The following is a 72,089-nucleotide window of genomic DNA, read 5'->3' as shown; positions in this document are numbered from 1 at the left end:
CAGAATGGACCAGGTACAAGAAGATAACAAAGTTAGAGCTGTTGCAAAAGGAATGAGATTTTAGGAAAATGTTTGTGAGAGGAGACGATCCAGAATGTTTTATAAAAGTAGAAGCTTTCTTTGGAAATGTACCAGCATTGAAGAAAAAAAACAAATCAAACCAAACCACACCACATTTTTTGACAGCAATGGAAAGTGTGTAGGATGCTGGGACTCTGAATGACCTTGAGGGACTAATTCACAGGTGAATTTATAACCTCTTAATCCATATTGTGCAGAATTTCTGTGACTGTCAAATGAGTCTTGCTAGGCTTGCCTCCGTGAACTATCTGGTAGTTATACAAAGCAAAACAGCTCTAAGGGGTCAGGGGAGCAACGGGGGACAGGGAAGGATCCATACCCATCTCTGACAGCTTTTTGGCTTAATTTGTTATTGATAATACTATCATATGTTTGGATATAGGAACCTAAATGTTAGATGAGAACAGTTTGGTCAGGTTACTCTGAGATGCCACATGGCAACTCTGCTTAGGGCAGAGTACAGGCAACTTTAAATTAGCATAATATTGACTCAAGTGAGATCTTCCAAGAAGTCTGGTAATTTAAGAGTACTATATACCTGAAAACTCAGAGAATCTTGGTAAAAAGTCCTTGACAGTACAATGGGGAAGATAGAATAGACTTATATTTCCTAAAACAATTTTGATCCATAGTCTCAGTATGAAATGCAAATGTAGTATAATCTATACTGATATACTGAATGCATGGCAGGGTGTGGAGAGGGGAGGGGAAGTTGGAAGGAAGATGACCAGCTGAAATGATTTACATGTTTGTATGTTGTTAAAGCTATTGACTCAAGTACAAGTTAATTTTGGTCCTTAGTGCAAATTAATTTTAGTGAAAAAAGAATGACACTTGAAAGCAGAATGTAACCAGGAACCCTGACAAGGAGAGGAATAATACTGTAGTCTAGATATATGTTCAACGTTGCAAGAAATAAAAGCATTTCAACAGCTGGAATATGCCCTTTTGCAATATCGTAACACAGAAGAAAGAAAAAGAAAATCCTGTTCATGCCTAGTGCTCGCTTAAAGTCCAAAGGTATGATGGAGCACCTCATAAAGTTCTAATGCATTATTTATATAAATTAAATCAATTACTATGCAAGAAGAGATTCCTATCAAACTTGCCTAGTAGTTGTAAACAGGGGCTGTTCAGTTTACGAAATGCTGGCACTCATTTTTGTTCTTACAACCACATTATCAAAGCCATCAATCCTCATTCCTTTTAACCACCTTGTAGCACTAATTGAACATTTAGAGTGCACCTCTTGTCTTTCCAGCACTAATCAAAGGCTAATAAATTATTAGTTCAAACTTTTTTTTTTTAAACCATATAGCTTGACACACTGTAAACAGAGAAGACAAATGTAGAGAGCATCAAAGATATTTGATTTCATTATTATTTGGTAGAAAACACTTAGATAAGCTTTTAGCTAACAATAAATTCAGAAAACACAGGAGGTTTGATTTTATTACATTATTTTTTTCATTAGTTTCTGGATGTGATTTTGATCACATCATGAAGAATTTTGTGATTTATAGTTTAATTTACCCTAATTTTATTTTATCGTCTTATTACCTTGAGTACTTGAATATGTTTGGACTCCATTGAGTGAAAAGGGCATTTGAACTTTGGGATTTGCTTTTCTCTGGCAATAAACAATAAAACAAGGACAATTCTCATATAATTTTGTCGTTCAACCTTATCTGAATTTGAATAGAACAACAAGTAATGTTACGCAGAAGTCACAGTGCTTTCTTTTACTGTTTCTGAAGCAGTAGTATGCTTTACGCATTAAGAAGCATTACTGTATCTATTGTTTTTACATTTCCTCTTGAACATAAAAGCAATTTCACAAGTGAATAGTGAATCTGACTAACTTTAGATTCTGTTTACAGAATATAAGCTTTCCTACTGCTGCCTGTCTTACTAGGGGCAAAAGGACTTTCAGAGTCTCAGATCCCAGTCTGCTTTTTCACAAATAAGCAATTATGTTCTAGAAAAAGAAGTGCTAGCTCCAAAGAGCTTCCAGACTAATAGACAAGAGACAGAAAAGCAAGCAGGATTACAAGCCTGCTCTAGAATCAGTCACTGAAAACACTGCTTTTCCCTCCTAGTTTGTCCACATTTTTGGAAAGGAAATGAAGGGAGCAGGCTTGCGGCTGATGGAATACAGTACATCTTTTTGAGGAAAAATAAATACATTGTGCTTTCATTTAACTAATTCATTCTTGGTACAGTCCACTGCTGCAATATAACTGTGTCTGAAAATTTTTGAGTTTTCCAAAGATAATCATGCAGTAACCCGATTTAAATACAATAAATCACATACACGATCACACACAAACCCTGATAAGTTGTCATCTTCTTGGAAGGATGTATCTCCCAAGAAAGGGAACAGAGGCAGTATAAATAGGAGATAGCTTCTTACAATCTCAAAAAAAGATTCAAACCCAAAAGGGCAAATATAAACAATTCTGATAAACACCCCTGACACAGATAAAGAGCCTTCATTCAGCCCTGGTGAGCTGTAGCTGGAGAATGAAGACAATACACAGGTGTGTGAGTCAAAGATGGTTACAGGTTTGCACATTGTCCAAAATAAAATGGAAGTGGGTGAGGTTTCAGGTATTTTTGTGTTTTTTTTTTTTAAATTATATAGAATTCTTTGCAAATAACAATAAAGACTTGTCCATGAGTGTTACTAGTATCTTATTTAGCTGAGCAATTTATACTACAGTTATCCCTAGTTTAGGAGGATGTCCAAGATTAATTTAGTCACTGCAAGACTCAAAGAAAGATACAGATAATTGCATTACTTACTGATTTTACTGCTTACTATTAATGTCATTGCATAGTGGGAAAAATACCTGTAATAATAATGTCATGAGTTATATATTTCTGCACAAGGAGCAAAGATTAGAGTGTCTGATGCATCTGATCTCAAGGAGAGAAAGTGAAATTACTTTGCGAATCCTCTGCACTTAGAATTTTGGCATAAAAATCTAGAGAAATGTTGGAAAAATCCTGTGCATGTGTGACTCAGTCTATGACCAAGTGGGAAGGGATAGGAAATTGGTGCTAACAATCATATACTTAAGAGTGAAAGAAGAAAAATGATTAAAAGATAGAGAGTCATGCACAAAGGACGTAATACCATTGTAGTGAGTAAAACTGAGGAGAATTACTACAATTAGAGATGCATCAAGAATCTGAATGTCATTTCACCATGACGTTGCTGGGACTGCAGTGAAAGAAAAAGTTTGAAGGCATTTGATTTTTGCATTGAAAACTTTAAATTAATACTGCCAGTGATTTTTAGAGGAGTTCAGTGTTAGCAAAGATCAGTCTTTCAACTGGTGCTATTCATAGACTAATAACAGAGCATCTGTGAGATGTGACATACTCACTTATTACATGTAATTCTGTGAAAAAGCTCAACGTCTAATTTGTATTGAAATCAATGGAAGCTGTGAACATTCTGCTTCTTCCAGAATGGGTTTTTATGTAAAAAAGGTGCTATTAATCAATGTGACACTCACCTTCACTATTGTAAATGTTTGTGGAAGAAATCTATAGACAGCAATGCAATGAACCTTGTATCTCTGTTATGACTTGAGGGGATAATATATGGTAATTAAAATGGGTTATTATCCTAAGAGAAGAAATGTATCATTATTGGCATGCAGGCATATCAGGTTATATGCTGCTGTTATAAACACTATTACCACAGAATAATTCACTTCTGTGAGGCTTCAGGGATCACCTCAGTGCCACCTGGTTCTTGAAGGAAGGATGTTAGCAAAGGAAGGGAAACTTTCCTCTGGATTTTGTCAGTGCTCTGAACTTCTGACAGTTCTGGGTGAAAAAGTTATTGATTAAGAGGGATGGAGACTGAAAAAAAAAGAGGTTGAGAACCATTTGGCAAAATGCTGGCATTCTTGATTTGTTTTTCTAATGAGATTTTGTTGAGATCAGTGACTACTTTCCACAGTTGGGCTTCTCAGAAGTACCAGTCTAAAGAAGATGCCACGTTAGATGGGCTTCAGTAGAATTAAGCTCATATTAATTTGTCCCATGTTAGATTGGAATGTTTAAGGGTTTTTTGTGTCACACTAAATTTTGTTCCAGTGCACATTTTTATGCTTGCATCTTTAACATTTTAATAATATGTTTATTTTGATTATAAAATCCAGGATATAAATCCCAGTTTCAACCTTGTGACAGTAGGCAGTAAACTCTATGATAATTTTTTTGTACGTTTCATTGTAATTTGGATAATAGCCTTGCCACAATAACTAACTCTTAGTCTAGATTTTCTGAAGCTCATTTAGAGCAGCTAAAACCCACCAAGAAATACTGAAAGGAACAGAATCAGAAATTATTATAAATATTGTGAGCATAGTTAGTAAATAAAATACATCTGTCAAATTATTTGGTCCACTGTGTAATTAATTAATCAGGGCAACATATTTGTACAGTGGCAATTATATAGTTTCCCTCCTGATTTCATAGCAAACTATCTTTCAGAGAAGCATGTTGAAGAATGGTTACAACCTGATTCCTCATTATCTAACTCACATTCTGTTAAAATCTAAGCAACCTAATATCTTCATGACAATCTTCTGTCCTTATAAGTATAGCACATCTTACAGAAGACTCAAGAGCTCTTCCTGAAGTTATTTATGCAGCCATCCATCTGTGGGATACCATAACTTTTCATGTCCATTTCACTTGTGTGTCTGTTTCTTAATGTGAACTGAATAGTTTGATTTTTTTAGGTAACTCAGACCTCTTCTGTCCCAAAAGGTGACAGTCTTGATTAAACTAGGCTAATTAAAAGAGAAGAAATCTAAGTATCTTCTTAAAAGGTATATGCTCTGTTATCACGAGCTATTCCACTGCAATCTGCCAGGCATATTATAAGCAAAGGACATCCAAGTGACTGGTAGCTAACACTGAAGCCCTTCATCTGAAAGTGTCATTAAAGGCCATATATCCTAGAGTTTATATTTTAGAAGGCTATTTTAAATGTTAACCAGTAATGGTACCCTTGACTCAACCAAATACATTAATATGCTATTATGGTAATTTATAAACAACCAAATATATATATATATATATACACACACAAAATACAATCGGTGATAATAAGCACATTTTCTTTATTTGAAATAGAGAGGTTCAAACCTTTAACTTAGTAATACCACTCATTTTCTCACCTCCCCAAACCTTTAGCTGGGTTTTGGGATAGTCAGAAATGGGATTACATGTAAAATGGACTGTATAAAAGCTCTCTGAGCTGTGTGGCTTTTGCAATGTTAGGGAATTAACTAGATTTCCTCTTGGCTCCTGTATCAGTAACAAACAGCAGTCAGCATAGTTCTAATTACAGACTGCTGTAAGGCAGAAAGCAAATGCAGATTCAGATTGATTTACATATTGAATGAAGCTCATATTGCATTTAGATGTTTTTTTCTCCCAGATCTCTCCAAGCTTGTTTTATTTCTTCTTTATCCCATAGTACTATACAATTTCTGTGCTGACACGATTTTATTATCATCTCTTGCTCCACTTCAGTTAATGGGTGTAACAGCAGTCCATGAAATATGGACAGTTTCTCAGTGATTTTGCCTTAAGGCTCAGACTGCCTCCCATCTCCTCCTCAGGATATATGTGTGCTGCTCCACTCCTATCTCTATGGGAGGAAAGCTCAGGCAAAGCACAGCTGAGATGAGAGCTGCAGCATAATCCAACAAGTACTGATCTCAGCACCTAGAGAACCATCTCCTTCAAGGTGCTACATCATGTCTTATCATGAAGAGTGTGGAAAAGTGCACTATTCATGTTTCTGTACTTGTCAAGGTCAACCAAAAACAGAAACTGTGAAAAATCATGGGAGTAGTTGTTGCTCTGCTCTGTGCAGTCCAAATTCAGAAACAAAGGTTATGCTCAGCACAATTCGTGCAAGACTGCTTCTAGGTCTTTGTTCCAAAAAGGCTGAAAAGCAAAAATAGCCATCCCCATTGCTTAATTATCTACTAAACTGCAGAGCACTTCTGAAGCACACAAACTGCTAGTTGTTGCTTTTGTGGGAAACATAGTTTGAATAAAGAAACAGGGCACAATGGGACTTATAATACTGTGTTGCTAATTGCAAAGTAGGCGGAGCGTCATGGCTCTTATGCTATACACAAGAACACACACAGAGGTTTCCTCAAGTTCTGACATAAAAAGTCACAGAAGGGTGTTAGATCACTCAGACTGGTAGTAAAGGCACCTTACCCAACAGTTATATCTTACAGCTGTCCTAGTGAACGGTTCCCAAAATAAACATTGAAAGATGTGTAGATAGTTTGGAGTCAATAAGCGGCTCCATGGTTTCTTCACAGATGGAGTATATAAAACTTCCTTCCTACTTCAGGGGATTAGCTTTCCCCTTCAAGAAGCTCAGCTTCAACTGCTCAGCAAGTTGTCAAGCTAGTGGGCATGTAGGCTCGCTTGCTGCTGTACAGCTAGCAGTGTTAGGTAGCAGTAGCAACATTTCTGTCCTCTGGTCACTCTCAGCTAATTCACAGTTCCTTGGGTACTGCAACCTTTTCTTCTTAAAGAGCAAAATGGCTTTTGGTTCACAAGCTAAATCATCCTTGGTTTTACTATTTTTTACCATTACATGTTAGGTATTAATACTTTATTGCAGTGTTTCTTGAGGCATTCTTTATGACTCTGAGCATCATTTGTGCTTTCACATAGTTTCATATGCAATGACAACACATTAAAGAACAAATTCAGACACAACCTGTCACTTTCATATAATTTCAGGGTCACTGCAATTGCATTCTTGATTAAGTTGTTATTCTTGCCTGCTCCTTATGAAAATACATCAGTATTATTAAAATTTAATGTACCGGAAATACTATGGAGTGCTTTGGACTTTCATTATCATGCTTTGTAGATTCAAAAACTTTTTAAAAAAGCCTCAATATAAGACTCAGTTCGGAGAAATGTGATACATCAAAACTTGATTCACAAAGTGATTTCTCATAGCTCCCGACTTCCTATAATCTTTTTCCAAATTTCAGTCAGAAGTCTAGGCAGTGGTGTTAAAGGAACATTTTTTCATTTTCATTTGCAATGACAGAATTTCAAAAGCTTATATAAACCCTGCCATCACAGCTTCCTTCCAAAACAATTGATATGTGGATGTAATGGCTTAAATAGCTACCACCACTTGGACAGTAGCACCTATGAAGACTATGAAGACTATGGTCTGAGTGTCATTCAGTGTCTATGCAGATACTTTTTAATGGAAAATTAGTGTAAACCGAATTCTGAAAATATTTATTTTCACAGAACACATACTTTGGCCAGAACACTGAATCTGAGCTCACATTCATAGAACCATACAATCATAGAATGGTAGGGTTGGAAGGGACCTTTAGAGATCATCTAGTCCAACTCTCCTGCCAAAACAGGTTCACCTAGATCAGGTCGCATAGGAACATGTCCAGGTGGGTCTTGAAGACCTCCAAGGAAGGAGACTCCACAACCCTCCCTGGGCAGCCTGTGCCAGGGCTCCCTCACCCTCACAGTGAAAAGGTTTTTCTTATATTTAAATGGAACTTTTTGTGTTCCAGCTTCATCAGATTACCCCTTGTCTTGTCACTAGATACAACGGAAAAAATGATGCCCTAACCTCCTGACACCCACCATTTAGATATTTGTAAATATTAATGAAATCCCCCCTCAGTCTCCACTTTTCTAGATTAAGCAGCCCCAGTTCCCACAGTCTTTCCTCATAAGGAACATGTTCCAGTCCCCTGAGCATCTTGGTGGCCCTGTACTGGACTCTGTGCAGAAGTTCGCTCTCCCTCTTGAGCTGAGGAGCACAGAACTGGACATGGGACTCCAGATGAGGCCTCACCAGGGCAGAGTAGAGGGGTAGAAGAACCTCCCTCGACCTGCTGGCCACACTCTTCTTGATGCATCCCAGAATGCTATTGGATTCTTGACCATGAGGGCACATTGCTGGCTCATAGTTTATTATCAATCAGGACTCCCAGGTCACTTTCTGCAGAGCTGCTCTTCAGCAGTTCAATCCCCAGTCTGTACTGGTGCATGGGGTTGTTCCTCCCCAGGTGCAAGACTCTGCACTTGTCCTTGTGGAACCTCATGAGGTTCCTCTCTGCCCAACTCTCAAGCTGGTCAAGATCCCACTGAATGGCAGCACAGCCTTCTGGGGAATCAGCCAGTCCTCCCAGTTTGGTGTCATCAGCCAACTTGCTGAGGGTACACACTGTCCCCTCATCCAGGTCACTGATAAAGACGTTGAACAAGATTGGCCCCAGAACCCATCCTTGTGGAACTCCACTGGCCACAGGCCTCCAACTCGATTTTGTGCCATTGATCACCACCCTCTGTCCTCTGTCATTCAGCCAGCTCTCGATCCACCTCATCATCCACTCATCCGATCCACACTGCCTGAGCTCTCTGATGAGGATGTTGTGGGAGACAGTGTCAAAAGCCTTGCTGAAGTCAAGGTAGATGACATCTGCTGCTCTCCCCTCATCTAGCCAGCCAGTTATGTACTCAAAGAAGGCTGTTAGGTTGGTTAAACAGGATTTCCCCTTGGTGAATCCATGTTGACCTCCCCTGATAACCATCTTTTCCTTCATATGTTTAGTGATGACATTCAGGATGAGTAGTTACATCACTTTTCCAGTGATGGAGGTGAGGCTGACCGGCCTGTAATTTCCTGGGTCGTCCTTCCTGCCCTTTTTGAAGACTGACGTGACATTGGCCCTTCTCCAGTCCTCGGGCACCTTGTCTGTCCTCCATGATTGTTCAAAAATGATGGAGAGAGGCTTAGCAATCACATCAGCCAGCTCCCTCAGCACTCTAGGATGCATCCCATCAGGAACCATTAACTTATGAGCCTTAAGCTTGGCCAACAAGTCTTTAACCTCTTCCTCCTCCACCCAGGCCAAATCCTCTGCTCTTCAGGCCATTCTACTATCCTTGCTGGATTGGGCTTCCCAAGGGCTGGCCTTGGCTGTAAAGACTGAAGCAAAGAAGGCATTCAATACTTCAGCCTTCTCTACATCCTTGGTCACCAGGGCACTCTGTGTTTAGTAGTGGGCCCACACTCCCCCCCATCTTCCTTCTGCTGCTGATGTACTTGAAAAATGCTTTATTACTGTCCTTAACATCCCTGGCTAAATTTAATTCTAGAAGGACTCTAGCCTTCCTAGTTGCACCCGTGCATGCCCTGGCAATGTTCCTATACTCTTCCCAAGAAGTCAGACATTACTCAGTCAAATCATGTCAATCAATATTTTTTCATTGTCTCAGAAGTCTTCTTTGTAGATGTAAGCTAACTCCCGAAATGAGAAAGATCAGAAGCTCTCATTTGGAACTAACTCTAAGACCTAGCAAAGGGTCTATTCTATTAGTTCAAATATTGTAATTTTATTATTTGTAATTCCACTCAAAAATGTTTTAGGGTTCATCCAAGAACCTCAGATAAGCCATTTTTAAGCAATAAAGGTTTTAGATCCTCTGATTAGCAGTGTGTATTATAAATCTACTATTATTTAGTTACAGCCTAAGTTACTTTTTGTTCATCAGTTTTCCTGGAAATGAAGAATTTTCAAGAAAAAGGTAGTTGATACGATGGAACCAAACCATTTTAATTCATACTTACACAGAATAGCAATGTGGAAAACTATAGGGGGGTATTAAGTGGCATGTGCATAATTAGGTGCAAATTGCTTGCACATTTGTACAAAGTAAACCAGTCAAATATCAAATCATGAAATAAAAGAGCTTTTAAGGAAAACTATCAATATTTAAATGCCATGACTGCCAAATAATCATTAGTCATTTTCTGTCAGCTAAAATGGAGGAGTGAATTTTTGACAGTGCCTCTTGGATTAATTTTGATTTAGCCAGGATGTGAAAGTAATATTTCATGAAGACTGGAAGCAGCTTTTTCAGAGTTATACCCGTGGGTACAATAAAATGGGGTCTAGGGAGAATAAGAACTGTTTTCAGAAGTTCTGTGGTTTGGGATGAAGCCAGAAGGAGCTAAGAGTCTTGTGAAATACTGTTCCTAGGCACATAACTCAGCACTGCAAATGACACAATGAGTGCTAGACACATGTTAGGTTCAGCAGTGCTCAGCTTTTCCATGCCTAAATCCCAGGTCCCGATCTACCAGGTTAATAAAATTGGCTTCGAATGCCTCAAAATAGCTTTGAAAATTGAAGGAATCATTAGAATATCACCCACACAGGAACGAATATATCTCTGGGATAGTTTATTGAACAGATGCCAACTTTTGCTAGTGAACCAAAAATGGATTCTAATCCACCATGAAATTGAAAACACACAAGTAAAATTCTATGTCATAATAACACAGAAAATGCAGTCAGTCGTTGCAGCTATCTAAATGTATGTTTTTCCATAGTGAAATAAAAAGTCTCAAAGACATTAAAAATACAGTAAGTGTCCAGTGTAGGCCATATAAGACAAAAAAGAAAGAAAATGACCCTGCAGAAAACCCCTCATGTAACAGAATGATGATAGAAACATTTGCACACCGAGTCAACTCTCTGATGTTCAGGGGGTCTGCTTCTTTGCAAGTCATTCTATACCACACCCCTATCAGATGCAAATATATTTATACAGCCTCCACTATGCTTGGGCTGCTAAGGACTATCAAGATGAATAGCAAGAGGTTCAAAAGTAATTAATGAACCCTGAGAACACCAAGCTCAAAGGTTTAAATCAGAGCTTTTGAAAGATAATTGGTTTTTAACTTCGGTTTCTCAGAATTTTTAGCTGCTCCTCTCACTATAAATAACAATAACTATGACTTAAAGAAAAAAAAGAAAGAAAGGTGAGAAGGAGAATGTAGTGTTTAAAAATTATTTAGTCCTTCCTGCACACTTTGAGCTCCTTTTTATGGACAAACAGTTTAAAATTTTTCAAGTTAAGACATCTAAAAATGCCAGTCATGTTTTTAACTCTTGGCTTAAGCCACTTACAACATAGGAAACCTGTGACAGAAGCAAGAGATGAACTTGGATTTCAAAGATCTACTCCAGTATCAGAGCAGTATTTTCAGGATTTTATGATGAAAAACACTGCCTGGTTAAAGATTCTACCTTTCTCAGTGATTGGTACCATTTTGCTCAGTGAGACTTTAGATATGCTGTAGATAATAATATGTAAATAACGGATAAAGTGAAATTTCATGCCATACTTTGCAGAGAAAACAGAAGGCCTTGCTTTCCTGGGCAATGCTAGATGCACCTGCATAAGAGACTCAAGAGTTACAAAGGAGTGTAATCACTCCATGGATCTATGACACTGGACATGAGCCTACAATGAGCAGACCTGACAGGTAGATAAGCCCTTGAAGCCTTCTAGTAAATCTCCTCCCATGCTAAATTATACTCTACTTCTGTATTTGAAGGGTTTTTTTAGTTTCTGAAACATATAATAGTATGCTGATTTTATTCCTGACATCATACTTTCTCTTGAAGAACTGCTTTTAAAAAGTGGTGCATTACGACTGGCAACAGTGAGTGAATGTTTTCTATTCTGATTTACATCATTTATTTAAAGCTTTCAACACTTTTCTAATTGACAGAATGCTATTCCATGTGGTGTAATAAGGGAACAATGACAATACAAAGGGCATGGCAACCAGCTGGCAGTCACCACAGTAGCAATAGAAATATAATGGTAATTCTAGGGAAAGTAAAATGGAGGCTCTTCCAAAGTTGAAGGTATTATCCTCTCATAGTGCTCCATTTTAATGGATTTGTCAGACCAACAATAAGTTAATTTAACTATGTGGCAATCCACCAGCTCATCCACAAAACCATATTGTCAATGAATAAATATGAAAATTACATACTGTGTTGTTAGTTGGATTTATCAAGCAGGAGAAATTAAGGACATGCTTTTGCTAATCACAATTCATACCCATAAATATTTGCTACAGTTTTTCAGCAAATCTAAATATATCCTCCTGAATGAATATATTCTATTAGCTGGAATTTTATTCCCCACTTCTATCCCCAGAGAACGTTACCCTCATTCACTTCTCTGACTTGGACAAAATAATCTTAATCTTTTCCTCTAGTAGAAATGTCTTTACTTCTCCTTGGCATTTCCTGCCGCAATGGCAGACCCTGCTTTATCACAGCACTCTCCACAGCTGGCACTATCCCTTGAGCTCTCAGAAGCACCAAATGAAGGTGTGGTTAGAAGTCAAGTTAAGCAGACTTTCTGTTCTTAATTTTCTTCAACCAGGTGTCAAAAAAAGATTATGCAGAGAAGAAAACAAAACAAAAACCCCCAGCAATTAATTCCCATGGAGGCCTATTTTCACTGCCAGTACCTAGCATAATGGCTTCTTGGATGATATCATCTCCAGTCCATGAAGCAACACTGTGCTGGCTTATGAGCTCAAGAATACAGCCCATGTACCAAGGCCTGTGAGAAAAATCCTAGCTCAAGGGTGCAACAGGTGAGTTTGTTCATGAACATGGCTTTTCTGAGAGCAAGATATAGACAGATGGGAAACCCTTGATGGAAAAGTCTTGACACATTTGGTCACAAGGGAGATGAGAGACTGAGACAGTGCTACAAATGTTTCAACTATATGACAGCAGAAGTCAGAGGTTAGCGAAGTAAGATATACTTGTGTAGTGGCATAGCCCTGGCTGGGTGCCAGGTGTCCACCAAGTCATAAAATCACTCCCTCTCCTATACTGAACAGGAGCGAGAGAGAAATATAATGAGCAGTTTGTGTCGAGATATGGACAGGGAGATTGCTCAGCAGTTAGTGTCACAGGCAAAACAGACTCAACTTGGGGAGAAAAAGGTTTGATTTATTAATAAACTATAAGAACAGGGAGATGAGAAATAAACCCCAATCTTAAAACACCTCCCCTCACCCCTCCCTCATCCCAGGACTCCCTTTCCTCCCAGCGGTACAGGGGATGAGGGTTTGGGTCAGTTCATTACAGATGGACTTTACCGCTACTGCTTCTCAGGGGAAGGCCTCATCACACTTCCCACTGCTACAGTATGGGGTCTCTCCCCATGGGAGACAGTCCCTCATGAACTTCTCCAGCATGGGTCCTTCCCATGGGCTACAGTTCCTCATGAACTGCTCCAGCATGGGATCTCCCACGGGGGCAACTCCTCACACCCTGCCCCAGCATGGGTCATCCACTGGGAGAACAGTCCTTCAGGTACTGACTGCTCCAGCCTGGGTCTCTCACAGGATCACAAGTCATGACATCAAACCTGCTCTGGTGTGGACTTCTCTCCCCATGGGCTCCCAGGTCCTGCCTTGAACTTGCTCCAAGATGAGCTTCACACAGAGTCATAGCCTCCTTCGGGCATCCATCCGCTCCGGTGTGGGCTCCATCATGGGCTGTGAGTCGATCTCTGCTTCCTGGTGGTCCTTCATGGACTGCAGGTCATGAAGGACCTCACCACAGGTCACAAGGGAGACTTTCTTTCAGGATCTAAGCACCCTCCTTCCCTTCCTTCTCCACTGATCTTAGTGTGTGTAGAGATGTTCTCACATTCTCACAGTTTAGCAACTGCCCAGTAACTTCTTCCCCTTCTCAAATATGTTTTTTACAGAAGCGTTATCTCAGTCACTAGTTGACCAGGCCTTGGTCAGCTGCGGGTCCATCTTAGAACTGACTGGCCTTAGCTCTGTCGACTACAGAGGAAGCCCCCTGCTACCAAAAACCTAGCCCAGGCAAAACCACCACAGCTTGCTGGACTGTATACTGGGGAACACAAAAATGTTCTCATATATAGTGAGGTAGCAGACTAGAAAAATTGTTACATTATCCTCCTTTCCCCAGCCATTACCTCCTCTTCATCCTCTTCTTTCACAATACCTACTCAGCACCTTTATAATTAATGGTTTTTAATCAGTCTGCTAGAATTGAAGTAGATTAAAGATTTAAACTACTCACTGTAATAGCATTGAAGGAAACCAGTGGAGAAATAAATGTTTCCAAAAGCTAAATCTGAGTGTTTATCAGTTATCTGTGTGATCAAAAGCCTGTGAAAAAATTAGCCCTGTAAAAATGGAGAACATTAAATTATTTTATGAAAGTTCACATCAAAATTGCTGCAAAATACTGATTCATTTCCAATGTATAGGGAACTCCTCGTCTTGAGCATTTAGAGCATTGTTTGTTTCTATGTGTGAGGCATCTTTGATTTCTGCTTTATTTCCTTTCTATATTCCTGCAATCACAAGAAGTGATTCAGACTCCACAGCTTGCTCTGAGTACTTATTGCATGCCATATTTCCCTGTTCTCTCAGTACAAAAGTCAAAATAGACTCACACTTATCTCTGAGAATCCTGACATTAGACAGCACCAGTCTGTGCAGAGGAAGCAGAGGTACCATGCTGGTAGTAGTATAGGTAGAGTAGCTTCTTACTCTCCTGAAGGTAGGGCAGAATTTCAACTAACACAAACTAAGTGTCCCACTGAAAAGTAATGCAGCTTTATATGTCTGAACTTTGTGTGTGTCTCAGTACAGCTGCCTGTAGGGTCTTGTGCGTCCCAGGTACCAACAAATGGGGAAACTGGTGTGGCATATGACCCAGAGTTACACGTATTCATGGAAAGCTGTCTAGTTTCTGTCAAACTTTTGACACTACAGGATTGTTTCCAGTGCTGTATCTAAGACATTAAACAAATAACATTAGACATCTTAACAGAAACAGGGAGAACCTGAAATGAAAACAAGTTTGATAAGTGACTAAGACTTCAAAACAATAAAGTGTTTTACATCCGTAACTTTTTCCTACTTTTAAAAATTTTTACAGAAACTAAACACTCAGGTTTAGAAAAACCTTATTAGCTCCCATGTAAACTACAGTCCTGTTGATTTGGGCTACAAAAATAACACCTTCAGAGGAATCATGTAATGGCTATGAAATAATATTTCTGCAGTCATGCAGCACTTGTCGTAACAGTAGAGAAAACACCTTCACCTTACGTTGACATCAGTAAAGAACAAAAGAGCTGTAGTCCTCTTCTAGAGACCAGCTTATGTTTCAACATAAATGTTGTCTGCTAGAACTCAGATCTTTTCAGGGGAAGAGGGAAGAATTGGTTTGCTTGCTAATCTCTCTATAACAATAAGTTTAATTTCCTCAATAGTACTAAAAGTTTGTAATCAGGTTTCAAAGTATTAGTTGAAAGCAGTCTACTCTATAGTTGTTTAACAGATGCAGGAACTGAGATAGCAAAAAAAAGTTTTTACTGTAGTCACTATGCAGATCTCCAGCAGAACTGGAAACAGACTCCAATTCTCTTAAGTCCTAGTCCAAAGCCCTGTATTATAGGTCACACTGCTAAATTTATAGCCAATTATTTTATATAAACGTCATAGTTAGCAATGTAATTGGAGTCACCAAGAGTGCCATTTTCCCTGCCAGTAACTTCTGAACCCGGCACCTAATTCCCCTCACATTTGGCAGAAGTGTTGAGATAATTAAGTTCCTATTATCACTATCCTAATGATGAGAGATACCTTGTAATTGTTCTGAGTGAAGGAAAAGTTCAAGCCTGGTTTTACACCTTGAGACCAGAAACTCTTTCAACATGCTCTTACACGTAGAGACAAGTTTTCTGAGCTTCTACTTCCATTGAAAAAAATGGGGACGTTAAACATTAGCAAATGAGGCAGGAAATGCTGTCTCTTGTTTGCACCACTCAGCAGCTTTCTGCATGACAGAGACAAGAAATTAGAAGCCAGTATACAGCCACTGGATTCCAAGTATCTACTGCAGCAATCAGCTGTGTGAGTTTAACTGTAAAATGACTCCTTCAGAGAGAAAAAAATTGTCATCTAGACCCCAGTTGTTCAGATTAAGCTTCTTTCAGCAGCTGAGTGAGGATCTACGTATATGAGAAACACTATAAAACCTTTACTTTTTAATTTCTTCTCCAGTCTCTTCTAGAAAACAGTTTTCTTTTGACACCTTCACAAGCTATAGTGGAGGTGATCAACAAAGAGAAAAAGGCAGATATGCACTTGAGAAAATATATAAATTGTCTCAACCTTTTAGAGGTAAAAGGAAAGGTTGACAAAGAATGCTTTCAGTAATCGAATAATTGTTAGAGTTTTCATTAAACAAAGATCCAAACAGTCATTATAGTGTCAATGAAGTGTTTTGGTTTGACAGATATTTCTGAAAATTTTCTTTCCAGTCTGACCTGAAAGTCTGAAAAGGAATTCAGTTATTCAGGGACCTGAAATGAATTATGGTAGGCTTTATGGTTCCTTGGGTGCTTCTTGGTGCATTTGGGGGTGGGTTGTTGGAAATTCAAGCAAAGCAGATACTGCCACAATAATCCTGACTAGGTGGGCTCAACCTATCTCCTTATCTCAGAATTTATACGCAGTATTAGGACTCCTTAAGGAGAATGTTGATGAACTGTGTTTCTGTGGCAAGATTTTGTTAGTGGGGAGCAAGAGAGGCTGCAGGAGCAACCTTTGTGAGAAGGGACCAAGAGCTGCCCCATGCCAGGCATAACTGGTTCCAGTCAACTCCAAAACAGACCCATAGCTTCCCAAAACTCAGTGCATCAGTCAGGCTGGTGGCTTCTTTAAGAAAACATTTAAGACAGTAAAAAATGCTGCACAGCAGCTGTGAGAGAGGAGCAATAAAAAATTGAGAGAAACAACCTTATAGACACAAGGGTCATTCCTGCATCCCCTATGCTGGAGCCTGGGAAGATTTTGAGGAGGAAAGAGCAGCAGAGACAGTGATACGAGCTGACTGCAGTACTCATTTCCCAAAACCTTGTGAGGCTTGCAGGTGGGAAAAAAGGGAAGTAAGGAAAGGTGGTTTTAGTTTTGTCTTTACATCTCAGTATCCTACACTATTCTTAATTTGCAATAAATTAAATTAATCTTCCTCAAGTTGAGTCTGTTTTGCCTGTGATGGTAATTGCTGAATGATCTCCCTGCCTTTATCTTAAATCATAAGCTTTTCTACCTTTCTGTAAATGTCCTGCTGAGGTGGAGGAGTGATAAAGCAGCTGGGTGGATGTCTGGCAGCCAGGTTCTGTCAACCCATCATACCTGGTATGGTAGAATATCAGAGCACCAAGCACAGGAGACAAACAGTAACAAAAAGTCTTCCCTTGCCATTGGTTACATCTCTAACACACACATTTCAATTTCTTGGAATAAAACTACAATTTGGAAATAAAGACTAAAAGAAATAAGGAGGTCCAGTTGCTTCATACCTGTGTCATTTTATTATCCAAAACTATGAGCTTTTGGCTGAGGCCAGCTTCATGCTAGCCCATCACTTTCTTCCTGCAGTCTTATGTGAAATCTAAGCATCTCAGCCAGATTCTGGGCAGTAAACTGTCTCTTCAAAAGAGCACAAATATTTCCTAGCTCCTGCGTCTCTGCAGCCCCACATGAATGTCTCAGCTGGAATGTCTTGAATATCATTTACATTTAGGCAACATAAGTAGTCCCAACACAGCCCAAGGAAGGCTCTGGGAGATGCCCCACTCCCCCTCTTCTGTATGATCGAGGTCTAATCCAACACATATGAATTGGAAAGGGGAATCCATCAAGCAAAAAAATTACATTATTATACGTTTCATCAAGGTTCACCTCTTCGTACTGTTCAGCTATTAATTCAGTACTTCCTATCCATCAGGATATTACGACTGAATTAATTTCATAATTGTTCACCAGTTTAGTGAAATAATATCCACTTATTTTTCCTTCAAGCATAAATAATCACTGTTCCCATATTTTCCTTCTGTTCATCACTGCATTCTTGGCAAGTTTGTGGTTATTTTTCTTTTTTCTCTTTGTTGGCAAGTTCTCAAGGGCAGTCGAAAACAATGCTGAGAAAAATCATGACTGATCCACTCATGACTGCTATGGCAAGAACTGCTGCATTATAATTGCACCAGGAGACAAAGGCTGACAGCCTTTTTATGTTTCAGCAGCTGTTTAGAACTACTGACCTTGAAGGCAATGGCAGCTGCTGACCCTAGAAGGCTGAATCTGGTTAGTGCTGAGCAAGAGAGTGAAAGGCTGAGCTGCTTTAAGAGCCAGCCAGGTCAGCAGCAGCAGAAGGGCTCAGCACCCTGAGGGTTTAGCCTCTGGCTGCAGATTTTTTAAAATTGCCTGGGCTGAAATTCTGATTCTAGCAAGGTTACTCATTCTTACAGCTTGTATCAGGTAGCAAAGCATGATACCCCATGACTATACAGCTAATAACTCAATTTAGTATCTTCTCTTGAAATGCACAAAGTACCTCAGTTCCATTGGACTTCCCTGGGAGCTGACATTTGGCATGTTGTAGGGTTGAGCTCTAACAGCAAATGTAAATGAAAGTCTCCTCAGCTATTTCTCACAAAACTATGCAGTGAAGATTAGCTAGCAGTATGATAGATTGAGTTTGACTTGACAGGTTAAAGTGAGAAAGCCAGGTAAAAGTTATGATGTAATGCTGAGTATTTATCGACTTGCAGTGTGTCGTAGCTGCAATTACAAGGCATTGGGCAAAATTCTGTGGTAGGTAGGGACTAAACTAAAAGGATGATTAATTTTACTGGTAATTTGGCTGAAGTAAGGCCAGTAAAGCCAAATTAATTCTGTTGCAAAGCTGTGAAGATATTCAATTTTTAAGACTAAAAGGTTTAAGCTACACTCTTGCCTTTAACAGCTGAGCTGATCAGTCCCTTAAACTAAATCTACTGGAAAAAACTTCAGTGTTACAATTATTAAAGCCTTCATAATTTGTTCTGAGTCTTTGCTATAGGCTGCCCTTGGAGCTTTCTCTACCTGATTTTAATTAAGAATATATCTAAGCTTGGGAAAGTAATACCTGAAACTGAAAAGAAATTTACAATGACAACAGTACTGGAAATATTAATTTGCATTCAGATCATGGAAGTGATGTGGATTACTGCTAGCTCTGTACCCTTGATACTGTAGCCATTTTGTTCATCTCTGTACAATCCTGGTAGCTGAGCCCAAGTGGTGGTGTTATTATTAGCAGTAGTATTAGTATTTCTAGACAAATGCATTTCTGGGTTTTAAATCGGGTATATGTTTGAAGGCTTTACTCTTTTGTTCTTTGTCTTCCCTTTCTTCCCTTGTTATTAGTGCCAACCACTTCAAGGGGGCAAAAGATTACTGGAAGGTTAGATGCTGGATCCAGGCCTCTCTGAGCTGGAATCACCACCCTGACAGTCCAGAGCAAAAAGGATTTTCATTGGCTGCTAGCCAGTGTAGAACAATTTGGAAACCTGTTTTCGGTTTTTAAAGCTGCAAAAGTCCTCCCTACACAACAACCACCCCAAAACTGTTTTGCTCTCACTGGACTATGATCTGGATGTTCTGCCCAAGATTTCAAAGACATTTTGTAGGAAGTGGGGAAAAAGGGAGGAGGACTTTGTTCCTCTTCTTGCTTTCAAGATAGCTTGTTCCTAAAAATAACAGAGAAGAGGATGTGGTGAGCCTTGTATGATGTCAAGTTCTGAACACCATACTTCTCCCTCATTAATTTTGCCTGACTTATATGTAATCTAATCATAAAGCAAGCCAGCAGCCATTAAAAACATCTAGTTCTCCTAAAATTAAATATGTTATAAATGATGATTGCTTTTCTAAATGTTCCTGCAGTTATTGGTATAGCAAAGGAATGTGAAAGTTACTGCAAAACAGTATTAGTAGATTGCATTTACTGAGTAAAAAAAATGCAATTATTTTCCTGATTTTTTGTGCTATAACATGAATGTTCAACACAACATAAACTCTGACATTTTTTAGCACGAACAAGAGCGGCAGTGTTCTCATACCCTCTTGCTCAGAATATCTGTCAAATGAACAAGTGTTAACTAGCAGTTTGAAAACAGACAGTGCCTTCACTCACATGTTTTATTAATCATCATAAGCAGAATTGAGATAAAATACTCTACATGAAGTGTATCAACAGTATTTGAAGATACAAACTCCAAAAATTACCTGCCCAGTTCTGATCTCACTCAACTTTTAATACAAATTATGGTTATAAAGAGCTTTGTTGCAGTGTGTTAAAATACCACAGAGCCTACTATGCTTATATCACTTAAAGTACTTAATCTGGAAGACATGCTTCAAAAACATGTGTTGATTCTGCTTTTACCACAAATGGTGCCACAGGAGTCCCCCTGTGCTCAAGTCACTGTGTGAGCCAGGGAACAGGAAATGGGGGCTCAATTCCCTCTCAGGAGGGCTCCCATAATTGTGTCTCCCCTGGCAGAGAAATACAGCCTAACCTTCTAGCTTCCAATTAAGCAAAACGTAATAAGGTGCTTTCTCTGCTTTCATTTGAAGCTGATTTACCCTCCCTGCGGTACTCAAAGAACCAAAGAGGAAGATAATGTCCAAGAGCTGAGCACAAGACACCAGGCTGGAAGTTCAGGTGTGTATTAGAGGAGGAATAGTATTGGGAACTGACTTCTAAATCTGTTTGAGCATTGCATTAATTGGTCATTTGGCAAAATATTGAAATAGTAATTTTGTGCAAGGACGAGGAAAGAAATTGCCTCTCTCCCGGGAGCTTGATTTCAGTGAAAGGTTGAGAGCAGTGACCTTCACCAGGGAAATAAAAACCTTCTGTCATGGCTATGTAAGCTATTGCTGTAGCTCCAGAAAGCATTTAGATTTAAGACAGCAGCACATCCAGCACTGCCCAATGAGTAACATGGAGATATGCACTAATCTCTGATCCTACAGGCAATCTCAGCATTTGTTGGAGTCATGATTTGTTGAGAAATGAGAGCATTTCTCACTTGGTAAGATCAGAGCTCTAGACAGTAACACGTTTTCTTGTTTGCCAAGAAGCTCATCCACAGCTAAGAAATTATAGAAGTGGGGAGAATAATTCAGCAGCACTAGAATCAACAGAAGAAAAACTACATGTAAACCTTGGCAAGGCATCTCTAAGCTGCGCACTGAACTTGTAGCACAGCCCAACTGTATTTCAGAAGCAAAGAGGAGATGTTTGTGCTCAGATAAAGGGGAACAACATTGCAGCAGGCTGAGACTGGGGCACAGAAATTGGTGCAAATGCTTGATTCTGATAGCTGCATAAACCCACAGGTATCCTGAGGTACCTGGGGGAAAAAGGAAGCAAAAATGTAAGCAACGGCTGACATCCAGCTTTTGAAAGAGAAAGGATTAATGAAGCCTACAATGAACAGGTCCTTCCCACTATTTCCCCAACCTTGTCACATGGCATTTAGGAAGGAAAAGCAATAACAGAAACACTAATAAAATTGCAAGCTGTGAGATATAGCAGATCCTCTCTCCTTCGCCTGCTCATTCAGGACTCCAAAGGGAACTAGTTAAAGATGTGCCACAGGCTCACAGCTGCCTGCTTGGACAGCTGTGCTGGTGTGATGGGAGGCTGGAGAGGAAGCGAAAGCTGTGGGCAGTGCTGAGTACAGGTGGTACGGCCCACTGGCGAGGGACCTGCACCGGGGAGGACAGCTCCGTGTCCACCTGGCCACACCACAGAGCTCCAGAGCAGCTCTTCTTCCAGTATGTTTGGATTGTTATAAAGCAATTTTTATCATGTACCAGTGGTAATGATGCAATCAGATGTTAATAAGATGTACTTGCCTAAAGCATTACAGAGGAGGTATCTGCTCCCAAGCACCACTGTTGTCTAGAGTGGCTCAGAGTAAAAATGTTTGGAAAAATGAACTGTAACGGTTTTCCTGAGAATATAGACACAGAGTGACTCTGGCTTTTACACTCAAATGGACAATCTCTTACACAAAATAGTGTAACACTGAATAGAAGCTTCTGTGCTTTCCTATCTGACCAGACTATCACCAACCTTTTTGTGAATATAGGTTGCCCAAACAGATTTTTAAGCTCTCCTTAGAGCAGTAAGTCTGAAACTTCAGTTGATTTTTCTTTAAACCTCTCAAACTGTTACTTCTGAAATTATGCATTAACACTTGAATCTAAGCTTGTCAAGCATGAGAAGAAAGACAGACTTATTGCTGGAGTGAGGCAGGGCCTTATCCCCCAGCTATATCACTAGAGCATAACAAATTGGTGTTTAACAAAATTCCTTAATGCTACAGGCAATGGTACAATTAAACCTGTTTTACTTTTCCTTTTTACTGTACAAGTAAGAAATTTTGAAATAGCTCTAACTGCTACATTATGCCCAATCCCCAGTGGATAGATCTTTTCCAAGGTATGGCTATAAGCAGAATTTTATGAATTAAATTGTTCTGGGACAATTTAAAGGTCTAAGAAACAACGTAAATGCTCCAGTTTTGAGGGAAATAATGCTTGAAACATTAACATTCCTTATATTCACAGAATCATATAACTATAGAACAATTTGAATTGTAAGGAACCTTGAAAAATAATCTAGCCCAGCCTCACTAGCTAGTCCAACCAGGCTGTACAGAAACCTCACCAGTACATTCATTTGTCTTTAATTCAAGCGTCTTTTTTGAAGTATTTGCTATTGCTCACTGTTGAAAATAAGATACTGAACCACATGATCCATTTGGTTGGGCCACTACGGCAGTTTCTGTGTTCCCTTTTTTTGATAGGAAAAAAAATATTATTTAGGGAGTTGGGTGAGACTCATATTCAAATAAGTGTGATGTGTCTGTCCTTATAAAAAAATGACTTATTATGTACAGCGTAATAAAAGTAACAAATAAAAGATGACTTGGACCTTTCTGAATGTGTAGATCTGTGTAGTTAAATGCAATGCTTGTCTCCAAAGAAAATTAAAACTTCCAAAGGATTTGATTTTGAAGATTATGAGAATAGTAATGAGTTACTAATCATAAAGTTAAGAAATATCTGGGTAAGAAATATTTGTTTGACAAAATTATCCAATTGCCTATAACTCCTAAAATTAAAACCACAGTTAAAATAAAATTAAAATACCAATTTGATACAGAGCAAAATAAAATGGCTCAGTGTCAAATAACAAACTTAAGCACTATGTTCACAAAAAAAAAAAAGAATTAATAACATTTTCCTGCAAAATGCAAAGGCAGAGTTCTTCACATATTTATCAGCAACATGAACCAATTCATTAACAAATATAGTACTAAATGCTGTGGTTTTATATTCAATTCATTAATGTGAAAAGGATCACTGCACTTGTAGAGAGCAAACCAAGTTTAAGTAAAGTTTAATAACATTTACACACAGTGCTGTAATTAGAACTTACTAACTAGCAATTGAGAAAGTCACAGCGAATTACAACTGTGGATTATTTGACTCTCTTACTTTCAGTTTTGTAAGGATTCCTGTTAATTAGGGACAATATTTACATAAACAGTTTAAGTAAAGGTGACAATATTTCAGGAGTAAAACCTGCTACCCAGTCACTCATAGTTATGCATTTGCAGCTTTCTCAGCAATAAAATCTATTTTAACTGTTGGAGACACCATCACATACAGATTGTTTTCTGTGCTGGTGTTTCAGCCACAGATGTAACACCCTGTGTACCTCCCTCTCTAATATCCAAATGGAGACTTTGTCTGGCCATGGGGGATTAAAAATGGTTAAAATTGACTGGAGCAGGTGTACTGTTCCTGATTCGAAACCAAATTTTTCTTTCTGCAAAACCATTGTTGTTACTGTTTGGATTTCATATATTTAATGAGAAAGCCTTTAGGAGCACATTAAGCAACATAACACTCACTCATCACTCATCTTACCTCGAGGAAGAAATGTTATGTTTGGTGTAATGTTTTGTTGATTTTTTTAAAACGTGTGTCATCTGACAAACTACTCATGTTCATCAATTTTATTGTTATGCACATATGGCTATGCACCACATTTTTAACACCAACTTGAAGGTTATAGTAGTCAGCACTAACCTTTCAAGGTTTAGCCATGAAGGTAAACCTCAATACATAGATAGAAATTACAACCTTCTTTTTGAGCTTCTAAGGGTTTGAAGATGGTTGTCTGTTTACCCTTGAGAATCCCTTGTACGCAGTGACAGGACAAGGGGGAATGTCCTCAAGTTGTGTCATTTTTTTTTTTTCATCAAAAGGATTGTCAGGCATTGGAACGAGCTACCCCAGGAAGCAATGGAGTCATCATGCCTCGATGCATTAAAAGACATGTTGACGTGTTACTTGGGAATGTGGTTTAGTGTTAGGTTAGCGGTGATGATTGTAAAGATATTTTCCAACCTAAATGATTTTGTGATTCTGTAGGACTCAATTGGATGTCACCTGGCAAATACAAGAAATCAGAGCACAGCCGTTTCATGTAGCTGGAGTTTTCCCTGTTTATTTTAAAAGTTTTCTAAACAAGTCACTCACTGTAAGAGGATTTAAAAGTACTTGACAAAGCTTAGCATAGCAATGAGGCATCTGAACTCCAACTGTTTTGCAAGGGGCATTCATTGAGGCCCCTTTTGGTATTCAGTTCCCTCAAGATTTCATTTCACCCTGTAAAGTTGGTTTCAGACTTTTCTCTCTACATTTCTAAACTTTTAGATAGTACAAAATCATGAATGGTAGTCAGTCTCTTCCAGATACTCAGGGGTGAAACTTTTGAAGATGCATAACTGATTTGAAGAAAATCCCTAAAGTTCCATATTTTAAAGACAATATTAACCAATTCAGCACATCCAGTCTTACCCTGTTTCTAACACTATTGAGGAAAAACCTTTCTCTCACTGTCCTCCACTTACCTGTTACTCCTCACAGCTTTTCTCCCAAGGTAAAGGAGCTTAATAAAAGTTTGTTTTAAAACACGGGAAAAAACCTCTAGAAAAATATTCTAGATTCTTGAATGTTCATGAATTTGATTTACATTTTTATAAAGAGAGCCTCCTAATACAGAAAAATCTGAACTAATAATGCTTTGTCAACATTCTAAATTGTTTGCTTTATATGTGGGAAGAGCATTTGGACAGTTACTGAATTTATAATGTATCTATACTGCAAATTGGATTCTGTGGATTTTTCTCAGGATGCAAGAAAAAATAAAATTTCTAAATAAATTCTTTAACATATTGGGTGCTTTATTTTCTGTCTTCTTTCACTCCCACCACATCACTGTTCCATCATCTGCTCTGATGTTAATCAGAACGACTGGGTCACCCTCTTTTATAGCTTGCTAGATTAATTATTTTTCAAGATCATCTGTGAATTGACTTCAGTAACCAACTATAAATTGGATGATATTTTAATATTCTACCCTCTCTTTGAGCTTTAACCTAGAAGTGATGAAAGATAAAAAGAAACTCAAAGGAGTTTTCATTTTAGGAAGCATGATTACGAATGCCGTGATGCAGTACCTTTCTAATTTCTCCTGCCCTGGACACCCTTATCTTTCCCACTGAGTTCAAAGGGAGTTGAAGGAAATTCAACAAATTCCAGAAACAGTGCTTTAGTCTTTTAGCTAATATAACTACACATGGTCTCTAGAGAAATCTGTCGATACTGGTATTTGAGAGACTTAAGCTTGACATTCAGCGTTCGGTACTATTACAAATGCATCTCTATTAAGGCAACAGGAGTAGCTCTCTCACTTTCTCTCTCTCTTTGATGTTACCTTTTGAAATGTAATGGTAAAATGCAGTACTTTCTTTCACTGTGTTTTTAAAAGACTTTGAAATAGTTTAGGAAACTGCTTTTGGGGCATCACGCAGCAATAAGCTATTTTAATTGTGGAATCAAGGATTATGTCATCGCTTTTTTTTTTTTTTTTAAACCCTCTTAGATATCTGCAGAACCTTGGACTCAGAGGGCACACATTGAAAAGACTAGTTGAATAATGACAGCTGATCTATTGACTAAAGACCTCACAAGGATTTTCTGGAAGAACACTTACAAGATAGCTGTGTTCAGGCCCAATAAAAATGCATCTCTTAAGCATCTTTTGACATGACCATGCTAAAGCAATGATTTTACCCTGACTGCCTCTCTGGTGTGCTTTCTAAGCACAGAAAGCAAGCTGTTTTTCTCTCTGACCCCTTAGACACCAGCAGTACACCTGCCTCAGTTGTCCCAGAGCAGTGCTTCCAAAGACCTCCAAGATATCTCCCCTACCTTCTTTCTCTTACTTCATAATAACCAGATCAGTTCAAGAATTACCCTAAAAGTTTAATCATATGCATACCTTTACTTAACTATTAACTTCTTCAGCTGAAGCAAATAGTTGAAGCAGACAGATGCACAGATGCAGGAACATTGGAAGACATTCAGTTACACTTTCTTCAGTGAGTACAATCAATAGATATTAATTAAAATTAAATTTGTTCTTGCCTTTGTTTCTGTACTGCCCTGCAGTATTCTTATATAACAAAATAAGGATCACAGGGTCCTTCCTTACCTATTTAGAGATCTTATTCCAAAATATCAACAAGTTTGTTAGTTATTCAGAGTCTTTTTTCAAGACCATGAGGAAAAGTAGACAACAATTCTGTTGGTTTAAATAAAAAATGAAATGACAAATAGAACGAGAAATGGTGAACATGGTTGTTTTGATGGAATTTGTTCCTCAAGGAGAATATCTTTGTCCATGCGGACTCTGTTAAGGATTTCAGACTGTGCTACAGAAACAGGAGATAACACAAAACATTTATGGTGCTACTGGTACACCCAACTTACAAAGCAAATAGAAAACCTGGAAGCAAAATTTTCCCAGTATTTTGGAGGAGTGTGTTTTGATCAGGTCAGGACAGGCTTGAATTATGGTTTTGATGTGGAACTATGTAAAATTCTGGGTTTTGCTGGGCTTTTGTTCTAAGCCATGCACAGCACGTGACAGCTCCTTAGTGTTTTAATTTTGTATTCACAAGAATTGCAGACAAAGAACAAAATAAACAGCTTATATGATGAATCTCTGTTTGTGCTTTGTTTACGAGTGTTGAATTCATTGCTATTCAGTCCTGCTAAGGGCTTATCCATACAAAATCAAGAGAACAAATTCATACAGCCCTGTACAGGTGAAGCCAAGTGTCACCTGGATCCCAGTTGCCTTGGTGCTAAGCCAAGTGCATTTTCAGTCTGCTCACAGTTTTTGTGTGAGAGGTCTCTGCAAGTGATACAGATATGCTTCCCTGAACAAAGTGTAACTTGGGGGCCTGTCAGGAACACATTTTGCACTGCAAAATAACTTTTTCTAACTTCTTAACATGATGAAGAAGCCATGAAGCTGTAGAAACTTACATCATGGACTGGGTGAGCCTCGGGGTATCAAAAGCACAGACGAGACTTCCAAACTCATCTATTTTCCTGTCCCATTACCAGCATTATATGAATTAGGGCTACAAGTTGCACATTGATATTCAGGAGATCATTTGTCACACAAAGAAAAATAAATTAGGAGAGACATTAATGGTGACAAGCATACAAGACTACTAAACTCTAGAAGCATTTCATTCCGTTTGGGAATGAGGAGAGCAAGGTTTCACACCTCCCCAGTCCAGTTGCCATAAATCCACAATATAAGCAAGGAAATGTATTAAAGCATAACTCTGAATTGACAATGCATGTAATTAATGTGTAACTATACAAATTTAAACTTAAAGTCTTAAGTTAAAAGTCTATATAAAACCTACTTTTCAAGGAAGGATGTTTCATGTAACATTTGCTTGATCTAGAAAGAAGCTAATTTAAATTGTTATAAGATTCCTTAATCCTATTTAACTTATTTTCCTGAGAGAAACTGAAAATCCACTGGCTTTTACAGCTTTTCTTGTGCTCATGGGATACTGCCCTCACAAAGAAACCCCACCAAACCCAAAAAAACCTTCACTCTGTGTATGCTGCATGACCAGTTATAATTACACTGGCAAGCTAATCTTTGCAGTGTCAGACCAGGATAGATTCTCTTTGTAGTGACTAATACAATCATTCTGGCAGAGGGATTCAGTTGGAAGCTTTATCTAGTCTGTTTGTCTCCCTTGCCTGTCTCCCACCAAACGAGCCTGACTAAATCAAAAACCCTGATCAAGCCCCCTTTCTATTTCCCCTGGAAATGTTATCCATAGTGAGCAGTGGCTTGAAGTCACAATTACTTCTTTAATAAAATAGAATGTTTAGATTTTATTTAAGATTGTATAATCATTCCCGTACACTTTATTACATTGAAATAGATGTTTGGGAATTGCTGAGGGATGCAATTGTGGTTTGTTTTTTTCTAATATTTAAATATTAAAGAATAAAATCCCTTTTTCATATACTAGTGCAAAGCACGGGTAAGACTAAACCAAATACATTTAAAAGTGGATGACTCCTACTAGCTTTACAGGAATAAACATTGCCATCATGATCCTGACTAATAAAGAGCATTTCTGCAAAAACATTTTCTCTAGATATTTTTGCAAGAGGTCTTTCCTATGTAATTCAATAGGAATATTGTAGACAGGCCTCAATCTAGTATCTCTGTCAAATGCACTGTGTTGCTAGGTTGTTTGAAGATGGAGACATACTAAAACCTTTTCTGTCAGGAAAGGAGGAAGACGAGGTTTGTTTACTTCAAATCCCCACTGCTTGACTTCCAATACATCAGAAAGCTGGTATTTAAAGAGTCTTGTCTCTCTAAATAAGAAAAAAAAAAAAAAAAAGAGAGCTCAGTGATTAACATGCTTACTTGAATGTCACAGATACATGTTCAAATCCTTCCTCTGTCAGACTGTGGAGCAGGGATGTGACACAAAATACAGGGGATCAAGCAATCTTAGATGGGTTTCCATACCAGTCTCCATGACAATTTTTTTTTTCCAGTGGAAATAAAATACAGAAATAATCACTGCAGCAGAAGTAACTCTGTCATGAAAAATGCTTTAACATTCAGCATACAGAATTTGCTTTATCCATCCTTTTACTATCTGAGTGCATTTTGTACAAGTCTTAATGCAGTAGGTGTTTAGCTGATCTGTTTTAACTGAGATCAAAGAATAAGAACAATATAGAAGCAACAACTCTTAACTTGTTAAGTGTAAAGTCAAGCTGTACACATGTGTCTAATTGGAAAAATGTACAGTACTTTACAGGAAGGAAAAATGGGTACATAGGGGATCTGCCTCTAGAGGGTTAAATTGCAGCACAGAAGAGGTTCTGAAGATGCATTCTAGCATGGTAGCTATGATGCTAAGTCCTTTGCAGATCCAGTTGGGTGGTCTCAGGGTAAAATATAAAGGACAGAAAACACATAGGGTGGAAAGTCTGTTTAGAGTAAATCCATTGTCTTCAAACTTTTCTTCCACTCCCCACTATGTGGAGGTACAGCTGTAGCACCATGAACCTGCCATTTTATTGCAGTCTCCTTGTACTTGACCCCTCTTCCCAGAAGAAGCCTGGTTGGCATGCCCAGACTCTCCTGAATGAATGAGCATGAGCAGAATGTGCTCCACCAAATAAGCATATCTTATTTGTAGCTGACACGGAGTAACTGTTATTCTTAGGTTGTTTATTCTTTATTACCCATGGCATGTGATAATATATTCCTGGTTTGATTATCATCTTTTATTGGCATACGTTAGAACTGTTTCTAGACCTCTGGGTGGGAAAGGATTTGACATTTCTCTTCCAGTTCAGAATGAGAATCACATCAGCAACAAGAGGTCAAACAATTGCATCTCCCGTTCCTTCATTATTTATTAGCATTCAATCGTCTCTCACCTCTAATTGACCTTTCCTACTCCACTAATATGCACCCAAGGCCCTTTGAACCCAAGTGCCACATGGTTCCGCAAGATTGTGGGCTATGGTCCTGAGTACCAGGCAGCTAAAACAACTGTGTGCAATGCATGCCGCCAGTGCCTGTGCTACCTGGGAAATCACTACTGAACCCAAACCAGCCTCTCAGAGGACTTGGCCTGTCTGTAGAGTTTATCAGCACTTAAATTATTGCAGATTCTCTCCTGCCCCTCACCTTATACCGAGTCTGACGAGCAGCAAGTAACAAACTACTGCAACTGTGTCTTCATACCACATAAAAGTAGATAAAGTGCATTGTGGTTGAAATCTGAAACCAGAGGAGCAGTGGTGACAAGTCCTTTCCTTCAAAGACAATCTCTGCACATTGACAGTCTCTAAAGGCTGCCTCTGGTTGACACCATGCTAAACGGCGCCAGGAAGTGAGGTCACTTTTTGTTTTCAGATCCTATTATTCATGGCTTATTCTAAATATGATTATATGGATATAAATTGTTTTTGTAAACAATAGTTAGGGCTTGGTTTTATCATACAAATAGATTGCATATCTTTCTCAAGGATTCCCAAAATATTACGTGACATTTAGATAGGAGCAGATGGGCACATACATATCTACTACATATGAGTATGCAATTTTCATGTGTCTACTTCTTTTACATACACACATCCACCCCAGAACAGATTAGCTAAGACTCAGATGGAACTCAGTCTGTACAGCTCTACAGACACAATGTTTCCATGTTGTCTGCAGCCCTGAGATGTTATTATCAGTAGTACAAGGACTGTAACTTTGCTGATATTATATGATATAATGTAATGGAAACAATGAGACAAGAAAATCTGGGCCTGACACACAACCATAATACAAATTTATTTAAAAATAATGGCAACAACAAAACCTGCTCGTGGACGAAAACATAGATCAAGTCTACCTTGTGGATGCAAAACTGCTAATGAATGCATGTGACTGTGTGCTCTGAAATGAGTTTGCTAAGCAGAAGCTTGTTTCAGTCTTCATGGGAACAGTTTGTCTTTGATGTCTTTAGCATTGCTAGACCTTAATCTTTAACATTTTGAAAAACACTATTATCATATGGCATAACAGAGTTGCTTATTTAATTCAATTTGTGAAAAACTGCCAGAGCTGCAAGGATTTTAACCTTAGCATGAAAGAAATGTAGATAAAGACACATTCACTATTTAGACCCTGAGTTATTCATGGAAAATAAAATGTTATTTTAATTTTCCCATTTTTATTAGAAACAGACCAACACCCTAGTCCTGACTATCCCACATCCTGGAGCATGAGAAGTCCATAGGCACACTAATTTTGTTTCTTGAGCCTGTCTGCTTTGAAATTATACTTCTTCTAAGGCATAAAGATAACTTCCTTGTGCTTTTTCTGTCACATAAAGTTTCAGGATCCCAGGTACCATTTTGTGAGTACAGAGCCACGTAGGATGGCAAGAGCAGATACCACTGAAGACACACTTAGCATACAAGTATATACTGCTGGTCTTTTAAACATAGTAAACATGAGAGGAAAAAAACTATGTGCCATACAGCAAGATTTTCTAAAATCTTCTCCTCCTTCTATAGAAAAAAATAATCTGAAGTCTGTGCCTCTATCTCTCACAAGCAAACAATGAGGAATGGTTCAGACATTAGCTTTTCTTGAGAGGGAAATGCTTCAAGAAAGGGTATTATTTAAAAAAGGAAAAGAGGAAAATGCATCAGTAAAGTGAACTAAAACCTTTTTAGTCTGATCAGTCTCACAAAAAGAATGGAATAATTATTTCTGTAAAGGTATGTTTACCTCCCATAACATCCATGACAACAATTATTTCACCAGGCTCAGAATATTCTTCCTTCCATATATTTTTTTCATTTTGAATTAACTGCTTGTGTAAACAAGCATCTGCTGCCTCTCCTTCTCACAGCTGCTCTCTTTTGGATTTATTCTTACTAGTCTGTATCCCTTGCCTATTTTCAAGCAAATATTTCACGACTTTTTTTGAAATGGTCAGTATGAGCAAAAGGCCAGGAAGCCTTTTTTCACCACTAGATTTCCTTCCATTTTACTTTGTTTCCCTAGGAAACTTTGCCTCATCTCAAAAACTCTGCCAGTCCCAGAAGTTTGTTGTATAATTACAATTATACAGGAAGTTACTTAAAATGTGGGGTTTTCTCACTTTAAACGAAAATTTGTTAATTTCAAAAAAAGGTTTTTTTTATATTGAAATCTGAAAAAATATTAGAAACCTATAATAGGTAAATCTGAATTAGTCTCTCATTCTTTTCTTTTGCTTGTTTTTCTCTAGGATGAAGACATCAGAACTGCGCTCAACATTTTCCCAGACCTCCCAAAGCTACGGTTTACATAAGCTCCTGATAGCATCCCTATGGACCAGAAAGGAAACGGCATAAAAGTGTAGAACTCATTCTGACAGCAAAGCTTTTTAAGGATGACCTTTGAGCTATGGAGTAGCCTTAAGGCTGCAAAACATCCCTCAATACACATGGGTCTTGCAGAGCTGCCTAAAGGAATACGTTTGAAAAACCACATGCCATCTTTCTGCAGTAACTGCCTTTTATTTTAGCAGTCATTGTCCTCTGCTTCATGCTGACAGCCCTGCACCGCCTGGCATCAGGCTGCTGTGGGAGCTGCCCAGCTGTGCAAACACACCTGCAGTCACTCGTACCACCTCACACCCTAGTGCAGGTGCTGCACTGGGCAGCAGCAGCAGGGACACAGCCCCCAGCTACCTCTGCCACTCATACTTTGCTGTGTTGAATGATCTTCTTCTCTCTTTTCATTCGATTGCTTCCTTATTCTCTTCTTTTTTTTTTGGTCTACTTCCTCATTTCCTGCCTATTCATTCAATCCTATGCTGCAGCTCTCCATTCCCTCAACCCTGTGCAGCACTCTTCACTCTTCTCTCTTCTCTTCTCTTCTCTTCTCTTCTCTTCTCTTCTCTTCTCTTCTCTTCTCTTCTCTTCTCTTCTCTTCTCTTCTCTTCTCTTCTCTTCTCTTCTCTTCTCTTCTCTTCTCTTCTCTTCTCTTCTCTTCTCTTCTCTTCTCTTCTCTTCTCTTCTCTTCTCTTCTCTTCTCTTCTCTTCTCCGCTGGGTGTTTGCCATTCAAAGTACAGAAAATAAAGAACAGATGATGCAGGGAAGCTTAATCATACCATAAGGTGTTTCAGTGCTTTTGCGCTTTTTGGCATTGTCAATTGCAGACTGTAATACATGGCCATGCCCTACTTTCAGTTCCTGCGCACCCCCTCATGCCAATGCATACTCAACATGAAGCTCAAATGGAGCAAATAAACAGTGCTATTTAATACAGGAGATGTGAAGAATTTGGAGGCTAGGACAGAATGAGTATGAATTATCTAGTCAACAAAAGAGAGTGGGCTAGAGTAAGAACAAGAAGTGCAGTATTTTTTTTAAAGATTTAAAGCGTTTAATTTGAGAGTCCTGGAGTTCATCATCTCTAGCTAACTACAGCATTGGAATTACTCTTAACAACTTCTTAAATGGAAATGTTAACAGAATATATTAGTTTCTCGTGTAATTAGTAACAGAAACATAAACATTTAAACTGACAAGCTTTAAAGGCGACGTATGCATATTGCATAATGCTACAGACGCATCTTTTTGTTTGGTTTTGCCAGTGCAGTCCATCTATTGAATGTCCCTTCAGCAGGTCACCTTTACTTATATGTTATGTCTATGTCATAAATGTAACAGACATATCACTCTGTTAACAACAGCAGTTAAATATTATTCCTTATTTTTATAAAAGTCCTGTAGCTATGTGATAATGTCATTGGAAACTGTGACTACAGTAGACAGGAACTTGCATGACCCCTGCTGGGTTATCTTTCCCAAACTGTGTAAGTGAACCTTGTTATCTACACCGTCCATTTGAGAGATGAATAATTAGACTCTTAAAATCGTGCAAGTTGTTACAATAAGACAGAAATTCTTATTTTCATTTTTTGTCCTGTTCCCTAGAAAAGTAACAAATGCATGCTGGATTCCATCTGGCATTTTTACTCCCTGTAACAAGTTCTTTGATTGAATGCAGGAAAATTCACAAGAAATCTTGACAGTGTTGAGACAGTTCTCATTGACTTTAAGAGGGTCTGGTTTTTAACTTAGATATTTTCTTGAAGAAGAATATAGCCTTTTAGTGAGAAAATATGTTTCTTTGCTTAAACACAACTTATATGTAAAAATTTAGGGCTGCTTTATGATTTTATAAATCACTTCTTAAATACAGATACCAATTTTATGAAGCACTGAGTGAGGAAAAGAGGATTTAAACCTGTAGTTTTTGAGGCACACTGTCAAATAACAGTGATTCTGGCTTATTAAAAATATCTATTTCTATTGGGTTATTTAAATTATTACCTATGTCTTAGTAGAGCACTGTAAGATGGGGACTATACTTTGACTTTACTCATGATAAATTTACTAGAGATGATAGTTTGGATAAGGGGGCAGGAGTGAGCTCATAGGGACAATACAGTCTCCCCACTGCCAGTTGGTGCAGTCTGCAAGGCTGCCGCAAGCTAAAAGGCTGAAGTCATGCAAACTGGCAATACTGCCCAACTACTGATCTTCTCCTTCCTTTCTCATTGCCTCTCCAAAGTCTCCAGCCCCAAAGAAATCTGTATCATGCACTAGAACACAATAGGTTACTTCATCTGTACAGAACAGGTGACAAAGGGAGATGCATTTCAGCAGCCTTCTTCTATGCTAGCAGAAGAGAGACGCTGTGGCTGGTCCTGCTGTTGTTACTCTTTCCAGGTTTGTGACAGAATGGGTAGACAGATTCAATTCCAGACATTTTCCTGTATCTTCTTTGGGGATAAGAAGTGCCATCAGTCAGTTAGTAACCTTCCTTGTGCCCTATGCATTGCAGCGTTATGTGATCATTTGACCTGTCCCCTCTGCAGCCAGGTAGATCTCTTATTGTGCCATCCATCTACCTCTGTAAAGCAAAATACAAACAGGATGCTGTATCACTCTACAAGGCTACTAATGAAAATATATAATTTTAAAAGTCTAAGCAGTTGCAAAACATGTACATGCATATGGCTGACATATTTCTTGGTTAATCACAGAAAGAATAGCTTTAATTTACCTTACAAAAATGCAAAAAAAAGAGAATCCACCCTAATAGTTTTATTAATTCACACCTTCTCTCACTACTCCTTAGCCAAAATGTACACATTATAAGACAGATACAATCACATTACAAACAAAAAAATCCCCCACCTCAATGACTCTTAGTAAAAACACAATTAAAGCAAACCACTTTTTTTTTCAAAAGCAATCAGATAACATTCACATCCATGTTATAAAGGCTTTTTATATAGAAATTCAGTTGCCTCATATGCGTGCTGGTAGCAGCATTTGTGTGTTAGTAGCTAATCCTCTCTTTCAACAAAGGATTTCTTCAGGAAAAGCCCCGTGAAGACACTTAATGAATTTTTTTTTTCTTATTTACTTAAAAGTAAGAACTAGAACATTCAAAACCAGCCAAAGAGCCGTTTTCTGGAGATCTAGTAGTCCTACTATTTTTCCAGTATTTTTCAGCACTCTCAGGTGCAGCCACAGGGGAGAAGAGCATGTATACAGGCAGATCAAGTAGACATACAGTTTCCATCTCTGCTTCCTGCTGGCAAAAGCCTCTGGCTTTGGTGCGTTTTCCTCTTTCCACGCAGTACGGAGAGTTCGTCCAATGAGACTGGACTGCCTGGGGCACTGGTGGCTAACCTGTTGTTTCTAACTGCTGGTTCAAACACAACCTAGGAAATTAAAGTCACGGCCTGTGTGAAATGAGACAGCAGTACCTGTCAATTACCTGGCAGAGAGGCAATCCCAGACAACTCACATCATGCACTTGCTGACAGCTGAGAAAAGCAGGAAAGGAGCCAATGTTTTCATGGACTGAGCTGCATTCTCCTCCCCAGGGAATGAGCCTCAGGTGTTAAGCATAAAATGGAAATATGGGGGCTTCCATATTATTCCTTTTATTTATAAAGGTTAGTTTCTGTTCAGATATAGTAAATGAACTCAGTTTTCAAAGAGAGATCACACTGAAGCTGTAGCACTGCAGGGACATATTAGACAAAACCTCATCAGCATTCCCTAGTAAGATGGTGGCAGTAAAGCTGTAGCAATTTCTCTCCTCTCCCAAAACTATGTACCCCGTTTGGGGAAAACGGCTCAAGGCACTAAGCTGACAGGTACTTGCAGAAGCATAGCTGTTGTTCATCATCAAGAAACATCAAAGGGCAAAAGGGTCACAATCTTTTTAGCGGGGTGTGTAGGTAGATGGTGAGGATCCCCCCATGCTCACTCACATGGGCACATGGTTTGGTGCTTCTGTCCTGACACACCATGGAGAAGAACGAACGTCACAGTCACAATTCCAACAGGCAGCAGAGCTCTGAAAACACAGCTGCTACAACACTGTTAGCTTGACGTTGGTGGCTGTATCATCTCTACATCTTGATTAACCAAAACTCTGACCTAGAATTAAACCAACAGGTTCTTGTTTTGCTATGAAAACCCATTTTTCACAAAATGAAGTCTACTGGCACCCAAATTTAATCACATTTCCCATTCCATGTAGCCAATTTACCATAATTAGTTTTACCAAAGCAGTTTAATAGCTCTTGAAAATGTAGGAATCTAGGTATTATTTGATTTAGTTTCAATTTTACTGAATACCATGAGAAATAAAATACCAATTAAAGACCTACCAGAAACCAGTTACTAATGTGTGAATTCAGCATGCTCCTAATCAACCTCTGTTCCATGTATTTCAAAGTGGTGTTAACTCTTATGATAAACAGAATTTCTGTGTATGTGATATCCAGTGGGGCAGTACAAGCATTCAGCATGATGTTTCCCCAAAGCAAAAAAGAAGCAATGAACAGATGCATATTTTGGGGAGAAGCTGATATTTGATTCTCATATTTTTATATAGATCTGAAATTTACATTATTCCACTTATCACAGAATCACAGGATCACACAACAGCCCAGGCTGGAAGGGATTCTGAAAGACTTGGTGGGAAAGGGAAACTAGATGAGATGCTCTAGTACCCTGCCAATCATACCTTGAAAACCTCCAGTGATGGTGACTCAATCACAACAACCCCCGTTGTTCCAATGAATGACTGTTCTTGATGTAAAAAATTTCGATGTTACGATGAGATAAAACCAATTCTGCAGAAGACAGGTCCTACTGCCCCATGACTTATCAACGTGACTCCTTGTGAAGAACATCCATCCCCCCTGTAGCCACCTTTTAAGTACTGGAACACTTGAAAAGCCATAAACCATGCTTGAAATTGAAACAGTGAATTGAAATTTAATTGAGACAATCCTTAAGGGGTAGTGGGGATGAGGGGTGTTCTTTGAGGTGTCCAGAGAGAGTAAGCTTTATTTCAGTGTAGGGCTAGAGTCAGAGACCTATGCAGGACGGTCACAGCCAGTTGAATGGGACTTGTCATCCACATTTATTATTCCCTTTGAAGAGAAAGTAAACTCTTAAGAAAGGGCTGAAGAGATCAGAGTTCATTTACTCATTTAAGAACAATCTACTGAATACCTAAGGTAGGATGCACTTGGGCCAACTTGCTTGAAAATACCTGAATGAATTTTTGCAAGTCTTAAAGTGTCTCATGTACAGGGAGATAGTGGGTTGGTTGCACAGCTTCGCCTAACCCAGGCACCTCCAACTTTCAAGGACGATGCCACTGAAACCAGAACACTCTTCCACAGAGTAGAAGCTCTGTGGAACAGGCTGGCAAAACAGGCTCGGTCATCCCAGCAGACCGGGCAGCGATGACTGTCCTTCCCCGCGGCTGCCCACCCTTGCTGCACAGGGAGATGCTCGTCACCCGCCCGCCAACAAACGGAGGATGCCGAGATCAAGCCCGGCTCCTGACACGTTTCCTCCGGCAGGCCCGGGGGAGGGCCGCAGGGACGGCGCTGGGGTGGGACGGATGGCTGGGGCCATCCTGAGCCAGGGCCGAGCTCCGCCACAGCCGCCGGGGCAACCCGCGCCCCTCGGCCCACCGTCCGCTCCGCGCCGCCAGGATGAGGCGGGCCGGGCCCTGGTGCCTGCTCCTGGCCGTGGCCTGCGCCCTGGGCCGGCCCCCGCAGCCGCGGGCCGCCGTGCGCTGCCAGGCCTCCGGCGCCTGCTTCAGCGCACACCTCGCCAACGGCTCCTACGCCGAGGCCCGTGGGGCCTGCGGCCGCCGTGGGGGCAGCCTGGCCTGGGTCAGCGGCGAGCCGGAGCTGCGGCTGCTGCTGGCGCTGTTGGCGGACGCGGCGGCGGGGCCTGCGCCCCTGCTCTTCTGGGTAGGGCTGAAACGGAACGTCTCCGCCTGCACCGACGCGGGGCACCCGCTCCGCGGCTTCTCCTGGGAGGGCGCCGGCGACGAGGCGGCCCCGCGGGAGGTGCCGGCTGCGCTGGGGCGGTGGGCGAAAGAGCCCGTGCGGTCCTGCCTGACTGTCCGCTGCGCCGGGCTGCATCTCGCGGCGGCGGCGCCCGACGGCGACGGCCCCGGCGGGGGCTGGATGGAGCGGGGCTGCCACCGGCAGAGCCAGGGCTACGTCTGCAAGTACCGGCACGAGGGCGCCTGCCCCGACCTCCGCATCGCGGCCGCGCTCGACCTCGAGTACCGGCTCCCCTTCGAGGAAAGCAGCGCCGCCCCCGGCTTCAGCCCGCCGGGCACCGTGCTGACCGTGGCGTGCCCCGGTGGAGCGACGCGGCTCAGCTGCCGGCCCGAGTGGGGCGGCTTCGCCTGGACGGGCGCGGAGGAGCCCCTCTGCCCCTGTGGCTCCCGGGGCGCGGGCAGCGGGCGGTGCGCCCAGGCCGTCGGGTGCCGCGATGCCGCCGGCGGCTTCGCCTGCGCCTGCACGGCGGGCGGCCGGGACTGGCTGCCCTGCGCGGGCACGGGGGCGACTCCCACCGCCGCGGGCGACCCCGCGGAGACGCCGGGTGCTGGAAAGGACGGACGAAGCCACCTCTCCGCCCCGGCACCCAATGTCTTCGCGGGGCCGCCCTCCGCCACTGCTGGCGCCGCCGGAGGGGAGAAGACGGCCGCTCCGCCTCCCTCCTCCTCCTCCAACTACGTTTTTATCCTGGTGACGATCGCGGTGGTGGTGCTGGTCATCCTGGTCCTTACCGTCCTTGGGGTCTTCAGGCTCTGCTTCAAAGAGAAATCCGAGGGCCACGGGGACAAGGAGCCGCCAGAGGCCGGCAGCAAAGTGGAGACAGGCTCCGCCGAGGCGAGCGGAGCAGCGGGCAGTGACTAGCACCGCGGCGGCCGGGGCCCCGTGGCTCGGGGCTGCCCGGAGCGGCAGCTCCCACCCCGGGGAAGCGCTAGGCTCCCCACACCTCTATCGCCCACGGCCTGCCTGCCGCGGAGAGCCGAGGAAGAGCCGCCGAGCTGAGCAGGACTTGCAGATTGTCAGACATGGGACCACGCAGCGAGCCTCTTTCCATGGGGTTGATGCCTTTGGACAGTTGATAGTTTCTGTTGGTCTGAAAACCACCTATTTAGGTGCTGACATAATGTAAAATATAGATATAATGGCCTGTTTGACAGAGTGATTGCTTATCTGCAGCTGCAACAGTTGAAGATTTTTATCCTCTCAAAAACTGTTCTTCGGTGCCTTACTTGGAGCATCTGTAAAGGGGACCACTTCGAGTGCGCACATCTTGTGATTTAAAAGTCAATCCCTGTCTGAGTGGTACTTGGAGATTCTTGTTTTCTTTCTATTTGCTGGAACGTTTAGAGAGATGAGCTGTCATGATTTTAGAGGAAACTGTGACCCACACTCTCTCAGACTGACATGCTTAAAAATGAAGAGCATTCGTCTACATAGAAAGTCATTAAATTCCCGAGGAAGTGGAAGGTTAATGGGGAGTCAGTTTTATACTTCAGCTGATGAAAAGAATAAAGGAAATTGTAAAACCTAAAACAATGCCCTGTTCATTACTTCATACAATGTTAATGTTTATTGTAGCAGAGCAACAAATTTTTCACTTACATTATTTCTCTCTTGCTTTTGGCTCTCTTACAGTGAGACAAGGTGCTGACAAACTTCACTCTTTTGAGAGGAGTTAACAGTAGGTCAAAATACATTATGCAAATGTGGGGTTTAGTCAAATACATTGTTTTCTATGGAGTCCCTTGAGAGTAAGGAAAGAGGGATTCACTCTTTGTGCCCCTTTTCTAAATGAGATAAACGCTTCCTCTGTGATATTCTTTGGGGAGTTCCCTAGAGGAGCTTTCATACTGGCTGCAGAACTTGCTTTCTTTGCAGTTCAGAGTGCTGACATGCACTTCTTATTACAGTGTTGGTTTTCAATTAAAGTGGTAATGCTAAATATTGATTTTAGGTTTTCTGAGTGTAAAAAAAAAAAAATCTGACAAAACTGACTAGACACAACTAACTGGATCTCATCCAAGCCTTTGGGATGCAGGGAGGATAGGGAAATATTTTCTTCCCTTAACTCTAAGCTCTGAAATGTCTTTTTAAAGATTTTATTTATTTGCTTATTTGGTGTCTTTAGAGCTGACCTTCTGACTTAGTGCTTTCATTTTGTCACTTTCCTGTTGATTTTGGGAACTTAATTTCAAACAATAATGTGTACTATTACCTATTTTTCTTGCAAACAAAGACTTGAAGATTAGTCTGGTGTAAACATCTGCTGAGGATAAAGTGTGACATAGCAGTTTGTATTTTTTTTCCTTTTTCCCTCTTAATGATGTTGGAGCTCTTTCTATCTGGGAAACAATCTTTTGCTTTTACTAAGGGGATTACAGGCATTTGTGAGCCATCAGGCTGTCTGTAGCCATAAATTCCATTGTATCATGACAGGAATGAAATCCAACTAGGTGAGAATGCTACCGGTTACAAAGCTGTACCATAATTTGCAAACTTTTCTAATCTGTTTATCTCTCATTTCAGAAGGCAAGCATTTTTTAGCTTCAGTAGGAGGCTTGCTTCTACATTCAGATATGCACTGATTTGGAAAATGGCTTAGCCATTAATATCTTTTGTCTTAATACCACTTCTGTTACTGCCACTGTAAGTAATTTCTTTTAGGAGGAAGCATGTTTGAAGCTTTGTTCTAGAAGGGACTGTATAAGCAAATAGCAATTAAGATGAATGAGAGCCTTCCTAGGTTACTATGTGTATGTTTTCCACTTTCCCACCTGTCAGATGGCGGGACTCTTAATGGGACCATTCAACTGTCCAGGTATGTTTTTCTAAGCTCTAGAAATACTCTCATTCTCTGGTCCAGCAATCTTACCAAGCACATAGCTTGTGTGCTTGAGTTTATATCCCGTAATTTACTACTTCTTTTGGTGTCTCTCAGGGCTTGACTCAGACTATTCAGTTAAAATGTGCAAGTTTGTGCCCTTGCAAGCAATTTATCTGACTCAATTTGTTATTCACTTTATGCTTTGGCTTCCTGCGAAATCCCATTTTGATTTCCTAGTTCTTTTTCTCACACTTGGGACTCTGGATTAAGCCATAGACAGCTGAAATCAGACTATTTGCATCTAAGGATGGGACCCATCTCACAAAGTGTAGATGTGTCTAAAAGGTCTTCTAGACTCATCTACTCCCCTAGATATCCTTACAGACTATGCAGAGAAATATATACTTACAATTTCTTTCATTTTAGACTAGATGTTGAAAACAGGGCCAATGAATTGCATGCTTAAAGTGCCATTTCTCTATATTGACTGTAAAGAAGGCCTAGGGAATGCCTGTAAAAAACACATCTAAAATTAAATCAGAGAAAATCAGCCAATCTCAGTCTCCAGCTGTGCAAGTGACTTTTCTAAATGCAAGTTTGCAGTGCCTTGTGCCTCCAAGATGTTGGCTAAATGGCCATGATTTTAACATGGCTTCAATTGTGTTTACACATTAGAGGTTCTTGCTTTGTCTATTTGGGTTTCTTTAACATCTTTTTGCAGTGATACTTTTTTAATAAAATGTAAATTCCATGGGTTAATGCATAGTGTTGTAGACCCTGTCTCTTACTAGGTGACTGGATTTGCTAATGTAATGATAATCCATTATATTGAATATAGTGGACACAATAATCTATGAGTCCATGTCTTAAAATGGTGATTTCTGCAAAGAGTATAATGTCCATACCTCTCATCTATCACAGTGGTCCATCTCTCACAGTGGTCCAAAAAGTGTCCCCTGTTGCCAAATATTAAATCTAATTTTTAGAATTATTTAATTCCTCCAAAAATAGTTTGATTGGTAAGCACATCATTTCTCAGCTGTACATTTTATTCATGAACATGGGATGACTTTTTAATGGTTTTTATTCCTCAAATAATCCGAAATAAAATTTTAATTTTACCCTTTTTTTTTTACAATGACTTGTACTTCTGAGGGCTTGTTTAAGTGTATTATGAGATTAAAGTGAAATCTAAAAGTGAACATGGGAAAAATTCAAATACTTCAAATAAGTTTTCTCCTGTGATATGTGTGGTATGTAGTTTAAAGAAGATTTAAAAAATGAATGGATTCTGTGTTTTCCCCAGGAAGCATAATTTCCTATAACTTTTTTTTTCATGTTTTCAGATCTCATTATCTTTCATTATTTGTTGCCTGGAGCTTAATCACTGCTACATGCTATTTAGTTTCTTCTATAAATAATATTCTTCTGTTTCTTCTGGATGTGGACATTTATCAAAGCTTCAGAGTATTGGTTTGTACGTTTCACTAATGATATAATTGACTTGAAAGGCAAACACAGTATGGCAGCAGCAGTAACCTCTCTCTCGGGGCTTCAGAATGGGTTCTTCCACCAATACAGAATCTTGTCTTTCTCCACTGGACTTGTAGAGCTCTGGGACTGGGAGCCTGGAAAGTGAATGTGAATGGGGAGTCATCTGTTTGCAAGCAAGTCTTTTCCCTTTTCCATGTTTTAGTCTTGCATGGCTGCTTCACTGTGAGCGAGGTATCTGCAGGGAGCACTGGTGGTGGGGAAGGCAGAGATGTGGTGGTCCCACATTTATTACATCTTTTCTTTCCTGCCACCTAGCAGTCCTTTCCCATGGCAAATCTGAGACAGGAGTATAGTGAAACAACTGCTATTATGCATTTAATGGATAATATAAAGAGTGTGAATCCCACAGGTCCAGGGAGAGGACGAGCTGATGAGGCAGAGGTAAGGACAGGCAAGAATCCGTCTTTACCAGGATATATCTATCCATCCTTACATTCTCTTGTTGCGTATTTTTTCAGGTGTTGGTTACTCAAAATGTGATGGCTTGTGAATAAATAAATGTTTTCAGTCATCAATCCAGGAACAGCACACAGGCTGCAACATGTCAGAAAACATGGTTTTGTTTTTGTAACATAACCAGCAGGTCTTCTGGTTTGGACTGATAAGAATGGTTTACACTGTTGCTTGGAACATAACGTAGAAGCATAAAAACAGATAGTTTGAGTGACATTAAAAGTCATCTATAGTTTGAGTGACATTAAAAGTCATTTAAGTCAGTAATCTGTCTGTGACAATAGCATATGCTTTAGGAAATAGAACAGGAAATCTGACATCTATAAGTGACACTTCTAGGTAATCTATGGTTGGAAGACTTTGAGACTGAGTTCATGTCACATTTGGTAGACTTCCATCAGTGTATCAGAGTTTGGATTTGACTTATTGCTTTTGGCATCAAACCATCCTGTATCAATTAGTTCCACAATTTATTTATGTGTGACATAAAACACTAGATGAGTTCTGGAAGGGAGATTGGACTACATGATCTTTCAATGTCCCTTCAAACCCTTAAGATACTGTAATTCATCTTGATTTTTTCCATACCTTTGCTATACACCCCTTTGCTCATCTTTGTGCCAAATTGAGGAGTCTATTTAGTTTTTCTTCTTTTAGAAATAATTCTATAGATCTCATTGTTTTGCAATTCTTTTTTTTTCCCCCCCACATTTTCTCATACTATGAAATCCAAATTCAGAAACTGTTGGAGGTGTAGGTACAACATGGTCTTCTATGATGGCTTAACAGTATTTTATGTATTTTAAAAGTTAATAACCGTTCTGGAGTCTTTCAAAATCCACCTGGATGAGTTCCTGTGTGACCTGATCTAGGTGGTCCTGCTCTGGCGGAGGGGTGGGCTAGATGATCTTTCAAGGTCCCTTCCAGCCCTTGAGATTCTGTGATTTGTTTTATGTTGACTACTGCAAAGAACTGTGTTTATGTTTTCAAATAATTACCCCTCAGGTTTTTTTCAGATGATTTATGAGGAATTTCAGTAGGACAAGCCTCAGGACTTTTGAGTTTCCAGCAGATTTCACCACAGTTAATAGTATGGCTCTTCCATTAGGAAATTCCTTCTGAATTCTTAGGGGAGTAGGATCCTCTGCTAATAGTTTTGTGCTGTCCACTGTCTCATTTACTCCAAAACTCCTACAAACTCTTAATTCTGATGAACTTCCACAGACTTATCTGTTGCCTCTCTTAAAAAAAAAATAATTAAAAATCCTCAAATAGACAGTCCATACTGAACAGAGGAAAAAAAGATTTAACAGCTTTTTCCCTATAGCTCTTTCTTCCAGAAAAACTTTTAAAAACAATTATCATTTATCTACCATAAGTACACTAGTTGGTTTCCTGCTCTACTGGATTTTACATTGGTAGTTGCTGTGTCTTAAGGCAGATGTTCCTCTTATTTTTTTTATTTTGTCCTGCTTTAAAATGTTACTGTTTATTTGCTAAAGTTCACTCTTTCTTCTGTTTTCTTTGTGCTTGATTTCAGATGTAAATTATGTCCTTTTCTGTTGTGTACTGTTTAACCTTCTAGATTTTTTGAGGGGAAAGTAGTCTTATAACATCTTCTTTTGATAGGTAATATGTATTTAATCTGATCCCCTAATATCATGAAATGGTCCCAGTGTCTCCTGAAAGCATTTACCCTCTTAGCTGTTCCTCTAATTTCTTTTAAGCATCCTTTGTAATTTGTATGCAGCTCCCTGTTTTGAATGTAAACATTAGCATAGAAAATATTTTGGGGGTTTTTTTACCAAAGTTGTTTTTTTTAACTATGTTGTAGTTAGTGTTCAGCCAAATAATGACAATTTCTTATGACAAAATTAGTGCATGTAGTGCATGTTGCTTTTTCTCAGAATACAAGCCTCATAGATTTCATGGCAATAACCCTTCCAGTGGTGGCACTTTAAGTGAATTGATTCTCTTTCAATTATACCTAACCACTGAGACAATGAAGCAGATTCTGGTCCATTTGAAACAATTCTGATATCCTAAGAGAATAAGTAATCATAAGAACACATGCATTAGTCTTCCTAAGCAAAACAAAATTGGTTTTTATTATGTTCTAAATTCTAACACTTAAAGGGTTGTAAAGATAATATACAACATGAACATGAAACGCTTAATATACAATTAAGAGGTTACAGTGTTACAGGTGTGTTACAGTCTCTTCTCACCTATACTTTGTGACATTATGTTATTAAATATCCAAAACTTTTACAACAGAAGTTCCCCTTCCATTTAGCTATACTTCAGATGGATACTAATGAGGAATTACTTTCAGATAAATTGACCACATGGTGTTGTTAACATCTGTTACAATTCCATAGATCCAGTTTAGATCTCTCAAAAAAACACCCTACTGGCATGTCGTAAAAAGTCAGCTTTGCTGCAGTAAAAGACAAGAACTTAGGTTTAAATGTATATTCTTTTGTATTAAAAATTAAAATATGCATATATTTTGATATATTGGTGTACACTTACAGAGGTGTGCTTTCCTAGTAGTTTACTGTGGGCTTGGCAGTGTCTTGTTAGTGTTTGGACTTGATGATCTTAAAGGTCTTTCCAAACAAAGCTATTCTATAATTCTAGTAAGGTTTATGATTATGTTAATAGTTTCTTTGAACAAAATTCTGTCTGTTCAGAGTTCTGCAGATTCTAGAATCTATTTCAGTATAAATAGGACTGACATTTTTCCACAAGTATGAATGTATCAGGAGATTTCTTCCAGCTTAGGAAGTTAATTCTCCTGCTTATCTTCAATTAAATTATCTTATCTTCAATTAAAAGTTCTTGAATGGATGCACTGAAACCTGCAATCATCTGTGGATCAGATAAGCCATCTTGGGAATGTAGCTCTGTGCCTTCATGCACAACTAAGTTCAGAGCTTCAAGGCCTGTGGAGAGGAATACATGAACATTACCTTCCATTCTTAAGAGTATATATTTCTCTTAAGAGAAATAATTTTCCCAATTGTAGCATCAAAGATGCTTTTAAGGTAAGAAATTCTGTAAATCTTACTTTTTAATGGTGAAAAAGCAGAGAAAATGCTGCTATATTCAATTTCTGTTTGGTTGATATGGAGTTCTTTGTGATAAGACCTTTTTTTTTTCTTTTTTAATGATAAAAAGAAAATCATCCATGAAATTCAAAGAATCTGAAAAATCCTTTTTTTTTTTAATCTATTATCTATCTGTTTTCTGAATTGTTTTCCCGACTTTCTAGTAATTCCATATGGTACTTAAATTATCACTTGGCTGTTATAAAAAATACCTGGATACTTTCTAACCTACAAAAAGAACAGCCTGCTTTGAAAATAGCAGCTGACATAAAGAGCAAACATCTTTCTTGCTGAGTTGGAAATTTATGTATTTGCTGTACTGTAAACAATCTAAATTAATTATGTGAAAGAACCTCATCCTTCTTTATAATGCCTTTACTGGATTGTATTTTTCCCCCACCCTTTCTTAACAAAATGGCTTCTGCTGTGTATTCCATCAGTGGTTTTTATCCATTTCAGACTTTCTTCCTAAGGCTGTTCAGTGTGAGGTATTCACCAGTTTTGCCTTATTTCATATCCATTTTCCCCAAATATTCAGTCTTTTGCCCAGATGTGAATATATCTTTAACTCCTTGCCTGGTCATCTATAACACCCCACAAAGCCCTGCAAGCCCTCCACCTTCTTTTCCATGAACAACAGTGACAATTAAAACCTCGTCTGTCCCCCACATCTCTAACAAGTTTACATGCAAGCATCATAACTTTTCTTTCCAGTTAACTGATGAGGATTTTGTACAATCTTGTATTAATACAAGCAGCAGATGAGATTCTATTTCTTCTGGACTCATTATGTGATAACAGCTACTGGCATAAAAATTACAACTGTGCCATCAAAAAAATACATTCTCCACGTTTCTTGTCTTTTATTTAATTGTTTTTTATTTCATTCATTCATTTGATCTTGCGACTCACTTGTGTAATTTGTATAAATCTAAGGCATGAACCACAGACTAAATCTTTAGTTGATGTAGCTGTTCAAAACATCACTGAAATCAGTTACTGATTGTACCCAAGAGTCCTCAGTGCGTAAATAAACAACTTTTCTTGTGGAGGCACTTATGTTTATAGAAAGAATACAAAATGGTGTAGAAAATAAAAGTAATGAAATTATAAGCCAGTTGTAAGATCAAAGTTGTTCTAGTTTTCATGAAGACATATGAAACTCCCTTAAAAAAGCTTCTTTACACTATTGTACAATCAGCTTTGCTTCTAAAAATGTATTTTCTCTTTCTGTGATCAAATGATATACAAAACAATTCTGCTGCAATTTTAGAAGATAAACTCACTAATACTGGTATTGATTTTCTGCTCAATAATCCAGTGCTTTTCAAATTTTTCTTTTGCCCGTGATTTGTCTCTCATTGATTGGATAAGGGGACAATCTATCCATCTATGTCTTTAACAGAAACCAAAAAGCAACAAGATCCACATCCTGTAGCTGTAGGCCCATCAGGGGACAAAAGATCACGATTAGGTCAAGTGTCAAAGACCTGAGGATTGCCAAAGGGCAGGGAGAGCTTAATTGCCATTTACGGTCCAGGATAAAACAGACCAGGCTACTGGGTTTGGGGAAGAAAACAGAAAATAATTTAATGCAATACCAACTCAAACATAACCATAACCAAAATAAAACAACACAGCGTGGTACAACAGTGAAGAGCCCGACCAGCCCTTTAAGATCACTTTCTCTCCACTCCTCCTCTCTTCCTGGGCTCAGAGCCCTGATCCCCGTGTTTTTACCTCCTCCTGCCCTGAATGGCCCAGGGGGGCAGGGAGTGGGGGTTCCAGTCAGTCTATTCCTGATGGCTTCTGCCATTTGTCTCTCCTCAGGGCAGATGGGCTTCGTACCAGTCCTCCCTGCTCCTCCATGGAGTACCTCACATACATGGCAGCCCTGCACGGGCTGCTCCGATGTGCATTTATCCCAAAGGCTGCAGCTCCTCTCTGCCTCTCGTGTGGGGCTGCTCTGGGGCCCACAGGCTCTCCAGCATGGCCTGTGCCATGGCCGCCTCCCCACATAGTCTCTCGCCTGTCTGGGTGCACTCACATGGAGCTATTGGTGGCTCTCAGTCCTGCCATGGCCCTGCATGAGTTGCAGGGGTACAGCCTGCATTCTCACCACGGCTTGCAAAGGAGTCTCTGGTCTGGTCCTCCTCCTTCCTTCTTCCTGCTCTGTGGGGTCCACGTGGTCACCTTCATCTTGTATCACTCTTACACCTCCAGCACTTCAAATTCCCATCCCTAAATAGTGATCACAGAGGTGTCAGATTGGCCCAGCTGGGCCGGAGGTGGGTCTGAACCCAGGAGCTGGGGGAGAGTCCAAAAACTCTTGACTGGGTCTTCACTGCAACCCACTCCCTCTGTTACCAAGCAAAAGCTGCTCCTTGCTAAACCATGACAAGCTGGTACTGCAATAGATAAAGCACTTTTTGTATACATTTACAATGTCTTGTAACCTGTTTAACCTAATTAAATAGTGAAACCCCCATAATCATAGCCTCGATCAGTTTCCCAATTCAAACTCCCGATTGAGATGTTTATCTTACCCTAGCTGGGCAAGGATGTGGTTGTTCAGTGTAGTAGGCATGGGGAGTAAGTTCCTGATGTGCTAGGCAAATGCAGCTCTCATTGAGTGCCAGTGAGCTCCAAACAAGGGTTATCTCCAAATACAGCCACTCTAGTTCTAAATCAAACACTAGCCAATTTTCCTCCAAGATCTCCTTCTCCCACCCGCTCTAACCTCTCCAGCCATGGACTCCCCTCCTTAGCAGAATAGACTCTCCAGTTTCCTCTACACATCAGAGCAGCACAAATGAAACCACAGACTTACTATTGCCTATATAGTAAAACCATGCTATCTAACTGTGCAGCAACTAAACTCTGAACTTTACTAATCATGAATTCCTTTGTAACAAATTTACATTCTAATTCATTCCTTTACACGTTGGATAACAAACCAAATAGAATGTTTACATATTTTACAAGAAGGATGCATATATATGCGCATGCATGCTCTGTGTGTATGTGTATACACTTCTCCATACTTGCTTTGTGCAGCTTTGCCATGTTTTGAATCCAGCTGACCAGAATAATTTGAATTGGAAACTCAGTACCTTCAAGACCTGCATGAATTGATTTGTTGGGGCCTGGGCTATAATGAATGTTATGGAGTCAGTCAGAAACAAAGAAAGTCTGCAGTTTGTCTTTGAATTGCCTTCTACAGCAAAAAAGGACAGAAAGGAATGCCTATGTGATAGCAAGCTTGAGCAAAGGGAAAACCGAAACAGCAGATTGTGACAGAAACAAGGTCAAAGCAAGAAGATAGGACAGGACATTAAACTAAGCACTGTTAGAAGACTGAATAGAGCATTCAATTTAGCATTATATGATTGATTGTACTTGACTAATAAATTGTAACATATGTAACTAACAATAATATAAAGTTAACTAAATGTAAGGTAAGCATAACCATAGTGTGAGAGAAAACTAACTGAAGGCTGAACAGATGGGGTGATATTTTAGACACAATAAGGCTGATGTTTTAAGCACAATAGGGATGACGTTTTTACACAATGAGGTTGGTGTTTAAGTTGTTACAAAAATGAAACTTTGAGGCCTTATGCATAGCGCGTGATGCTTAGTATTAACTTTTTGCCATGAATTGTAGCACGTACACAGCATTTGAAAAAGGTATATAAGTGATGATTATGTGACAATAAATTGGAGCTGACGCACATCATATTGGTATCTGGTCACTCCCCTTTCATGCAACAAAGAAGAAGAAGAACCCCTGCACAAAGAAAAAGAACCCTGCATTGATTGAATGTGTGTCCCTTTGCTTTTAACACTCTATTGGGACCAATGTTACTCAGTGTTGTTCAGCATTATGAAGTGCAGTGCATTACAGCACCCTTGCAGAAGTTCATAGCTTCCCTCTGGGTTATCTTACAGAGTTTTATGATTGGTAGGACCCATGAAAAGAAATCTGTCACCAGCAATGTAAGCAGAGCCAGCAGAATCTAATTACCATGACCATAACAATGATCAGCAGGTTCCAAGTCATAAATCTAGTAATTCTTATCTGTCCTACAATTCCAATACATGTTTAGGCATTTTCACCTGAGCCTTTCTAGTTAAGAAGCTCAAGAACTCACAGAGCGACCCTTAGTCATGTTAAACGTCATAAGAACTTGTAGAGAAAATACTTTTTTGGGGAAAAAGGAGAGTAGAATGGGTCTTCTGTATATTTATATTGCTTTCAAGTACATAGTGACAAATTTATTCCATCCAGACTGGAAACGAAAACTTATATATCTCAGGTAGGATACATCACCTTGCTGTCTCTGCTTCATGGCTGCTTACTAGTCTGCCAAAACCAGATTTTAGGCTTTGGGAAACAAGGGTGGAAGGGGCGGCCATATTCTAGCTTTTATTGAAAAGCATCTTTCTTGTCAAAACTGTGCTTGGTTTGTAGCCATCTATTGATATACTTTCATTTTCCCATTCTTTTTGTCTGTTTCTTTATACAATATATAATACCTAAAAGTGTTATTCTCAAAGAGAAATCTAATTTGCAAAGTACCCTTTCTTCCTGTGCCTTAACCTGCAGTCATTGGTCCAACAGGGCTCCGTGTTGAAAAGAGTGGAAGTGCTAAATACATGATGCAGCAGAAATATTTTATTCTCCTCTAGAGATTCATAATTCACATTCTTGTCTGTAAAGCCTTGGAGTCAGGTAAGGTTTCTAGGAGCTGAAATCACAGTCTAGAACACTGCATTGATGTTTCTTTCTTGGTTAATTTCTTCTGGCTTTTTAAAAAAATAATTTTCTTGGTTTTTTTAACAGGATTTTAAGACGCTAATTTACACCACTGTTCTGGAAACATGGCAGAGAAAAGTTGAATCTCACATAACGTTTACCAGTGGGTCTTTTTTTAAATCAATATTTAGTTTTATATTTTAAAGTAGGATGCTGATTTTTGGAAATTGGTTAAAATAGAGTATATGATCAGTGTGTTAATACAGTGTGCCACATACATTTGAAATGCAGACATTTAGTTTTTCCAAAAGAACCAGAAAGCCTTTTCTTTTATCTCAATTCACTGGAATTACAGGATTTCAGAAATGCTTTACATCCCATTCAGAAATATGACTCTCCTTCTCTGTGAAGAAATTAGATGGTCTCTTAAAGTGTCAAACACAAATCATACATCATGTGATGCTCTCTGCTCTCGAGACCATCTCAAGAGGCAGACAGTCTACATGTGGCCATCATGTTTTTCATCTACAGTCCAAATATAAAGTGCCTCTGTGACTAGTCTGATTCAGGTCTATAGCAGCCAGTCCCAGGACTGTAAGATGTGTCTTTGTTACTGTACTGAGAAGCTCAGAGAGAAGGATGGTAATTTCCTGTCTTCTTGTCTTCCTGTGGCACAGTCGTGCAAAGGTACAGTCTTAGGCTAAATACAAAAGAGTAAAAGTTGCATGGATTTCAGTGGAACAGGGCCAATTTCCATGACAAATTGGCATATGCAGTATTTTAAAATATATTCATGGGTAAAATGCAGCAACATCCTACTGTATATAAATTACAGTTTACCTATTTGTAGATGACTTATAGCTGTATAAACAGGCAGAATGTCACCAAGAAATACCTCATTGTACTTTTTAATCTGTGAATTTAGCAAAATTGTTTCTCTATGAAATATGAAGACTTATTTGCAATTTGAACAGCATTGTAAAGAGTTTTGTTTGTTTTCTGGTGCATATTGTTTCACAAGGGCAACTTTTTTGTGTGTGTATGTTAGATGTATTCTACTGTTTAGAATAATAACACAGAATGAACTAACTTTTTCTGCCAAAGCAAATTAAGAGTGATTTGCAGCTGTTGATCATCTCTCCCACCGCCAAAGTCAAATTAAACACAGAGTGAAAAATAGCAAGAAGAGCTGTTAGTTTAGGATAAACAGATTTTGTTTCCAGATGAAACTACAGAGTGTGTTTTAGCCAATAATCACACAGGCATTGCCGGCTGGGAGTGAATTAGAGCATCCATCTGAAGGAAAGCTGCCATCTACTGAGGCACCCACAGCTTCTGCGGCAGCACTCACTGCCCAATCCAACCACTCTCTGCACTCCACCCAGGACACTTGAAAATAGAGTGTGTGTGCTGATAAGATGTGCAGGCATCCATTGTTTAAAAAGTAAAAAAAGAAACTAAACAAAACTCAACTTTTCCTCAAAGCTGAGTTTCAGGCTTTTTGACTTTTACTTCAGTCTATCTATGCTAAACAAATCCAACACTAGAAAGTAGACTATTTAATCTGACCACACATAACAACATGCCTCAGTGAAAAAGACTACATAAGATTATGAGATTTATAGCCTTTTGAGGAGATTGCAAGTGAGATTTTAAATAAAGTTCTACAAACAGCATTGTATGCTATTTTGGGGCATTTTACTGTTTTGAAAGATTTTTTTTTTTTTCTGAAAAGTTAAATAAGCTTATAATGAGATTTCTTCCTCTTCTTCCCCCCACATATGTGCATGTAAAACAACACTAAAATTAATATTTTCATGTTTTCTTTAAATGAGGTCCACTAGGAAGTAAAGAAAAAAAATCCATACAATTGTTAAAGCTTTTCACAAAATATTTTAATAAGGACGTAACAGCTTTCACATTAGCAATTTTTAAACTAAAAGGAGCTGACTCATAGTCCATTGTAGTGAACTAGGATTTTTTTCTCTCAGTTCAATGGGCTTTGAATCAAACAACTAAATTTATACATTCTTTTAACAGTATCTAATTTTTGGTGAAAGAAATGTACAAAGTAATATCCTGCTTTCTGCTGCTGAGAAAAGTTAAAGGGTAGAATTTAAAAAAAACCTGTAGTAAGTCCACCACCATAAATGTTAGATGCCTTAATTGTCAACCTTACATTTAACACTGTACTTAAGCACCATAGCTACCAGTACAATGCTACAGGTATGCTGCTACTAGAGATTTTTCCCAATCTCTTGCTTTAGATTGCCAGCAGTTATAATTAATACAACCACAGTATTGTGCTAGAGAAGTGACTTGTCACAGCTACTGAGACACCTGCCAGTGTGACACTGTTAACATAGGTGGTAGAAAGCAAAAAAAAAAAAAAAGCTGCTTATTTCAACATGGTCCATACTGATTCTTACATCTGGCGTAAGAGGCAACAGGGATAGAAGGTTTTGTGTAATTAGTTGTCATTTATCAAACAAGAAAGCTTCACTCATCTGTACGAAAATTGTTCTGTCATAAGAAGGGAAGAGAAAAAAAATCAGGAGAGACAATTTGTGTAGGAGAGACAATGTAGATGAAAGAGTTAGAAAAAGTGACAGCCTTTTTATCTAAAAAGGAGGTTTCTTGAGCATCACCCATTTTAAATACAACCTTGCAAGTAGCCACCACAGACATAAGTGCACAGTATAAATTGCTTTAGAGAAACACATTCACAACACAGCTACAAGAAACCAATAAAAAATCAAACAAAAAGACATCCGGCACACACTAAACCTAAGGATTCTCAGAAATGAAACATTAAGAAGCTCTGGATCAGTAAATTACATTGGCAAACTACGAAACCTTTTTTTTGTTGTCTTTTTTTTTAGTGCAGTGGAAGAAACTGGAGCTAGGGTAATAGCTATTATCAAACAGCTACTTTTTTTCTCAAGTATTTATTTCAGATATTTCAGATGATGGAGATTTTGAGACTAATCTCTCATTTTCCATGTAGGCTAAAGTGACTTTGCTGCCATTCAGGTCATTCAAAACTGTCTTGGCTCCCTTTATCACTGTTTCACAGCTGATGGAGCAGGCACAAGACAATAGCTTCACAGTCTAGTGTTCCCTTTAAACTTTATTATTAGCACAATTTATTGTATGTATGGACACATTCAAGCATTTCCCAGCTCAGTGCTCTCCCCGACTCCCAGCTCGGTGCTTTGCTCCCTGTGAGTCACGGAACTGTTTATCTCCCATTATCAGCAACCTGCTACACAGCTCTGAAGCAAAGCAATAACCAGATTTTTTTGTGAAGACCTTTTCTGCCCTACTTCCCCTGAGTGCGGCAGAGACAGACAGCTCCAGCCCCAATGAAGTGGAAGCTGATTGCAAAGCAAAAGACAGCTCCATGACTATGCTGCTTATTTTCTTGGGGCCTTCTTGCTTCCCGCTTTCTTTTTTATTCCTGGGGGAAAGCAGAGAGAGCTATTTGCTCCTTCCTACAGGAGGGCAAGGTGTGTTGGGGAGTACTTTTCCCAGCATTTCTAGTCTCTCAAGGGGAGGTATGTACTGACAGATGCTGAGTGGAGTCGTTTTTAGCTGGAGGGAGCCTGAGCAAGAATGCCGGAGCTTGACTGAGACAGGCTCAACTCCATGGCTTGGGGGTTCCCACCAACCAAGGGGGATGGCAACCTTTACAAAAAGTGAAGGGACAGTGGCTGTGGGACCCATACAGCCACTCAACAGACACAGAGAGGGGTGGCAGAGCCTGGCTACCAGACCCTAAGTCAATACATGAGTGTGGCAATTTGCTAAGTGGGTGTCAAAGCATCAGCAAATATACCCATTCTCAACAAGCATCAGCAAATGCACCCGCTCTCAAAGGAGGCAGATAGGGGTGGGGAATGGGGCAGCAGACCGAGGACATGGGGTTTTCTTCACACCTTGTGCCAGACACGGGTGTTGGTGGGCAGGACTGAAACTCCCTCCCTCCCAGCCTCCCCATGCCACAGCCCTGGCCTTGCTCACCCTCCTGCTGGGGGACAGTAGGAGAGCGAGGTGACAGGAATGCTTCCTCAGAGGGTGGTAATCCTAGAGGTGCAAGTACCATTCCTGTACATGCTCCCTGACTCCAAGTTGTCTGGGGGAAAGTCCTCCACGCTGTATGCCCTGCTCTTGAGGGCAGTGGCATAGTAATCGATGGGTTCCTCTGCAGCATTGTCCATCCAGCTGAGGCAGAGCAGCCGCTGGAAGGACCGCTTGAAGTTGTCCGAGAGAAAGCCATAGAGGATGGGGTTGGCACAGCTGTTGGCATAGCCCAAGATGACAGAGAGCTGACTGATGGTGGCATCATCCTGCTCTACGAAGACATTGACCAGCTGCACGATGTAGAAGGGCATCCAGCAGATGACAAAGACCATCACCACCATCATGACCATGAGGGTGATCTTGCGCTCCGAGCGTTTGCGTTGCTGCCAGCCAGCCTTCAGAGCCACCATGCGCATCTTGGCAATGATGAGGATGTAGCAGAGGCAGATGGCCACCACAGGCAGCAAGAAGCCCATCAGAAAGGTGTAGACCACAAAGACCACCAGCCACCTCTGGGTGGGCTCTGGCATGAGCATGTTGCAGGCCACCGTGCCATCACTGTTGGCTGCTGTGTTAGAGAAGATGATGATGGGCAGGATGATGAGGATGGAAAGCACCCAAACACCCAGATTGACCATTTTAGCCACGGTGGGCCGGCGGTACCTAGCCGCCTTGATGGGGTGCACCACAGCAATGTAGCGGTCCACGCTGAGCACAGTCAGACAGTAGATGCTGGTGAACATGTTGATGGCATCCACGCTGAGCACCAGGCGGCAGAGCAGCGAGCCAAAGGGCCAGTGGTGCAGCAGGGTGGAGGTGACCAGAAAGGGGACACTGAGCATCAGCAGCTCGTCCGCGATAGCCAGGTTGAGGATGTAGATGTTGGTGGCTGTCTTCATCTTGGCATAGCGTAGGATCACGTATATGACCATGGAGTTGCCGCACAGCCCCACCAGGCATACCACGGAGTAGATGAATGAGATGAGGATGGCGCTGCCCTGAGACTCGCTCAGGGTGCTGTTAGGGGCGCCCGAGGAGTTCCTGCCGCTCGAGTCCATGCCCCCCGCCGCCGCCTCCCCCGAGGCGCTGCCGGATCCGCCGCCACCGCTGTCGCCGCCGCCGCTGCCGCTGCCTGCACCGCCGGGAAGCCTGCTGCAGGTGCCATTGGGGAGCATCCTCTGCCCGGACCGCCGCCTCCGGCTCAGCGCAGCGGGCGCCCGCCGCTGCCCGCGCCCGGCATCCCGGCAGGGCTCCGGCGCGACGGTTCCGGGGCGCCGGCGGGGAGAAGAGGCGGCTGCCGGCACCGCTCTCTCCGAGTGGCCGAAATTGCAGCTCCCCGGCTGGTGAATGATTAATAAGCAGCGGCGCGTCACTAGCTACGAAAAGGAGGAGGGAAAGGGGAAAAAAAAAAAAAAAAAAAAGAAAGGAAAAAAGCAGGAGGAGACGTGAGTGTCCCTCCCAGCACACCCCCACCTCCCCCCGCCTCACATCCCGCCCGCCGCCTGCTCGCGGCTCCGCCAGCAGCGGGGCTGCCCAAGTGCAGCCTCCCTCCTTGTTCCCAATGCCCGCCCCGCAATGTCCCCAGATCCCGCGTTGCTCTCACCGTCACTGCTGTTTCCCCCACCGCGTGCTACCCTTCCACCCCGCACCGGTCCCTTCACAGCCCCACACATCCTCTCTTGACCCTCCATTCTGCACTTGGGTCCAGGCCAGGGGCATCCCAGGCAAAAGGGCTATCCTTTCTCCTTGCAAAAAACTGAAAGGTCGTGAGGATGTTGACATGCTTCGTACCTATACAGCTGCTGTAGCCCTCTCCTCTCACCACCTTGTGTGCATTGCCCAATCCATAGCCCTGGTACCAGGCATGGCACTTTGACAGGATACATAACCTTGAGCCCTAAGTGCACAGCGCTGCCTAAAGACAGCAATGCCTAGCCTCCTACCACCACACAGCTCTACATCCTCCCACCTTATCCTGTCCCACTACTACCACTAAATGTCACACATTAGTAGCTGTTGCACACACTTTACAGCCCTGCCTCTCTGCACATGCTCTGTCCTGGGACATACCGACCTGTCCTATTCTGACACCCCAGCACATGCTCTGTGTCTGTCCGTGATAAATCCAACAGTGCTACACACTGAAGCTCGCTATTACATCACTATTTACACCACAATGGTGCCAAGATCACCCTACCCATGCTGCTATGCAAAGCTAACACATCATCTGTACACTCTTTGGCCCCGTCACATACTGCATCCGCTCTTAGGATCACCTCAAGCTCTACCATCACATGCTGCATCACCAGCACTACAACCCCTTCTCTTAATATTATACTCAAAACAACCTGGCAGGGTTGTATCCACATAGGGTGAGGCTATAAATCCTCCTCAGTGCTATATAGTAATGCAAATTGTTAACATCATCTCCATTTATACCCTACATATATGTAGCCATCACGACCTAAATGACTTATGCCATGTTACACCTGTACACCCACAAATGACTTCTACACACTTGCCTATACCTTACAACTTGTACACATGCCCTGATTCTGAACAAACACAATCATACACTGATAACTACAGTTGTGGTTTTACCGCAGCCAGCAACTAAGCACCATGCAGCCCCTCACTCACTGCTCCCCCTCACAGTGGGATGTGGAGGAGAATCAGAAAAAAAAAGTAAAACATGTGAGTTGAGATAAGAACAGTTTATCAACTACAAGAAATCAAATATAATAATTACAACAATAATAAAATATAATGATAACTGTAATGAAAAGGAATATAACAGAGAAGAGAGAGAAATAAAACCCAAGAAAAGACAAATTATGTCCAATGCACTTGTTCACCACTCACTAATTGATGCTTGAGTAGCAATTTGCCCCTTCCCAACAACTCCCATCAGTTCCTATATTGTGCATGACATTCTATGGTATGAAATAGCCCTCTGGTTAGTTCAGGTCAGCTGTCTTGGCCATGCTCCCTCCCAGCTTCTTGGGCCCCTGCTCACTGCTTTGCTCCTGGCAGAGCACAGGAAACTGAAAAATCCTTTACTTAGGAAAACCACATCTTAGTAACTCAAACATCACTGTGTTATCAATGTTATTCTCTCGTAAAATCCAAAACACAGCACTGGAAAATTAACTCTATCCCAAATGAAACCAAGGCAGCTACTCATACTGTCATCTCTAGACAGACACTGCTCCCTTACACACCTCAATACACAGCTGCCCATTCCATATTAACCATTAGCCAGACATGGTTACTCTCTAATACACACACCCTCACACCTGCATCAGTACTTCCAGAGCACAGGCATACATACAGGATACTCAGTAAATGCTTATTTGAGTGGCTGTAGCCACTCATATGTGTGAGCATATCACACCTGTATGGACATCAACCTCCTTCTTCACATAACTGTTGCCTGTGAGCACCACCTACTTTTGTCAAGAACAGACCCACACTCCATAAATATCACCACAGTGCATCTGCTGCTATACGCTCCCCACAGCGCCACTATACTCAGCATCATACATATGCATCCTTATAACCCACTCTTTTTACCATGCATACCATTTCCTCCTACAGTTCACACATCTTCCTATCACTATCTGCCCACTATCACAATTATACATATTATCACTAACCATCACTTTAACATGCAGATACATACAGCATTACCATCAGTTCATTATAACTCATCATCAGTGATTTAGTCTCTCTCGCACTGTATATACCTCCATACCCCTTATCACCACTAGCAGCTCTTTCAACACATACATGTAACCCCTCTGACTGTGATTTTGCTCATGCCAGTCATCACAACCAATCGATATATGCATAAACACTCCAAAGTTACCAGCAAATGCCCTTTGACACCTTGCCAAAGGTATTACATTTAGCACATGCACACTTTTGCGTGACTTTTAAGCAGACTGTTCCATTTTCTTCCATGGTTAAAAAGTAGATTGTGCATTTTCACATATATATGTATATATACACTCCTAGACATAAATTTAATGACAGATAAAAGTAACCCTATTCAGTTTTAATAATTGCACACAAGTACAATGTAGATGATACTCTTTGTTACTTTTGAGGACTTTTAATATTTCTGTTCTGGTATAGAAATGCATCTATTGAGCAGCCTTTGCAAATGATCTTGCCATTCTTCAGACTACTACTGTATATATGTGTTTTAACTAGGTGTTAGAGTACTTGGGGATGTCATTCAAGATTTTTTAGAAAATTCAACCTTGCATTTGGGGATTTAGAGATCACATATTCTGATGTGTTACCATCACAGCTTCTAGTAAACAGTGAAAAAACCCCTTTACTACAATATGTAAAATTGTTACTTGTAGTGTGCTACCTGACACTGCTCAAATCTCTACAAATATGTAAATTCAGATCGAGAATTATTTTCTTTAAAATTTATTTCTGGGAGAATATGACTCAACTCTCAGTCACTGATATCAGAAGGAGCCTAAGTCAGTAGCTGCAAACTCATCAACAAGAACATCTGGTTGATGGCAGTACTTTGTTTGAAAATCTATAGTTAAAATAGAATCCAATTTTTGTTCATGTGAGCATTAGTTTTAATGGACATTTACTTATGGAGCACTGATTGAAGGGTTTCCTTCTTTCATAAATTGGAATTTAACAATAGTATGACTAGAAACATGCATGATTTTAGTGTGCTCTCTATGAACATGGAAGCAAAAAGAATTGATTCTGAAGCTATTAATAACACTGCTATCACCACAAAATTTCAGTTTTTCTGTGCATTGTGCTCCATTGCATTTCCATACATATAAACACACAGTCACTCGTCGAGGCACTTTAGACATTTTAGTCATACTTTGACCCATTTTAATTAATTACTTGGCAGTGCTAGTATTTGGCTATGCTCTGCACTCAAAAGGGTCTGTAAAAGTTCTTCTATTGAAATAGATGTAGACATAGATACTTTCTTACTTCAATGATTCAGAACAAATTTCCTGTAAATTATAAGGTGTTAACCTCTTTAGGCATCACACACGTACCTGCTTGACATATATCCCCAGAAGATTCAAAATCCCATCATAGGCACAACTATAATGAGGTACCATGTGCTCTATATCCTACTTAGAAGGCTTGAGGATATCTGTATCTCTATATGTTGAGGTTTCCTTTGGGTATGGAAAATTACACTCACATTGAAGAGTTATACCCTTTTCCAAAATAAGAATTGTCTGCATGTCTGCCTTGTCACTTAAGCTGATATAAACACAATTTATATGTATTAATTTACTGAGAAATTCTAGCTACTGATCTTTACCAATCCTCAATTGCCTGTTGCTCATGATTCAAAAGTTTATATTTCTAAAACCTACTTGATAAAATAGTAATGCTTGATAAGAAATAATGCATTCTATTACCCCATAAAGATATGACACCATTGTGAATACTAATGATGGCTCATTTCAACCTCATGAAACAAAAAATGTAGTTCCAATAATCAAAATATCCTTTAAAGCAGAAAATCTGATTTTAAATAAGTATAATTTGGGAATCTGTTTAAGTATTTTATTTTTGTTACAATTCCTTTTTTTACCTACGGACTTTGCCTGTAAAGAGTAGGTGAGAGGTCTTAGCTTGTATTTATGAAACAACTGTCACAAGAGGGGGAAGGGCAGCTTGAGCTTCTCAGCTTGACCTAAGAAGCATTTAAATACTTTCCAATACCCCATTTCTGTAGCAACAGTCACTTCCTCTGGAAGGGTAGGGGAAGCTATGCAAAGAGCTCATGCCTGAATACTTCTTTGTTCTTTTGGGACAATGCTAAGTGTCTTAGGGTACAGGTCATCCCATGCCTGGGCTTATGTTTAAGGTCAGGAGAGAGATAAAGCCAGCAACTCCAGCTGAAAGGAGCTAAAATGGGGTTTAAAAGCTGCATAAGGTAGCGGAAGACTCCACAGATGCTATCTACTAACAACTTTCTGAACCATAGGTTGAAGTGTCTGGGTAGGGTGCAATCTACAAATAACCTTATCTAACATTTGGATTAGAGTTAGAAGAGAGACAAAGTCAAGAGCTCCAAAGGACCTGAATCTTAAGAGAGTTTGCCAAAGGGTGAGGAGAAGACTTTGCAACTTTTTCTTCCCTGTCCACAATTGTCTTATGAGACATGGCTGGCCTGTAAGGGTAAGGTCCATCCCAAGCACGTTTTAGGATTAGACTTACATGAAGCAAAGCCCAGAACTCCAGCTGATGAAGTACTTCTCATCCTGATATTGGGAGCTTGATCCTTAATTTTCTTTCCTCAGATGAATATTAGCCCTGTCAACTCCATCTGAAGTATTTGAGGCAGGAAAGCCAGTGGCAATTAAAAACAGCCTTCTGACAAACATTTATACTGATGGTGAGGTAAAGTGGACTCTCAAAATCTGCTGCCTAAAAACTACTACAAGGTGCTATTCACCTGGTGTCACAGTGTCTCAAGTATTGTGGCAAGAAAAAGGAAACAGTCAAGACAGTACAAAGGAAGTCTATGGTAATTTATGAAATATTTAAAACCCAGGAAAAACCAGTATCTTTCCACTTTCAGCACAGCACTGATGTGGTCACTTGTGAAACTGCTCTAATGTGTACACCATGAACCTTCAGCAAATTCAAAAGAGTTTTGGTAGGCTGAATCCTTTCAATGGGTCCCACTGACCAGTCAGTAAAGTGTCTCCTATTCAGACTCTAGACACCATGTGCAGCATTCAAATCAAACATTTTGTAAATCTTGCTGAGAAGTTAACAACCAACTATTGCTACAAAATAGCAAAATATTAACTAGTTTTGGTAATCAGTTGAATTGTAATCTGTTAAGTTTTGTTAAAAATCATTCAGAACCCATTTCAATTGCATATTTTTGGAAATCATACATTTTTCATGATCTTTTGATTAAGACAGAAAATTTTGAGCCTCTTAAACGACTCAGATATAAATCCTGTTCTTGATTTATAACTGATATCATCGAATGTGCTGTGAGTCAGCAGAGATTTTAACTTTTCATTAGAACATCAATATATTTTAAAATGTTTACCTTTCAATACAGCTATTGTATCTTAGCTGTCGTGGTTCTGGTTATCGTTTCACTTTTAGCAGATTGACAAAACTTTACATTAATTTTAGTTATATTTGAAAGTGCAGTGCAAATAGACAGATGGAAGCCATTCATTATAATGGTATGTTAGAACGCATTTTCTCCTAAAATGAACATTTTTTCATTTGAACTTTACAATTAATTGAGCGATTAACATCTATTCTGTAAAAACAGATGTTTTAAATGATATTCATCAGAAAATCAAGCTGTTGCTTAGTGAACATATAAATGATTCTTTGTCTCTTGATCCAGAGGCATTTATTTCAGACTTAGCTGCTGAAGATATTAAAATCAGATTGTTGACAAAAGCTGCATTACATTGAAATTCTTCCCACCTCATCACGTTTTCTACTGTTGTATTTAATAACTGACACAGGGTACCATTACCAAAATCAATTATCTGGCAGAGTCTTACAACAAACTGCTATGTGTCATTATCTTTTTCTGGAAAGCTATGAGCTGAACAAATGTGCTGACAGCATGCTCCACAAGTTCTCAAGAATAAGGTTGCTGCCCCAGTGAATGAGATCAGACATAGTGCCAGATTCTGATTGCAGATACTATTTTCCAAATCTGAGTAATTCTATTGGTTTGTAATTAATCATGTTTGTATTGATGTATCAGCGGCTAGAACCTCAGTTTTCACTTGCCTCCCTTTAAAAAGTAACTTGGTCAAGTAATCAAGTCATCAGCAGTAAGGCACAGCTGAAATGCTACTGAGTATGTTTTGGCTGTAAATATTGCCAAGGACAAATTGTATTTAGCAGGTTTTGATCACGCCTGGTTAAAACCTGCCTGGAGAAAGACAGTTGTACACAAAATCTTGTTACTGCTTGGTTAACTTGACTATTTGGGAAGAATGAGGAAGTTGTACATGTTGTTTTAGCTGGATAATTAACATCTGAGAGGTCATGCTCCCAAAATAATACTACTTTGTTCTATGCCATAATGCATATTCCAATAGAAAAACCCATTGTTTTAAAAAAGTAAGGCAACTACTCTCACCACTTTGAAGGGCACAAACCAAGCAGATACACATAACAGGAGAACTGCACATACTCTTTCTTAGGAGTATCTTCCAAGAAGTAATGTCTTAATTGAGGGAAAATTGCTGCATTTCTATTGACTTCACTGAGTGTGGATTATTATGTTAACTGGGCCTTACCTCTGAGGTTTCATAGTGGTACATATTCTATCCTGGGACAGAATATTTATTACTTGGTTGCCAGTCATTATTATAGCACAGCTGAACAGATGGGACCTCAGTGTGTTTCCTCAAAGGAAAAGAAGTGTGGACTTGTGATTTGATACCTATGGACATTGCTGGCATCTGAAGACATCCAGGGGTCAGATTACAGCAATGATGTCAGGACTAATTTCACCTGTAATTATGTCTCCTTGGCAAGACTTTTATAATTTTAGATGTGCATCTTGAGCAGAAATTTAGGAACAAGTTACATAGTTTTGTTAACATTTAGAAGCCTAGCTAGCCTTAAGCATTTTATAAAACAATGAAATAGCTGCTGGATTGCAATTTGTGCCTGTCAGTCGTCTTGATCTTGGCTATGCAGCTCTGAATATAGAGATTTGTCTTATAGGGAAACAGTCCATTCCTCAGACAAAGCTTCCACAGGGATTTGAGAGAATTTCATTTATCTTTACCTTCTAGCCCCTATAAAATTGCAGCACTTCAAGATGCTTGATAACTATTACATTATTTAAACAAAGAAATTGGGAACAATTTAGTTAGGCTTGACACAAAGATAATCTCAAAAGACATTTCGTATGGTAAAAAATGATGATGATTTTTACAACAGCTTGTGTAGCTTTGTGTAGCTTTGCAGGATAAAATGTTTGAGATTAGTTTTGGGTAAGTCAGCAAAACTCTGTTGAAACCAAAAGGGCCATCATCCCTTGCCCTGAGTATGAAGAAAATTTTTCACAATTCTTTTATTTCACCTGTATAACAGAGTTGTGTTTACCTATTATCTTTTCACTATAAGAGATATTAATGAAATGAAAGTAAATGAAAACTTGTTAAAATTGTCATTGTGACATGGAAATGTCAGAAACCCCTTTTGATGGGACAAACTTGTAATTTATTTACAAATTCATGTTATAATCCCAATGACAGGTGTGTTATATAACCACCGCTTCAATTCTGTGGATGATTGGATACATTTTTTAACACTTTGCTTGTTCTTGCTTCTTTCTAAGTGTTGCTGTAATTTTACTGATTCCCTGCAGAGTAATCTTTGAGGTCTTGGAATTGTTTTGTGTGGTACAAGTGACTCACTACAAACTCTCTGTTTTGAAGAATTGCTTAATCTTTAAATAGCTGTGTTCATATAAGTTACAAGAAGAATGGGAATTTTTCATCATTCAAGCAGAGATGAAAACATGCACTCAAGGAACATGCAAATCCACTGAAAACTTTTAGGCTTGAAAGATGATTGTAAAAGTGAACTTTCCCAATAATTTGATGAATGTAGCTCCTTGAATTATTTCATGACTGATTTAAACAGTCACCTGTGACATAACTTTCATGTGTTAGATTGTGTCCATCAGTAAGCACAATTAGTTGCAAACAATTATTGCAAAATCTAGCTGAGGAAAGAGATATTAGGTCTTCTACTCTTGGTCTTGTAAGGAAAGAATTCCTCACAGCAGATACTGTTTCCTGGTGCTTCATCCAGCCTAGTTTTGAAATAACTCAGTTGCTAGCATTTACAAGCCTCTTTATAGTAATTGTTACGTTTAAATAGAGGCTGTTTGGTGACTGTTTGCCAGTGCCAAGTATCTATTATGACAGGCCTAGATACAGTCAGAGAATAAATACAGCACTAAATGTATGAGCAAAATGAAGGCGTGATCAACTATGAATGGGTTGGGCTGGGGAGAAGGGGAGGTGCTGTTTGCATATAAACAACTTAAATCAGGAAATATTACTCTGATTAAAGATAGCAAAATAAATTTATAGGATAACCAGAGTTGTTGTACGATAACCAGTTAAATTTTATCACTTATTTCATCTAGCTTGTGGAAAGAGTTTACAGCATGTGAGTTTTCATTTAGACATCATATGAATAAATGATACAGTTGCTCCTAATGAATAACTTCTCAGGCTTCTGAAACATTTTTATATAGCAAACAGTCATTTCATTCACAGTAAATCTTGTTAAAAATTGATGCAATTGTTTCTTTTTACTTGGGAGCAATGGGAGGCTACATTTATCATGGAAATGATAATACAAAATCAAAGGGAAATATGACTACTAACAACTGAAGTAGCAGTACTTGTCATACAGTGACAGCACAGGTCTAGTTTGTGGTGTTCGAAATCCACCTGCACAAGACTGATTGAAGAAAAGCATGATTCTAGAGTTACCTTTTGTTATCTGTGGTATCTGTACATCCTTAAAGACAGTTCAGTATTTGGGACATATTATTTTGTACATCTAACATAAGAAAATATTTCAGTTTTCTTTTTTTATCTGTTATCTTTGGTATTCTGATACCCTGTGCTTCAAGTAGCCACCAATTATGCTGGAAAAAGACATTGAAAATTATTCCATTATGATCTTAAATATAACACACAAATAACCCCTTACAGTGTAGAATACAGTGTGAAAAATCAATAATCAACACATAATTGTCAGCATATCCAAATAAAATTCATACTAGGGTATGCTATCATGTTTTTAGAGGGAAAATACAGAGGAAAAATTACCTGGCAGGCTCTTAAACTCTATAGGTAGGCTTTTCCATTCACTGGGGATGACCTGCACATACAGGATTTGTAAATACTGCCACTGACTACAAACCAAAGGGCAAATCTAAAATCAAAGATTTTATTGCAGTTTGATCTATCATATTTAATTAAAGTGAAATTTGTTCAATTTTCTAAATGACCAGAAAAAAGCCACAGGCCTGTTTTGGTTTGGTTTTGTTGTTTTTGGTTTTGTTGTTTTTAAAATAGAGCTTAATAGCTTGAAATGCATTTGTAGATACTGCCTAGTAAATACAGTTGTAAAATAGATTTATTACAAGTCATCTATGCTCAGTATTTTAGGAGAGAATCCACCTTCTAACAAACAAACAGAAAATTCCAAATAACAGCAAATAAAGTATTTCAAATGATGCCTCTCTTCTGACTAAACCTGGCCCCATGCAGAAGCCCTGGGACTAAGCTCTACAGTAATTAAACACCTTCAGAGATTCTTCCTGTTCTGAAAGACTATCTGGAGTTTGTGGAGTATGAAACAACAAAGTATCATGGTATGTAACGCATACACCACATCATTGCCTCAGGGTGTGGACAAGGGGAATCTCCAAGTAGGTGCAAACCTTATCTGCATGTCTTAAGTGAAGGTAATATTAGTAATTTCCACAGGCAATTTGCTCAAGGTAAGTATCCATCTCCATATTAGGAGGCAGAGATACTTGAAAAGTGATCTAAATGGAGTGACTGATTTGTACACATCCTGAGACCTTTGTTCCAGTATTTTATGCACCACTTCTTTCACCATAATGAATACATCATTCCATTTCTCATGTCAAACAGTTTGTGGGGTTTGTACTGTTGGACCTAATGGTCAAAGCATGTATTTAATGTGTTTTTCATCCCGTGATACTTGCTTGTTCCCAGGATTCTGTGCCTGCATCTCCTCCCAAATGTCTTTGTTACTGCTACTTCTGAGATCAAACACATGAATAACTGAGAAAATTAAGAACTATGCAGTGTGTCAGCAGCCTTAGGAATAGTCTACATAATCTAATAGTTCTGTCTCTGAATGCATAACAGTGCCTGTTATGTGTCTGATCACTGAGCCCTGGGGTTTTTTTAGGCACCTAATCTCCATTGAGTTAGGTGCCAAGCTGTGAGCAGTCCTGGCATGTCAGTCTGTATTTCAGTAGCCAGTAGTTCCTGCTCTCAGTTGCTATCTAACCCTGCTGCCAGTCTCTAAGCTCTAGGGGAAATCAAAAGCCTGAACTGTGAGAGCAGAAGTCTTTGTCTATTTGTTCTGCAGGCATGGCCAAGACTCTTAAAGGTTTTCCCTAGAGCTCAGATATCAATGGAGCTACACAGATGACAACTAGGAGACAACTCTGTCTTTTAAAATGTAAACAGATATGCCAGTCATATCCAGATGGCACTCATTGTTTTCTTTTGCATTTTTTCATGATTCCCACAAGGACTGCTATGCAAAAGAATGGGAACAAATCTTGATATGGTCATTTTTTTTATGTTATAAAATGTAGAATGACAAAAAGGTATTAATTATTTTAAAGTACTCAAGATAGGATGTATGATACGCTGATGAGCTGTGGTGAAGCTTCTCTTGAATTAAGTAAAACCAGTATTTTCTTTGGGGAAGACTGTGGAGGATGAATAAATAACTCATTATTCCCTGTGCTGCTAGAAATAAACACATCACATTGTGCTGGTACATGATAATAAGATAATAAACCCATGACTTTAAAGATGGAGTTTTATAATTAGATTAGAAAGAATATAGATGATTTACAGTACATTACTACTCTTCTAGCTTCCACAAACTGAACAGTTATCTATAAATATAGGAAAAAACATGTGGAGATAATTCTTAATTATACAATTAACAGTGGTGAAAAAAAAAAACCACCTGTGAGTACAGTTTCTCCCTATTTATATCTTGACATTCATTTCTGGAGCAGTTTCAGTCAATGGTGGGCAAGATCCTCATAGCCCAATGAGCCGAAAGTTTCTGAGATTTTTCTCCTCAGTAGTCATGGTGGATTAGAGATGCAAAATTAATCTCATGACCCACTCTTCATGCAGTGGGAATGGCAGAATTATTTTCAGACTTATGAGTTTGAGTTGACCAGCCAGTGAGGATTTTGTTTAATACTAACTGCAGAATAACAGGGAAGGGAGGATTTTCTGAAGACATTGCTTGGCACTGTTTTCCTTTTGAATGCCCTTAATCTGTTTCCTTTTCTGTCACAGAGGCCTCTGACTTGTATTAGCTCTGATGATGCCATCTTCATGCACCTCAGGTATCACCTAATGCTACAGAAGTTGAACCGAAACAAATATTTAATGTTTAGCTTGAGTATTGGTTGCAGAATTAGCCCTTTTAAAATAGATATTTGGCATTGAGTATTCCTCTGTTTCTGAAGTGAGGTCTTCCAGAAAAACTAAAGGAAAATGTTTGTTATTGACTGTGTATCATAAAACCCCTGTGCTCATCATTTGCACTGGCTTTGATGTTACACTCCTTAGCAAATCCTGTTGCAGATTTAGAGTGTCATTGAATGAGAACAGTTCTACTGACTTCAGTCAAAATATGGACTCATTTTCTGATGTGGAGAGAAAAATGAACAAGACAGTTTTGGAGGCTGCTAATATATGTATGATGTGATCATTTTAAAGCTTTTGTCCTGTCATCTTAAAATAAAAACTGTTCCACAAAATAGGTATTATATATAAGCTGTCTGATCTTTTAATTTCTCATAGCCTCTAACACCAGTTTGCAAAAATCTTGCATGAAATCCATGTTGTTTGGATTCTATTTTTTGGAATAGAACACCAGTCTTAAAGATGCAGCATCATTATTTTAAGGCAGACAGAGGAATTACTGTGGAGAAATTACCGACTTCAGTAGTATCAATGTAAGCTATATATTGATTAATGAGTCAAATTCCTGCTGAATAGTGATTGACACCAGAGGGCAAGTTAGCTCTTGACATCCTAAGGGATAAAATTCTTTTTGGGCCTCTGTAACTTGACAGGCTCCCTAGTTTGGTCCTGATTTTTGTCTCTCTGCTAAGGTTACAGTACTGAAGAGTTACTAAAATATCTAGTCAATTTTGTTCCAAGTTTGGTAAATTAAAGCTCATAGTAAAGCAATGCTATTTCTTTCTGCAGCTATGCAAAGAGCCGGTGATTACACCTGGCATCTCCTCTGCCAGAGTCTAAGTTTCTTGCTCAGCACATTTCAGCAGTCATAACTCACATGATCTTCCTAGTGAACTGCAATCAGTTCATTCTTTCTGTGTATTGCCATGCCTTCAGCAAAACAAGGTGGAAGTAGTTGCAACAACATTTCACTCTATCATGTCTCAAGAATTAAAAGTGGATTGCTTATGCAGGTTCTGTCAAATTTTTAATTGAAACTCTAACACATTATTTGCACTTGTGGGGTTTTAGGCCTGCAGTTTTGTCATTTGTGGATCTTATTTTGAGCTAGACGGGATGGTAAGCTCTCATTTTATGATGCAAAGAACTAGACTGGTGAGATAGAAGGATATGTGCTGTAGTAACAGCTAAGGATATGAAGAGTTGTTCTTCAAAAAGTTATGAATAAAGCAAAAGGGAAATGGATTTTGCGGCAATAACTATTGACCTTCTTTCTCCTTTATACTTTGTAGTTTAATGAGTGTGTTATGAATCAGTTGAACACTGTAGTAGTGAGTTCTTACTTGATCATGATTTTTGCTCTATGCATATTTCTTATGTATTCAGTCCCTAATTTTAGCATTGATTTTAGTCTTATTATTTTACAGTCTGCATGAATTTATTTTCTTTCTCATAAGAAAATCATAAATAATCTTCCTAAGTGTAGTTTACGTTCACATGTAGGTGCAAAACTGCGTTACTATTTTCCTGTTGTACTTGTCTAAACAGTTTAGTAAAAAAAATTCATTTTTACTATGAGCTAGTTAGTCTGTTTAAGATGGATAAACCACAAACACTACAAACTGATGTCAGTCCCTTCCAAGTATTTAAAGAGAAATATAGGAAATTGTATTTTTGTCTTTTTAACTTTTAAAAAACTTCTAAACTTTTTCCTTAACGTTTTAACTCCGACCTTGGTGAACTAGACTTTCTGGGAGTGTACATAGACACAGGAAGATTTACTGGTTTTAGACACCAAGAATTATAACTCAAAAGTCTTTCCCTTTCCACTTTATAAGCTGACAATGCATTGAGATGTACTCTGTATGCTAAGGAATAGGGAGAAGCAAGTCTGTGAAACATTTAGTATAAGTTGTCATGGAAGCTGTCACTTTGGTTCGTCAGTCATCCTGACATACTCAGAAATCCCTACAATACGGAAAAGCCCTCAGCATCCAGTGTTGCTTGGGCAATGCGAAAAGGAATATATTCCAAAAGATAAATTAGTCATCATAGAAATGAGGATCATGAGCAAGGTGGTTTGAGAACAGCTGTCCTTCATTTATTTTTTAGAGATCAGTTTCTTGAAGGAGAGAGTAACATAGACCTTCTCATGACTAAAATTGAAAAAAAGTGAGCAGAAGTCATAACTACAAATATAGTGCTGAAAAACTTGTTTGGAACCAACCAAAATTTGTAACTGCTGTTTGACTACTGCACTGATTGATCTTGACATTTGTTTTAATGAAGTGCTTCGATTAGACTAGCTGGAAGAGCTATGTTGATTGTTTCATTGTGGTATCATTCCAGAAGTCTCCCTTGCTCTTCCATTAGTGATGTGAAACACAATTCTCTCTGCTTTGCAAGGGCAGGGAGCTTAATGACACCAAGATTGGTTTGGGCATTCAAGATTCCAGCTTTGTGTGGTGGAGGCAGACTATTTTGTGTTGTCTTGTCAGTGTCAAAATTTGATCAAGCTTTCCTTTCATTCAGCTTCATTTGTTCATTGATTGTTGACACTTCAGGACAGCTTTAACCTCGTTTTCTTTCAGTAGCCTTATTCATTTTGTATTCTCCACTAGGAATTTAATTTAACATTCCAAATTCCTAGTTACTAAGATCCAACAGAGAATGTTCCTTAATCACATACTACTCTTACAGACTATTAGTTTTACAGTGGCAATAATACTCATGAAGTTGATTTATTACAGCAGTTATAGGCAATTTCAGGTTGACTACCAAGTAACTGCTGTCAGCATGCCCTTATAACTGTTTCACCAAATTCTTATTTAGAAATAATAATTATAAAAGAGAACATGCTTCAACATTAATAAAGAGTGCTCATATTCTAAAGTTGTATTATCAATGCAAGGACAGTTGGGGTTATTAAACACTGCGTGATCATTCAAGTGGCTTTTGTGATATGTCAATGAAAGAAGAAGTTACATGTAGTTTTTAAATGCCATGAAAAGCTTAACTCTCACCAAATCCCTCTAGGCAAAGATCAGAAATTATTTTTTTTCCTTCATAATGGTCTATATGCATTTTAAGATTGTTTTCCTATGTTTGTGTAAAACATTAGGCCACCTGTAGGCAGATTTAGAGTAGAAAACTAGAAAAGCCAGCTCTCCCAACACCTGTGTACCAACCATATCTGATGAACTCATATAATATTTTCACAGAAATGGCAGGAAAAAAAGAAAAGTTCTCATTTTTCTCTGTATTACATGCTGTTGTTCCCCTACTGTGACCACCTGAATACCTCCTGGCCCCAAAACTGTTGTAAACTCAAGTACTGACAGTGCTTAGTGGTCTCCTATTCACTGTCTTCATAGCAGACAACAATTAGAACTGGAAAAAAAGAAAGATTTCAGTTTAATTATGCTTTGTGATTTGAATACAAAAAACTTAACTGCTTAGCAAGATGTCTCACTAGATGATCCTTGTGAGGATCATCCTCTATGAATCTATGAACAAATCTTACTGTGCCTTCTCAACTAGTATCAGTTGTCCCTTCCTATGCTGAACTCCCATCATAATAGAGATGGAAAGGGAGGAGAGGAAGTGGGTGACCTACATTTTCTACTCCCCTTTCACCTTCCGCTCTAACACATAGTCAGAATGGAGGAAAGTGAGCAGACATCCATCACAGCTTATGTTTATGGTCTTCTCTCAATCATTTTGGTAATGA

General features: G+C 39.5%; 2 protein-coding genes across 2 annotated transcripts; one reads left to right on the top strand and one right to left on the bottom strand.

The window, feature by feature from the left end:
• Positions 1–37,770: 37,770 nt before the first annotated feature.
• Positions 37,771–39,815, top strand: CLEC14A (C-type lectin domain containing 14A). The gene is given in 2 exon segments (XM_061998490.1): positions 37,771–37,850; positions 37,852–39,815. Coding segments are annotated over 2 exon segments (1,401 nt in total). The 3' UTR covers positions 39,173–39,815.
• Positions 39,816–55,081: 15,266 nt separating this feature from the next.
• Positions 55,082–56,269, bottom strand: SSTR1 (somatostatin receptor 1). Its single transcript, XM_010208914.2, has one exon. The coding sequence runs from the start codon at positions 56,267–56,269 to the stop codon at positions 55,082–55,084; it is 1,188 nt and encodes a 395-aa protein (XP_010207216.2).
• Between the last annotated feature and the right edge of the window lie 15,820 nt (positions 56,270–72,089).

The sequence above is a fragment of the Colius striatus genome, chromosome 6 (genome assembly GCF_028858725.1).
Source record: "Colius striatus isolate bColStr4 chromosome 6, bColStr4.1.hap1, whole genome shotgun sequence".
Taxonomy (NCBI): Eukaryota; Metazoa; Chordata; class Aves; order Coliiformes; family Coliidae; genus Colius; species Colius striatus.
This window is presented reverse-complemented; position numbering and strand designations above follow the sequence as displayed.

Excerpts from the sequence above, each read along its gene's own strand:
- SSTR1 (XM_010208914.2), bottom strand. The coding sequence starts at position 56,269 with ATGCTCCCCAATGGCACCTGCAGCAGGCTTCCCGGCGGTGCAGGCAGC.